Consider the following 72089-nt stretch of genomic DNA (forward strand, 5'->3'; position numbering starts at 1 on the left):
CAAAATGAATAATTATGCATAGAACTGATTACTTAAATACACAGTTCATGATTATGAATGAAATTACCTGCATTACACTGAAAATACCTTGCTCTGCATGAATTAAGGAAAGTATAACTTGAATGCAGATGCTGGAAATTTTAGGTCTTAGAGATTTTTCAGTTGCTCTCAAAATATATCACTTGCCTCTTATAACATTCCCCTTATAGAAGTAATTTACAAGTTAAAATTGAAAATGAATTATTGGTTATACTGGATTTCACAGTGGAGTAAAATTCCCAGAGTTGGGCCACAGGAAAGTAAGAGAACTGTTTTTCTGTTTTTACATCATCTAGTTGAGACACTTATCCCAAGACACAGGTGCACAGGCCAAGTAGACCTCTACCTACTTGTTTCGTCTGGGGGATTCCAGCAAACCCCCCAAACCCCTTAAAGTTCTTCTATAAGCCTATGTAGATCCCTAAAGTCCTACCTTTATTACTTTACGGGTTTAGTGTTTTTCACTGATTAAAATGCACATTTCTGAGGAGAATAATCCATGAAAATGTAATCCATCAAAGTGACATAGTGTGAACCAGCTTGTCAGTTCTATTCCAAAGTTACAGCTGGGGAAGAACAGGTTTATTTTCCTATCTTGTTTTGGCAATGTCATTTTCACATCTTTTCCCACTAACCAGATTAGACCCTCTGTGTAGGCAAGGGCTTTGGTTGGCTTTTATTAGACCATTTCATGTGGACTCATTTCCCTTTTTTGGGGAACTCATTTACTTTTCTCGGATTTCATAGAGTGTTTTGTAGGAAACCAGCTTTATCAGTATGTACTGCTTAAACGCGAGGACTCAATGCTGAAATTGTGATTCCAAACCAAAAATAATTTAAGAACACCAGATTCAGAAGCACTTCAAAATGTAGACAAAATACAGCTCACTTCTCTTGGTTTATTACTTTATGTTCATAAATAACAGCACTATTTTAAATTAAATTCTATATTTACTAAAGTAATTCATTTGATACATATGCAGAGTAACACAAAGTTAAAAAAGTAAATTTACACTAAAAGTTCTCTATAAGAGAAAGCAACAGTGCCTTGGCTCCAGTGCTGGCAAACTCTTTTTCGGAATCTTAAAGGGAAAGCATTAGATACAATGTTATTTGTGGGTTTTTCACAGACGTCCTTTATCAAGTTGAGAAAATACTCTTTTTCTCCTGGTTCGTTGAGACTTGTTATTATAAAAGCACGTTGAATTTTCTCAAATCGTGTTCTGCATCAATTGAGATAATTATATATTTTCCATTTTAGCCTGTCGATATAGTGAATGAAATAAGATTAAATTAACTAAATTGTTAAATTAATAAAATTAAATATTAATGAATTGATTTTATCACTATTAAACCCATCTTTCATTCCTGGGATAAACCCCACTTGGTCATGATATATTATCCTATTTTTATATTGCTGGTTTTGATTTGATACTATCATAGTTCTCTAGATTTCTTTGAACCTATTGCTGCAACCCCCCATAGCTTCTCATAGGTCAGTACAATCTTCCCCATGATGAAAAGTATCTGGTAATCTGTCAGCTCAATTCTCCTCAGCAGTCTCATCAAAACAATTTGAACAACTGTTATCCAGGCTTGCTGTTCTCTAAGCCATTATTCTGAGAATATCTTTCTTCCCTCATTAATTCTGATCCTCCGGTCTCTGTATCCATGTTCTGTTTTCTTAGTTGTTTTTTATGTATTTTTTTATTTATTTTTTGTGGAGAATATTCTTCAGTACTTTCCTTTGAAAAGGTAGTTTTTGAAACACTTTTCACGTTTTAGATTAATTTTATTTCACCTTCATCCATGATTGCTAGTTTGGTTGGCATAAAAATTTACATTTAAAGCATTCTTCACTTAGAATGTTATATTTTGTTTTCCATTTTGCTCCAAGAACGTCCAAACCAATTTTTATCCTTGACACTGATTTTTTGAGAAATAGTTATGTGATTAATTGGTTGGCCTCTTCAGTCTTGAGTTCTGGGAAGTTATCTGTCCATAAGTTCTGGAAATTTCTCTTCTGTAATTTATTTTGTTTTTGTGTCAAATACTGAACTGTAAATTTATTTGTTTGGGGTTAAGTTTTGAGAGGAGAAGATAATGGAAAACTATTATAATTTTAGCAAAGATTAATTGAACATCCATTATATACCAGGCACTATGCTAGAAACAGAGAACCCAAAGATAAATTAGTTCCAGACACTGTCCTTCAATTGTTTTTTACCTGCTGAGAGAGAGATATAGACATGAAATCTGATGATAGTACTCTAACGTGGTAAGTGCTGGTAGATGGGATGAATAGAAAAACAGAGTGTGTGGAGGAGGGACACTCCTCAAGGACTCCAGGGAAGATCCTCTGGAAGACATAATACATAAGCTAAAATTTAAAAAGGCATAAGAATTCATCAAATGAAGAAATGGGTGAAGGACATTCCTGGTAGAGAGAGTAACATTTATTCATTCATTTATTCACTAATTCCTTTACTAACTTATTCAATAAGCATTTGTAGAATATCATCTTATTCCAAACGTAATTCTAGACATGGGGATCAATAATAACACATAATATGATCAAGGGCGTGAAATCACGCAATAACATACATTTTGTGTCTGTATGTACTTGTGTGACAATAAAAGCATTTTCAAACTGTTACTGGAGTGTAATATGACAGGAGACGTGGCAGGAAAGAAGTCTGGGAACAGGTGTTTTCTTGAAGTGCCTAGTACGGCATGGTAACTACCTTGAATTTGTCTCACAGGTGTTTGGGTTCCATCATAAAAAGTTTTTTTCTGGTTTTATTTTGTTTTTATAACAGAATCGTTTTGTATGTGTTACTTATATTCACTTTTTTAGATTACCATCTAGACATCATTTATAGGTCAGAAATTATGGATCTCTTTTCTCCCCCAAAATAGGATGATATCACCCATGCTGTCTTTGCTTTAGAGAACAGACAATTATCTGTATCTATATATCTGAATCTATCTAAACTCTCTCCTCACCCTTTTTATCCACCTCCAACCAATTCTTTTATCTTTTATCTTTTATCTTTATCCACTAGCAACCAATTCTCACCTTTTCCTCCACTAAAATAAGTTGACATGTGTGAACAGACTGGTATGTATTGTTCTGTTGTTTTATTTATGCTGACATAATCATGTGTGCATCTTTTTTTCTCTTTCTATATTCATTTCTAAATTTATCAATTAATTATGTTTCAAGTTTGGTCATTTAAAAAAATTAGATCCTATTGTACAATTTCTCAGCTAGACATCACAGAAATACTTTCAAGTTAACTTATATAAATTTAATTAACTATTCTTAATGGCTGCAAAATATTCCACCATGTGGATGTACCATAATTTATTCAGCATTGTCTTGTTGATGGTTATTATCTTCATTTCCAGTTTTATGTCACAATGAACAATGCTGAAATAAACATCCTTGTACATATATCTTGACACAATTTGTTTTAATTTTATGAATTACTGGATTGAAAGGTATGTATATTTTCAAATTTAATAGATTTTGTTGCTAAATTACTTCTCCAGAGGACTATGTCATATGTCCACAAGCAAATTAAAAGAAGGTTGTTTTCCCCATACTCTCACCAACAAAAAGATATCATTATTCTGTTTAATTTGTGCCAATTGGACTGTATAAAATATTTCATTGTTACTCTACTTTTCATTTCTCTGACTACTGGTAGGTTTGGGAATATATTTATTGGCCATTTGGGCTTGCTCCTCTGTGACTTCTGCTTATTGTTCCTTAGCTTTTTCATGTGAATTCGTAAGTAGTCTTTGTTTTAAATATTAATATGTTTTCTGCCATCTACAATTCAAATGTATATAGTTTAAGGGCTTTATATAGTATTTTTTTCACGTAAAAGTTTATAACCTTTTGTAAACAGATATTGTTGTTTTTATACCTTTATTGTTTTTGGATTGCCTATCTTGATGATGGTTTTCTCCACTCTTTTACTGTGCATTCGTCTCTTACAGTTTCTACTAAGTTGTCTTTTTCTTTCAAGTTCTCAGTCTATCCGAATCTTTTTTGCTTATGGTGTGAGATAGGAGTCCAACGTTCTTTTCTTTTAGATGTATAGCCAGTGTGTGAGCACTGTTGAAATAAAATACTACTCTTGTCATGTATCAGATTTTCATATGATCTGTGGTCTGTGTCTGAATTTTCCACTAGATCCCACTGATTTCTATTTCTATATCAATATTCCATTTTTGCATTACACAATATTTATAATGTTTTTAATATTTATTAAAGTAAGTTCTTTTTCACTATTCTTGCTTTTGCTTTAATTGGCTATTAAGTTAATAATAATTAAGATAATAATTTCTGGCTATCAGAAATTATTCTCTCTTATCAATTTAAGGTATTTTTGTCAATTTCCAAAAATAATTTAAAACCCTAATTCCTATAAATATTTTAATTGGACTTGAAATACATTTATTTATTACTATTAAGGAAATTGACATTTTTATTCTAATAATCCTTTCCATCTGAGAATATGGCATGTTATTTCAATTTTTTTCTGATTTTTTTCAATCATATTTATACTTTTCTGTACTTTTTTTGTTAAATTTATTCCTAAGTATTATATACTTTTTTGTTATGGTTGTTAAGGGAATATTTTCGCTGTTTTCATTTCTCAGTGCTTACTGCTAACATAGAAAAAACCACAATAGTATTTTATACAGTGCTGAGACACAACAAACATGAGTTTTAAGTAGAAACCTGGTGATAAATGAAGAATAGATTTTGGGGGAATAAGAATGGGGATAGAGAAGCCAGTTAGGAGGCCATTGTTGCAGTTCAAGTGAGGGAGAAAAATGCCTGCAACAAGATGTGGCTGTCAAGGTTGAAAAGATGGAGAATGAATGAATAGGTTTGACAAAAAATTGGTAGAACTTAGATGTTGACTTAATATGGGACATATGGGTAAGGCAGGTGTTTAGATTTACTTTCAGATTTCTGTCTGTTTCCTGAAATGGCAGATAAAGGAGTATGAGCTGGAGATAACTGCACTCCCATGTTCATTGTAGCAGTATTCATAATAGCCAAGATATGGAAACAACACAAGTGCCCATCGACAGATGAATAGATTAAAAATATATATATATATGTGGTATAAACATACAATGGAATATTATTCAGTCTTAAAAAAGAAGAAAATCCTGCCATCTGTGACAACATGGATGAACCTGGAGAACATTATGCTAAGTGAAATAAGCCAGTCATAGAAGGACAAACACTGCATGATTCCACTTAAATGAGGTATTTAGAATAGTCATACTCAAAGAAGCAGAGAACACAACAGTGGCTACCAGATGCTGAGGGGTGAGGGAAATGTGGAGTTGTTATTCCAAGGGTATAAACTTTCAGTTATACTAGTTCTAGAGATCTGCTGTCCAACGTAGTGCCTATAGTTAATGATACAGTATTGTGCACTACAAAATTTGTTAAGAGAGTAGATCTCATATTAAGTGTTCTTTACACACATGCACACACACACACACAAAGGGACACAAAGAAACTCTAGAAGGTGTTAGATATGTCTATTACCTTGATTGTGGTGATGGTTTCACAAGCGTTTACATATGTCCAAGTACATTAAATTGTACACATTAAATATGTACACTTCTTTGTCTCCCAATTATACCTCAATAAAGCTGTTAAAAGATCAATAACTAAAAAGATTAACAATAGAAAAAATGAGAATGAGCAGGTTAAAAAGTAAATCAACAGTAAATCTTAGTCCTTGATTAAATTTCTAACTCTAAATTAAATACCAGTGTTTCTCAAAGTTTTGGCAATCCTATAACCAATTATTGGATGACCAGTGCAATCATAGGTTGTCACATTTTAGTTAAATAAATAAATATTAATAGTTTTTAAAATAATTATTAGAGAACAATCTTTTATTATTAAAAATAATGCTTATTTAATATCTATGGTAGATGTGCTATTGTTTTTAAGGCTTTACCATATATGGTTATATATGTGGTTAGTATGGCCACGTTCTACATGAACTTGGTTCTATTAAATTAAAACATTCTAATTCTCAACTACAAATTTTGAGGAAATAGGAGCAACTATTTATGGCTTTGTCAGTTATGGACATTCATCTCAAACATGGATTCAGAGATTACAAAACGATGAATGACTCATCTTTCTCATTAAAAGCTATTTTCAGGGCTACATCAGATATAAAAGAAATGACTCTATCACACTGCAAAGCTTAACTGTTGAATATTTCAACTTGGATGACAGCAGCAATCAGTTCCCTAATCTAATCTGGTTGCTTTGGGTGCCAGAAATTATTTCCTCTTTTAGATGAGAAATAATAAACTCAATAATCTGTTATCAAGTTCTATCTCCAATAAGTGAGAGCAAATATTAAGGAAAAAGTTAAACCCTTTGTAAGGAAGTTATTCATACCACTGTTTGGTCTTCAAAAGAAATCGTGATACTTGATCCTCAATTTAAAAATCATATTTTCCTTTGAATTTTTAAGGTCAGACTATTCAAGATAATTGAGTATATCTTTGAAATGTGTTATTTGAGTAGGCCACTTAAAATCATGCAAACTCTCTTTGTATTATTAGTGTAATAAAGAAATGGTTTTGATTTTACTAACTCAAGAATTCAAATCTTTCCTCTGCTGAGAGCAAGGAAGGTTGTGTGGTAAAACAGTCTTTGACTTGCAGCCCATTCCCTCACATGGTATAATGAAGATGCACTCATCATAGCTGTGATTTCATCATATCAGTATGTTTACTATTTCAGAGAAATGTATTGTCCAATATTAGCCACTAGACATATGTGGACATTTAAATTTAAATAAATTAAAGGTAAATAAAATTAGAATTTTATTTTTCAGTTGCACTAGCCATGCTTCAAGTACTCAATCACCATATGTATCTAGGGGATACCATTGGACAGAGCAAATAGAAAACATTTTCATCATTGCAGAAGGTTCTTTTGGTCAGTGTAGTTTTAGAACAATGAATTAAGGAATATTATTGACCACCACCTATTCTCTTTGAATAAATAATGCTTGGATCGACTTTCATGGACAGTTTCTTTGCCTGTGTGACATGTTTTCCTTGATGCACACATGGCCAATGCTCTTTCACCATGTTCTAAAGGTGCCTTTCCTAGTCTATATCATACCTCACAAGATAATCATTAACTACTCCAAAAACAAACACACAATTCTCCTGCATCCCCATGAGTTTGGTGAAAAATGGAACAAAACACATGTTCCTCCTATATGCTGATATCCCACACATTAGTAATTCTATCCAATTTTAATAAGAAATATTTCCTGGCACACGCACACACACACACATACATATATGCACTCCACACATACACTTCAACATACACAAATTTTAATCTCTCTTTTTTCTTATATGCTTATGATATCATTGGCATCTAATAGTATCATTTTATAGATAAATTTTACCAGCAACTTATTCTTATTTTTCTGGCATAATATTTGTCACTAATTTGGTTTTACAACCTTCTCAACAATAGTGTTAAGGGTCATTTGTATTTGCTTCTACTCTAAGGAATGTAATTTTGGATAATGCTTCTGTCATTTGTGCTCTTGTCTTTAGTGGAAAAAATGATCAACTTTATACTAAAAAGCCTTTTTTATTATATTTATGGTAAATCTTATAATTATTTGAAAATTATGAGAAAATTTCAATGACATTATGTTGCCATTTGTTAAATTTTATTAACAGCTAATTCATTGTGGACTAAGAAAATTGTTCAATGGCCCAGCAGAATCCAATTTTTAAATAACTGTATATTTTATAATTCTATTTTTTTGGCTGATTTGGTGAAAACATTATACTTAAAGATTCAATATCCTAAAACATATACATTCAATTTGATACTACCACTGGAGTCTCATTTATTATTTCTACTAACAAGGCTACTCAGAGGGGCCCATGTTTTGTGTTCTTGTCTCTATCAAGGGTTTATGCTTCAATAAACAATTTTTGGAATTATTGATCAGTGTTGTCAGTAGAAGCTATGACAAATCAATATAGTCAAAAATGCAAATTGGAGGGGCTGGCCCTGTGGCCTAGTGGTTAAGTTCGATGTGCTCTGCTTCGGTAGCCCAGGTTCACAGGTTCAGATCCCGGGCGTGGACCTACACCACTCGTCAGTCATGCTGTGGTGGCAACCCACATACAAAATAGAGGAGGACTGGCACAGATGTTAGCTCAGGGTGAATATTCCTTACCAAAAAAATAATAAAAAGTAAATTATATATATATAAAATATAAATAGTACATATACTACATATACAAATTGTATAAATATATTATGCATATATATAGGATGTGAAATTACGTTAGCTGTGGTAAATTACACTCTCAAAACTATGCACAGCTTTTAAGAAGGTGAAAAATATTAAGTAAAACAGGATTTCTGTAAAGATCACAATCGCACATTTCTAATTTTTGAAATATATATTAAAATTATTTTTGCATAACCCACCTAACTTATGTGGATCATTTGTTACACCACAGGACCTTGACAATATTATTGGGGTGATCGAGCAGGCTGTCAGTGTCTCTAATCTATGTATACTTTTCAGGAGGGACTTTAATTTTTCAGTTTTTACTCCTTAGGAAGTTGTATCTAAGGCATCAAGTGGGGGGAGACAATGACGCAGACGAGGTCTGCATGTAGGGGTGGCGGGGATGTAGGATGAAATCTACAACATCTGTTTCTAGGATTCAGGTGGTAGGTGTCTCAGAAGTGAGCTAAAGTTTACTCAAGGTTTAACGAAGTCCACTCAGAGATGGAGGCAGTTATAGGAACAGAAGTGCATCCATGACTGTGTAAGGGCACATGATAGGCAACATGCAGGCATTAAGTACCAGGGGAACAGAGGGCTAATTCCTAGAGAGTATTTACTCTCCCCAAGACAGAATGAACTTTTCAGAGTCACACAAAGCTCTAGGCACAAACTCCATGATGTGCTGACCCCAGATCCCACCCCCTCTTTACCAAGAGGTAAATGAATGCAGATCAGCGATTTTTTATTTGCTCATCTTAATTAAAGAGGATATAATGTATTCACACAACTAACATATACAGTAATCTTTTGTTTTCTTGGCATTGTCACAGAGGGAAATGTTTTATATAAAGAGACTTTACATGTAACTATTTCAAGTACAAAATCCCTTTAAAAATTCAAACAAGTCATTTAAAAAATCTCTCCAAAGTTTATTCTGCACTCCCTGACTTTCTAAAACAAAATATAGTGAATCTAGTTTTTCCCCCTAATGATGCTACATGAGGAACATCAATGATTGTGCTGTACTCTCTAAACTGATGCCTTTAGAGGCTCTTGAAGCATGTGAAACTTCCTTCCTCTCCACTAAATGGCCTCAAGCAGTGCTATTCCTGCTTTTAAGTGTTTCTGGCTCCTCCCCTGTGGACAGGCTGTCTTCAGTTGAGAGTTCTCACTGGAGTGCCTGCTTGAAGTACTGTCTTCCCACCCTTCTTTCTTTTCCTCTCCTCCCCTTCCACCATCTCTTCTAGATTAATCCTTCTAATCTGTTTGAGCCTGGAAAACAGGTATTCGTATACACAGCAGCAGTGAGTGTGTTGTGAGACTCCATCAGTCTCCAAGTGATGGTCAGCGGCTTTGATGGGGAGCCAAGTGGCAGGTTTAGGGAGCTGGTTCTGTGACAGCTGTCTCCGGGCATTTTTCTCTTTTCTATCTGTGTGCTAAGCTCTGTTCTAGAGGATTGAGGACACCCAACACTTGATTTTTAGTTAGGTGGTATAGGTTTGTAGTTTATGAAAAGCTATTTTTTAAATTTCTGTATCCCTTTATAGAATTTTAAATATCAAATGAGAAATCAGCACCAAGAGAAAAAGCACATAAGCCCATGCTCTTAACCACATGATTTCTGCAATTATCAATTTTCTTGGCATTTGTTTCAGTGCATGTTTCCTGTTGCTGGAGTCAGATACATTTTACTTAGGAATGCTAGTATAAAACCCTCTTTTCTCCTTGTGTTTTTATTCACAACATACAGTACTTTTTAAATCTGAGGAATCACTGCAGCAAGTTGTAAATGATGTATGGAGTGACACGTCTTTCCTACAGCATAAAAGAGAAATAGCGCTGAGCAATGACTGCTGCGATGCAGTTTCTTGTAATATTTAGTTTATACAAAGCTTTGGAAACCCAGCAGGCTCTGAACCTTCTACACAGTGAGACAAAACCTAGACCAAAATGCATCTAATGTGCTCATTTCTTTTTTCTTTCTTTTCAATCATTTCCAGTTGAGCAATCAGTTTCAGGCCCCAGGCTGCATTGCAAGCCTATAGCCCTCGCTATGCAAAGTGCTGGGATCAGGAGGCAAGAATAGGAATTGGAGCCCTCTGGTCTCTCTCCCCAAAAGCCTACCAGCAGCAAGGGAAATTCACCTACAGGGAAACTGTGTGTGTTGGGGATGGAGGTGTAGGATTCCAAAAAGGAAATCCAACTCCAGTCTCGGGAAGGCGCAGACCCACAGACACAGGAGACCGAGCTTGATGCAAATGCACGAGGTTTTAATTAAGCGGAGCTCCGGGTCGACACGTATCTCTCGCAGGAGACAGAGGGGTCGACCCCGAACCTTAAGGGGCAAGCTCTTTTATAGGATTCGGAAGCATAAAGCGGGAAAAGGTTGGCGCGGTCTTACATGATTGGCTAATTTAAAACATTTAAACAGTTACATTTTATGGCGCGAATTGCTATGGCGCGAAGCAATTATCAGGTTACACACACGCGTCCCCATCTGGACCCCCTCCACCCCGACCCTCCCAAACTTATCCCTCTGGAGCACTCTCTTGTTCTCAATTTTCCCCGAACAGTTTAGGGCGAGTCTTCTATGAATAGAGTCAGTCAGGATCGAGAAACGCTCCCCTTATACCAGGAATCCTTAGGGTGTGGAGGTGCCTGTCTCTAAGGTATTAACTTTTAAATTTTTAATATAATTTACTTCCTTCATTCCCCACTTCTTCTTTTGTCCCTAGTTCTAATCTTAGAACTTAGTTTTCGGTGTCTACTATCAGTGGCTCATTGTGTGGGAGAGCTTGGTAATGGCGTTGGAGCATCATAGCATGCACTGCATTGACTCTTTTTCTTATGAAAGCAGTAATTCTATTGAAAACACACGGTCCAAGACCAAAAGTAGACAAAGAATCAGCAAGGGTCCTGCTAGGGAGGATAGTAAGGTCGTCATCCAGGGGGACTTAGTGAACCAGGATTCAAACCAGCTCTGTTGCGCCTCCCTGCTTTGCTGCCTCATGTCTAATCTTTTCTTTAATCTTTGCATTGAATCTCGGACTACCCCTGTGTGATCTGCATAGAAACAGCAGTCTTCTTTAAGGGCCGCACAAAGTCCTCCCTCTCTTAAAAACAGCAGATCTAATCCTCTTCTATTCTGGAGCACTACTTCAGACAGGGAGGTGAGGGACTCTTCTAATTTAGAGATGGACTGTTCTAAAGTCCTGAGGTCTTCATCTATAGCATTGCTCAAGGCAGTTAATCCCCTTTCTCCTGTGACTAAGGTCAGAGTGCCAGTCCCTACGCCATGCACCTCCCAGTCCCAGGAGTACAGCCAGGGTGAGGGATACTGGTTCTCTTTTCCATAATCTGGATCTCTGGTCAAATTCATCCTCGAAACTATTGGCAGTATGATAATAAATTCTAGGCACCAACTGCACAAGCACGCAAAAATCTTGTGACGAATTGAATACGCTAGTTGAGATGCAGGGGTTAGGCCCGTGGTGCAGGCCCACCACCTATTGGGTCCTGGTACCAAAATGACCAGGAGTAGTCGGAAGGCTGACTTCAATCTTATTACATAGAGCTTGGTAGCCTGGGGAATTTTTCCTAAGCATAGTCCTGAACTGGTCCCGACACATCCGTTAGGGTTAGCCGCCCTTCTTTGCCCCAAAGACAAGTCGTGTGGTCTGGGGTGTTATTATAGACCCCATGGTGGCAATTCCTTCATAATAAGGGGGCTGACTGCTAGGCATAGCCAGCATGATTCAGTCATTTCAGGGTTGGAATCATTCAAGGCGAGTAAGCTCCCCATACTAAGTTAAACAGTCTGTGCCATCTTTGCTCAGTAGGTACTGCGGGAGGTGGCGTAGATGGTGGTCGCAGAGCAGATCTGGTGACCATATCTACGGCCCCATTTAGGTTATGGATTTTACCTGGGGGTTTGGGGCTATTTAACCCTATCGGTCTGCTGGCGGGGATTTTTGGGACAGAGGGGCCTCTGATCGGCTAGGATCCCGTTTGGCCCTATTGGTCTGCTGGCGGGGGTTCTATTTTTAATCTAATAGAGAAGGTCAGGCCATCATCGCACCGTTCTTTGTACAATCTTATTCCCCATGAATGACCATTCCCGATCCAGGTTTTAATTGTTTTTCCCTTCCCTGTGAACTGAATGGTTAAGGGGTGGCACCAGGTATTGCATTCTGAGCCCGACTCATCTGGTGGCTATAATTTGCTCTAACCCTGATTAAATCCCAAGAAGAGGAGGGTTCCCAATAAGTAGTCCCACTGGTTTCACATCCCCAGTTTTTACAGTAGAAGTCTTTTTTGCCCCCGCACCAGGAGTCAATTGAACGAGGTCTGTGGTGACCGGGCACACGTAAAGGGGTATGCCTTTAGTTTACCCTTGCGATGGGGGAGTGGCATCCTCCGGCTTGTTTTGCCCCCTTCGTCGACTCCATGAAATCCCAGTCGGGGTTCCTATAGCCAGTTTACAAAGGTCAGGGTGTAAGTCTGGCCACCATGTCCAAGGGGAAGCAGTTTTTTGGATTGACCAGGTTATATCTCCTACCTGGGAGACGACTTGCCACGTGAGCAGTTGAGGAGCGTGGGGATTAGGATTGGACGACTTGCTCGCTGTTCCCATGACGCAAACGCAGCTTAAGAGGGTTATCAGTCTTTTCCACCTTCCAGAGATCTGCTGCATTCTGGGGTGCCTTCTTTACGTGTGTGGCGTGAACCCAAGAGGTTATACCGTCCACCTTGACTGCTGTGGGCGTAGTGAGGAGCACCACGTAGGGCCCCTTCCAACGTGGCTCTAATGACCCCGTCCGATGTCGTCTCACAAGGACAGAGTCCCCAACCTGGAATTGGTGCGGGATGAGCAGATCACCAGGCTGGTAGGCCTCTTTTAGCTGGTTCCAGATGTCGCGCCTGACGGCCTCGAGTGCTTTCAAGCGGGCTGACAAAGGTATAGAAGGTATAATGTCAGGGTCATGTATCCCTATTTGTGCCAAAGGGGGAGGGGTTCCATAGAGGATTTCAAAGGGTGTAAGTTTTAAGGGTCCCTGTGGGGTGTTCCGGGCGCGGAACAGGGCAAAGGGCAGGAGGGCTGTCCAGTCACTATCGCCGGTCTCTATGGACAATTTAGTTAGGGTCTCTTTAATTGTTCTATTCATCCTTTCTACCTGGCCTGAGCTCTGGGGTCTATAAGCACAATGTAATTTCCAATTGATCCCCAGTTGACTGGCCAGTCCCTGACTTACCTGGGCAATGAATGCAGGACCGTTGTCAGATCCAATTACCTTTGGGATCCCGAATCTCGGGAGGATTTCTTCCAATATCTTCTTGGCTACTACAGAGGCAGTCTCTTTTCGGGTGGGGAAAGCCTCTACCCATCCCGAGAAGGTATCTACAAATACTAGAAGATATTTATTCCCATACCGGGCCGGTTTGATTTCAGTAAAGTCTATCTCCCAAAAGGTTCCGGCCTGTCTCCCGGAGTCTATGTCCAGTGCGGTATTTGGTAACTGCAGCATTTGTGAGAGCGCAAGCTCTACAATCCTTATAAATTTCCTCAGCCGCCTTTCTCAAATCTGGTACCTGGTACGGGAGGCCTCAATAATTTTAATTAGTTTCTGAGGGCTCAAGTGGGTTAGCCGGTGTAGATGTGATAGATATTCTCGCCCTTCTGCAACGGAAAGGACTTTCTCTTCTTTAGTTAGTTCCCCACCGGAGACAGTTTTGTTGACCTTAGCTCCTGGAGAGTCAGGACCATAGGTCCTAGTGCCGCCCGCTTGGCTTCCAAATCTGCTAAGCGGTTCCCTTGAGCTATGGGGTCGGTGCCTTTCTGATGACCTGGGCAATGGATGATTGCCACCTTTTAGGCAAATGTATAGCCTCTAGGAGGCCCAGAATCTCTTTTATTTTTGATATCTTTTCCGGCCGAGGTAAGCAGCCCTCTTTGTTTATAAATAGCCCCATGAACATGGGCAGTAGCAAAGGCATACCTGCTGTCCGTGTATATATTCACAGTCTTATTTTCAGCTAACCTTAACGCCTGTGTCAGGGCGATAAGCTCAGCCTTTTGTGCAGAAGTCCCTTCCAGCAAGCTGCTTGCCCACAGAGTCTTTTTCCCGTACCACAGCAGCCCCAGCCATCCTCTTACCTTCTGCCATAAAGCTGCGGCGGCCGGTGTCCCAATTAGGGGCCCCAGCCCATGGCTCATCCGGCAGATCGGGTCGGGTCCCCGTTTCTGATGCCAAGATGTCGCCGCATTGGTGAACAGGTATTTCATCATCTGCTTCGGGCAGTAGTGTGGCCGGGTTTAAGATGGCCGGTGGGGCGAAGGTAATTCTCTCAGTTAGGAGCAGACTTTGGTAGTGAGTCATCCGGGCGTTAGTCATCCATCGATCTGGAGGCTGTCTGATAATGCTTTCTAAGGCATGGGGGGCTACTACGGTTATCTGTTGGCCCAGAGTTAACTTATCTGCATCTTTTACCAGCTGGGCAGTGGCGGCGATTGCCCTTAAGCAGGAGGGCCATCCACTGGCTACCGGATCCAGTTTTTTTGATAGATATGCGACTGGGCGCTTCCAGGGCCCAAGGGCTTGAGTTAGGACTCCCCGGGCGATTCCCTTTCTTTCATCTACATACAAGGTGAAGGGCTTGGTCAAATCTGGTAGGGCCAACGCGGGTGCCTCTAATAATGCCCGCTTTAGAGTCTCAAAAGCCTTCTGGTGCTCTAGAGTCCAGACAAAGTTCCCACTTTCCTTAGTCAATGGGTACAGTGGAGCAGCCAGGGTAGCAAACCCAGGGATCCACAATCGGCAGAAGCCGGCTGTCCCCAGGAATTCCCTTACCTGGCGAGCGGAGGTTGGGGCCGGAATCTGGGTCACAGTCTTTTTCCGCAAGGCCGGTTAACCACCTTTGGCCGTCCTTTAGTGTGTAGCCTAAGTAGACTACTTTTTCCTGGCACAACTGTGCCTTTTTCGACGCCCGGTATCCCAACTCACCCAACACGGCCAGGAGGCGCTTGGTCCCTTCTTCACAGTCTCCCGGGTTTCCGCCGCCAACAGTAGATCATCTACATACTGTAAAAGAGTCACTTGAGGGTTTTTAACCCTATAATCAGTCAAGTCCCTGTGGAGGGCTTCATCAAACAGGGTAGGGGAGTTTTTAAAACCTTGAGGTAGTCTCGCCCAAGTCAGTTGTCCAACGATCCCCATATCAGGTCGCGCCACTCGAAAGCAAAAGTAATTGGCTTTTTGGGTGAAGCCAGACAGAAGAATGCATCTTTCAGGTCCAAGACAGTGTACCATTTTCGTGATGGGGGGGGGGGGCTGGGTAGGGTATATGGGTTTGGGACGGTAGGGTGTAAATCCTTCACTCTCTTATTTACTTCTCTCAAATCCTGGACCGGCCTATAATCATTAGTTCCAGGCTTTTTTACAGGCAGGAGGGGGGTGTTCCAAGGAGACTGGCAAGGAACCAGGATTCCTTGTTGGAGCAGCCTCTGGATATGGGGGCGGATTCCTTCTCTGGCCTCTTTGCTTATTGGGTATTGACGCACCCTTATCGGGAGGGCTCCGGCCTTAAGATCTATCACGACTGGGGGAATTCTCGTAGCCGTCCCTAGTCCCCCGGTTTCAGCCCATGCCGGTGGAAATTCCAGCAGCCACTTATCGGTATTGAGCCGAGCTCTAGGCTTAGGCTGCTGATGGAGCCGATATTCTTCCTCTAGCTCCAGGGCCAATATCATGGTGGTAGGTGCGGACCAGGATACTGTAGGCCGAGGTTGAGCAAAATCTATTTGAGCTTTCAGTTTGGTTAAAAGGTCTCGACCTAGCAACGGGGTCGGGCATTCAGGAATCACTAGGAAGGAATGGGACACCCTTCCTTTCCCCAAGTCCACTGTCCGGGAAGTAGTCCATGAGTATTGTTTCTGCCCAGTGGCTCCAACAACCAGAGTCTTTTTAGTTTTTAATTTCCCCAAAGGTTGCTTCAGTACTGAATATTCAGCCCCAGTATCAATCAGAAAACTCATAGGGGTCCCCTCAACAGTTAGGGTTACCCTAGGCTCGGGGAGGGGGCCCGAGCCCCGCCCCCGCTATTCTTCGTCCTCTCCTAAAGACAACACCTTGGGTGTGGCCCTTTTCTTGGGGCATTCCCTTGCCCAGTGTCCTCTCTCCTTACAATAGGCACATTGGTCCTTGTCCAAGGGTTGCCGTCTGCGTGAGCCTGGTCGTGGGCGTTGCCCAGGTTCCTGACTGTCTGTGATCTGGCCCTGTCGCTTATCACTGCGGCCAGTATTTTAGTTAGTTTTTTTCTCGTCTCCTGTCTCTCCTGTCTTCCCTCTCCTCAGCCTCCCTTCTCTCTCTCTCGCTTTTCCTCTTCACTCTCCCTTTATGATACACCTTTTCAGCCTCCTTTATTACGCCCCGCAGGTCGTAGTCTTGCAGCCCTCTAGCCTTTGTAATCTCCTCTTTATATCTGGGGCTGACTGTCCAATAAAGGCCATAATGACAGAGGCCTTCTGCCCTTCCGAGGACGGATCAAAGGGCGTGTACCTGCGGTAAGCCTCCATCAAAAACGGAGGGGGGTTCAGTGGGTCCTTGCTGAATCTCTCTTACCTTAGCCAAATTGGTGGGCCGCCTTGCGGCTCCCCGGAGACCCGCCACTAGAGCCCGGCGGGAAGCGGACAGCGGGCCGCTACCTTCAGCCGTGTTATAGTCCCAGTTGGGTCGGTTGTGCGGAAACCCTTCTTCCGCCTCAGCTATCGTTGCCGGCTGCCCGTTGGTGCCTCGGATATTCTTTCTTGCTTCCTGTGTGATTCTTTCTCTCTCCTCCGTGGTGAAGAGTGCCTGTAAGAGCTGTTGACAGTCATCCCAAGTGGGCTGATGGGAAAACATTAGGGACTCTATCAGGGCGGTTAATCCGGCGGGGTTTTCTGAAAAGGGGGGATGGTTATTTTTCCAGTTATACAGGTCTGAGGAAGAGAAAGGCCAGTACTGGAGGGGTGACAGGTGGGTGGGGCCCGCAGGGGGGGCATACTCTCTGAGCGGGAGGGCGACCGTGGGTATCAGGCCCGTCCGAGTGGCTCCGCGGCGGCTTCGGGTTCCAGCGGAGGGACCCGAGCCAGTCGCCTCCGCCCTGATTGCGATCCTGGAGCGGGGGAGGGGTAAGGGGGAGGCGAGAAAGGGGGCCATTCGGGAGGAGGCTCAATCTCAGGGTAGACCCCGGGGGGGGCCGAAGGGGTCTCCGACTCCGCTGTTCGAGTTGATTTCGATTTTTGCCGTGTCTCCGCATCCTGCAGCGCCAGGACTCGGGGGCTTAGTTTTTCTGCTTTTACCCATGGCTTAACCCACGGGAGTGGGTTCTGCACCAGATCCTGCCACACTGTAATATATGGTCGTTGGTCAGGATGGGACCCCGGTTTCTCCTGGAAAACAATAGCCCTCACCGCGAGGATAACAGTTAGATTAAACGCCCCTCAGGGGCCAACCCACATTGAGGGAGGGCCACTCAGAGGCGCAAAAAGTCTGCCAACGCCCTTTTTTATTTCTACCGACAAATCGTGCGCTCGCTCTCACTTCAGTCCAGTGGTCTAAGGTCAAAGAGAGGGGGTCGTCATAGTCTGTCCCATCCCGTCAAATGAGGTCCACGTAATCTAACAAAAACAGAACAATGAACATCAAAAACACAGCAAGACAAAACAACTTTGCCCGGTTGGTGTCTGTACAAGCCAACCAAGGCGGTTTCAGACGGGAGGGGTTTTCGTGTCCTCCCTGGGAAAAAGAGTGCCGCTTTTTCTACCTGAAAGGGGGTAGTCAGGCTTTCCTGACTCCCTTGTCCCTTGGGGCGCCCCCAGGGTTGCAGCCTGCAGTTCCCAGCACGTCTGCCACTGCAGCCGCTGGGCCCTCTCGGCCCAAGCGGCGGCTGCCCAGATAGCGAGACCAAAGCAATGCTTCGCGGCGCCGCACACACTCGCACACCCAGTCACTCAGGCTTACCTCCAAGGGGTCGAGTCTGGGGTGACCGCGCAGATCCCGGACGAGCCCCCAAATGTAGGATTCCAAAAGGAAATCCAACTCCAGTCTCGGGAAGGCGCGGACCCACAGACACAGGAGACCGAGCTTGATGCAAATGCACGAGGTTTTAATTGCGGAGCTCCGGGTCGACACGTATCTCTCGCAGGAGACAGAGGGGTCGACCCCGAACCTTAAGGGGCAAGCTCTTTTATAGGATTCGGAAGCATAAAGCGGGAAAAGGTTGGCGCGGTCTTACATGATTGGCTAATTTAAAACATTTAAACAGTTACATTTTATGGCGAATTGCTATGGCTGAAGCAATTATCAGGTTACACACACGTCCCCATCTGGACCCTCCACCCCGACCCTCCCAAACTTATCCCTCTGGAGCACTCTCTTGTTCTCAATTTTCCCCGAACAGTTTAGGGCGAGTCTTCTATGAATAGAGTCAGTCAGGATCGATAAACGTTCCCCCTTATACCAGGAATCCTTAGGGTGTGGAGGTGCCTGTCTCTAAGGTATTAACTTTTAAATTTTTAATATAATTTACTTCCTTCAGAGGGAAGGTAAGCACGCCATGTGCGTGCTCTTAAATGGAAAGAACAAGTAGTTGGCCTCAATCACTAAGCCAGCCTCATCCTGGATCTCCAGTCTTCTGCTGGTAGAGAGGAAATGCTCATATACTGAATCAGTGGGCTGTTCATCAAGACACAATCCCTTCTGGGACATGCTTGGAAGGGGACAGGTTTGATATCAGACACAGAGAAAGGTTTGAGAACAGACATATCTAGAGGGAGGCTCTCCTGAGAATGAGTAAATGGCAGTTAACTTTGTTTTTTTCTTTCTTTTTTGTTAAGGTGTATTGACTTCAAACTACCAAGGGCATTGTTTTAACTTAGAAATGCTCACACGTGTGTCCGCATTACAACTCCTTTGTAGGACACCCGTGTTACCGAACCAAGTGGGTTTGCCTCCTGGCCAGTTAAGACTCTCCACCAGTGGAAGTTGTCTCACAAAATAAAGTATATTTGCAACAAATAGGAGGCCATGCGGAATCATTTCCAAAGTCATGGCGTCCCTGAACAAAGGGAAGCAGGGACCTTTTATTTTGCATGGGGAATGAGTATTCAAAAGGAAGAGGAGGGTATTCGCTTGTGCAGCCTTAGTAGGAAAACATCCTTCCATATACACTGCAGGTTAGGGTGATAAGACCTAAACTCCTCCTGGAGAGATCTTAGCATTAAAAATAAGGCAAAGGTCATGGGCGTAGCTCTAGTGGTGAGGCTTGGTCTGGTTCAGGGTGGTTGGTGGTTCCATCTCCTTAACATAACAAAAGGAAAAAAAACAATTTGGAAAAACAATTAAATGTATCCAAACCAACTCTTAAGTTCCTCAGGGCACCTAGTCAGTGACACCCCCTGGTATGAAATTTCCTGAGATAGTTGGTGAACAATGTCTTTTGCCCTCACCTGGTACTGTGAAGCCAAGTGACCCCTTCCTGTAAAGGGGACCAAACACGGAAACACCATCAAGTCACATATGATCTGGCACCATCTCAGGTCAGCTTCTCACAGCTCAAGTAGCTTGACTTGGAGCTACATGTTCTTTTTCTACAGTGTTTGCTTACTAGTGGTTCACAAACTTTTTTGGACAGGGAAGAGGTTTGGGGATAGCTGAAGGAAGGATAAAGTTCATGTGCATGATATGCCCCCATCAGATGGATAGAAGTATTAGATGAATCAGCTAGCTTGGGGGTTATCTGAAATTCCCTGTAAGTTTTCTACAGCTCTACCTCTTTTCCTCCCACTGATCCATAGCAGATCCATCTATTATAGCACAATTTAAGAACCAGTGGATAGCCCTTAAGATCTTCTTACCAGTTGCTCAGAGATTTGGACTTCATAGATGCAATTCTTCTGAACAGTACTAAAGATCATCAAGGATATATGTGGTCACTAGGGGGCAAGTGCTGGGCATTGGGTTTCATGGCCCAGGCAATTGGAGTCAGGGTGTGTGTATGTGGGTGTGAATCTCTGGTCTGGACTAGGACTCAGGAGACCTAATCCAGCCTCTAAGCACATCTGAATTTAGCCCATCTTCAGCCCTTCAGCCCTTATGTCAGGATCTGTGAATTAAAGACATATTTCTATGTTCGTTAATTAATTAAGTTATTCCTATGAATACTTCACTCCTATAATAATTTTGGATTTGCAAACAAATATCTCAAAGGTTATGTTTTTGCCAAGGCCCTGTTCCTGCCACCCACTTAAACTGCTAGATAAATGGTGCTATCTGGGTTATGGCATAAACTCTCTATTGAAGTTAACTTTAAAAATTAGATTAATAATTTTCCTCCACATAGTTATACCTATCATTAAAAACTAAATATCTGTATTTAAACAACTAAACATAATAATTAAATAATCGTAATATTTATACATACAATGGAGAATTTAAAAAGGATTTTAAAAAGTAAAATTACATACGGCTTTTAAAATTAAATGTATATCATAATCGTACATTCATGTCATCTTATAATAATTTTCCCTTTTTTCTCCATTACATTAAGTCCTCTAATGTTTTAAGTTTGAAAGATACCAAAATCCAAGCTAAAATCACTTTTCTCTCTCTCTTTAATAGAATGCCTTTAGGCATTTTCTCATAATTCCAGGGAAAATTTCAGGTTGACATCCCGGCATTACAAACCAGCTCTCTGAATGATCAGATTTCTGGTTGTTTTCCCTTCCACAGAATCAATTAAATTAAATTAAAATTTAAAGTATTGTGTATGTATATGTAATATGCATATACGTATGTATATATAACACACACACACACACACACTTTGGTAATCTTTTTTTCCCTTTGCTTTAAATGGTAACCTATTCAACATCTCTAAGTGAAGACTAAATACTTAGGCCATTACTAAATTGTTTTCCCTCTGCTTTAAATAATTTTAGTTGATGCAACAGAAATATTGACCTAAATTTTGAAAAAAAACTTTTTTTATAAGGCCAAGGCACTATTTACAACTCTTGTCACCTGGATCTTGAATCCTCATAAGCTGTCGCTGCCCTGAACTGTGATGATGATGATGATGATGATGATTCATGATAGCAAATATGTATCTAGGGCTTACTGTGTACCAGGCACTGTTCTAAGTGTTTTATACATATTAACTCATTTACTCCTCACAGAAACCCTTTGAAAGTAGGAAGATGACTATCCCCACTTTATAGATGATGATGCTGAAGCCCAAAGAGGCTTAGAAAGTTGGCCAAGGCCATGGCAATATTCAAGTCTGAAATAGTTTCAGAACTGTTGTCTTAGCCACTCCTTATTAATCCAGCTGTGGAGTTCCTCTGAAGTTCTCCAGAAGAATTTATCCACACAAACCACTAGGAAACAATGTAGACTTTTCTGACAATTTTGGCGCAGAAACAGAGAAGGGCTTGCACTCTGCACCAATAGCAAACAATCTAAAAATACAAATTGCGTATTTATGTTCTCTGAAATCCCTTCTTGACAATTTCGTCCCCTACAGGGCATTTCTCTGTGTTGTTCCCACCTCCATGAAGCTCTCATCTCTGGCAAATGTCTGCAAGTTTGCATTCCCTTGCAAACTTCTGGTTCTTTTTTCTCAATTGTACAGAACATTCAGGTCTTCTCAGCCCTTGCTCCCCCACTGGCCTACAAAACCATCTGGGTGTTGTTCAGCTACAACCTGCCTTCCCCAGAATAAATTTTACGTCCTCAGAAAGTAATAATGGTTTACAGTGATGAAACTAGAATGTGTTTCTATTAGAATTTGTTTCTATATAGTTATATAGCCTTTGTAATTATCATTTTAATGGCCTATTAAATTATCTCCTGTTGATGTTCCATAATTAATAGACTATTCTTTTATTGTTGAATATTTTGGTGGTTTTTAGTGTTTCTTGTTGTTGTTTATTTGTTTCTGTTTTATGTAACACCACAGCAAACATTTTTATTCATTTGGACTTTGTTTCTGTTGAATTATTTCTTTAGGATAAATTCCCAGAAAAGAGATTACTGGGTCAAAGGATATGAATATCTTTACGTTGCATTATTTTCCAAATAGGTTGTATCAGTTAACAGAGCTCTCTGTTTTGTATAAGTTAAAAACCATACCAAAACATTGTCAACCTTATTTCTACTTTCCTACTATGCAGAAGGATGAAAATTTGTTTTCTATCTGTATTTTCTCTAGTGTGAACGCTTTATCCACACACTTGCATCATTGCCTATACGATGAATATTTTTCTTTGTTATTCGTTTTGTTTTTAGATTTGAATAATATTTGCACACAAAGACTACCAACTTTTTGTCTGCTGTACTTTATGCAAATATTTTAACTTGTTTTACTATTTTTCATTTCAGTGAAGTATTGCATTCCAAATATATTTTAAATATCCTTTGAATTGGTCAGCCTTTCCCTATGTGATTGTTCTTTTTGCTTCGAGGCTGAGAAATCCATCTCTTCCAGAGATCAGATAATTTTATTTTCACCTTTAAAACAACAGTTTTATGTTTATCTCTTTCATAGACTTGGAATATATTTTGGAATCTGGTATTGATATTCAATGTTGAAGTAGGTTTTTGTTTTTCCAAATTCTCAAAAGCACTGTTTTGTCAAGCGCAAATTTTATTTTCATGACAGGAGTTACTTAAAGGGTTTGGTGATGGGAAGAGCCTGTGAGCGCTTTGGTTTCTGGGAGGGGTGGAGCCGGGAAGAGAGGAGTGGTGAAAGGAAGAGCACAGACGGGGCTGCTGGAAGTATGGAAGGTAAAGTATCTACTTTACAGCGCAGCCTCCGGCATTCCCTTTGCCAGAATTTTCAATCAGGCATGAGACCTTGAGTTACCACCTGTGCTGTGGGAACTAGACTGACGGATTAAACTGCTTCAAGGTAGTTTAGAAAAGCAATCTAAGAACCTTTTAGTCTAGTATGAAGATTTTTAGACCAAAATTTACAAGGAAAGGAAATTTTATTTCAATCAGGTAATTGAGCATAATGTATGTTTAAAGGAGAAGAGAAAATTTGAATATTTTTCTTTTATCAAGTGAGGACATAAAAAACAAATCAAATAAAAAAGATTTGTTAAAATTAAAATAAAATAAATCTTTGTTGAAAATAAAAGATCCTCATAGTGAGTTTTCTGTCACCTTTCCCTAATGACATGTTTGAAAACAAGGCTGGTCAGGTCTCATTCCCCAACAGCTGGGAGCTCACAGGGGCAGTGAGGGCCCAAGTCCATGAGGGCCGTGGTTCCCTTACCCCAAGAGTAAGCCAGTGCCTATACTCCATGAGCAGAACTGGGAGTAAAAGTGTCATATCAACCAGAAGGTGGTGATGGTCACAGGGCAAGTAGCTCTGGATTTTCCTCCTTTCTTGATCCCCGTTTTCTGATGTTAGCTTCATAAGGCTATCCTGCCTGGTTTTACCTAAAGAAAGAATTTCTTCGCAAAGTGAAATACACAGGTAAATAATTGAAGAAAGCTGGCTCTATCTGAGAATTCAGATATTTTATATGGCTATATATAGCTGTAATACTTTCTTTATATCCACAAATTCACAGACTATAAATACTGAGCTAAAACGCAAATATATTTCTTTAATTGCTTGACTCCTTAGTAAATAGGGGTCCTTCTGTTATGAGAGAATTCTCATTTAAAAAAATAAGTCAGGTCTACAGTCAGAAAGCCAAATTAACAAGTACAGCTTTCTAGTACATAGAGCATGTCTCTCTGGCTGGAGCGTGAAAGGGGAAATAAAGGGAAAAGAATAGGACATGTATCAGGATTCTACTTCTCCAGTGTTCTCTGCACTGTCACTGACTACTCTGATGTCGGAGGAAAAGTCATCTTTCCCCTCCACCAAAGCTAATTCCTTCTCCTCCCTCCGTCCCATCTCCTCCTGACTTTTCTCTATTGACCAACCTGTTTTGCTTCTATCACCTCATACTTCTCTTTGCCTTACATGTGTTTGGGGAGGGGGAGCAAAAAATAATAATAAATGAAAAGAGAGAACTACGATTTATTGAGTGTATGTTTTGGACCAAGCAAATTATATATATTTTCTTATTGCAACTTCCTTCAAAATTAAGAACTTTCACGTCAGTGTTGCAAAATACCATTTCGAATTCATTTTACGGATCAAAACCCCAAGACTCCAGGAGTTTAAGTAACCTGGATGAGGTTACACTGTTAATATGCTGCACTGTTGGTGTTTAAAGTCAGATCTATTTCACTCCAGAGCCTGTGCTCTGTACAGCGTAGCCTTGCCAAGCTACAAATGGTCTCTTCTGTAAAAAACAAAACTAAAAACCTTTTGTCCCTGCCACCCCTTCTAGCTTCTATCTGCTTAGTCCACATGTCTCTGACAACTCCCAACTGCCCCACCAGCCAGCACAGGTCCCTGCCTCCTCACCACCCCTCTAGCTCTCTGTTCATAATTCTGTTAGAGCCATTGCTGTGCAAGCCTGTCTCCTTTTCTGGGTTCCAGCAAAGCAAAGGGTTTAAGATGATGGGTTCAGATGCCAGACTACTTGAATTCGTATTCAGTCTTAGACTGACTAGCTGAGTGAGCTTGGGAAAGTTACTTACCCTCTTTTGCACTTCATCCACTGTAAAGAAATGAAAAGGAAAAATATTTACCTCATAGGGTTGTTATAGGCTGAAATAATCTCAATTGTCATATAGTAAGAGCTCAATAACACTGACTACTATTTTAGGCTGATAAACTACAGGGCAGCAATTGTGTGATATTCATGCCTCTCTTCCAACGAGCATGGTGTCTGATTCATAAGAATTTAATAAAATTTTGTTGAACAAATGAATACAGTTAAGAGGAGCTTATACTCATTGCTTTTAACTTATTTTTCTTTAAACTCTTGTAATCTGGCTGCCACTAACACGAATCCACTAAAATTGTTATTATCAAAATCATTAGTAACATCTTAATTGCTAAATCTGATAGTTCTCTCTCCTTAATTTCTTTAGTATTAGACAGTGGTGCCAATGCTCTACTTCCTAAAACTCTTCCTGCCCTTTACCAGTGGCATGGCACCCAAGTAGATCTATATATCCTTCATGGCCAATTCTGTTGATTTTACCTCCTACAAAATCTCTGCTGTCTACTTCCCTGTAGTCATATGTACTACTGTGAATCCAATTTTAGTTTTTATAACCTCATACCAAGACTACAGGAATGGCTCCTTATTAGTCATCTTGCACCCACTCTTTCCTCAGTCTCATATTTTTATTATACTTTGGCTAGAGTTCTCTTTTCAAAATACAAGTCTGATTATACCATCCATGCGTGAAACCCACCAATGCCTTGCCTTTGCTCATAGAAGAAAGAACAACATCCCTAACATGACTGGCCTGACCGAATGTGATCCTTCCCTCACTGCTTCGCTCTCGCATCCAGCAGGCTTCCTTTTGCTTCCTGAGCTCCAGCAAGCAGCTTCCTTAGGTTCATTTGCAATTCCATGCTCCCCACTGGCCCTAGGGTCAGTGGAGTCCCTCTGCACAGTTTTGCCCTCATCCTAGCCTTGTTAACTCCTATTTTACCTTCCTGTATTAGTCACCAGTTTCCCAGGACAGTCTTTCCTGGACTCCCAGACTGGGTTAATTGCCTCTATTAAACACTCCTAGAGGATGCCACTCCTCTCCTTCAGACAACTTATCACACTTCTAATTTCATATATATTTGTCAGATTATTTGCTTAATGTCTCTCTCCCCAACCAAACTGTTAGTTCCATGAGAGTAGTGGTATGTCTAATTTGTCTCACTTTTGTATACCTAGTGCTCACACCAGTGACTGGCACACTGAATAAGCTCAAAATGTTTTGTACGGTGAATGAATGAGTGAATCAATCTATCAATCAATGAGTGTATAATTTGATTTCTCCACCTTTGAGTATTCCTTCCATGTCATTTTGCTACCTTTCTTTTCCTCAAATGCAGACATTCTCTAGGTTGTTCACTCAGTCATTATCTTTTGTCTCTTCTTAATTGCTCCCTTAGAAATGTCATCTTTTCCCATAGCTTTAACCACCAAACCTGTGTGGACTCCCTGACTTCAGGCTCCAGCCTGTAGATCCAACTCTTCTGGGCTACAGGCTCCCATACGCAGCCATCTGTTTCCCTACAGCAACTAGCTCAAAAGTGTCCAAACAAAATTTGTCATCTTTTCCCTTGATCTTTCTTCTGACTTCTTACTTCTGTCAGTATATTACTATTCTACTTAGCCAGTTTCAAAGCTTTAGTACCTTTTGACTCCTCTTCTCCATGACTTCCCAAGTCCAGTCAATAGTTCCTGTCAATACCTCGACAATCTCTCTCCTACTCTCTTTATTCTTTTCTTTTTCACTACCACGCTGAAGGGTGCTATGGGTAGAGATTAAGTATCAGAAAAATCAGTGATTCAAAAGATAAATAGATTAGAACCAGTAATATGCAAATGAAAGGACTGAGTGGGACAAAACGAGGAACCCAGATACCACTTAACAGCAATGAGGAGGACCTTATAACTTAGGCATCTCTTTAATCCATCTAGAAGATTCTACATGCTTCCTGGTAAAGCAGGTACCAGTCCCTATGTGTAGCTTCAAGAGAGAGGCAGATGGATATCAGAAGATGCACAGCAATACTGGTGCATGAAGAAGCAGGGAACAGCAGAGCTTCTGATGGGCAGTTCCTTCCAGGGGTCAGTCCCAAAGCCTCCCCACACAGGATTATGTGTTTGATGGTAATCACAAAAACAGGCTGCTACCTGTTCTGCAGCTCTGTTTCAGTAAGCTCGTTCTTTATAATTTCCAGGCTGTGGAATTATCCATCTAAATTTTCTCCACATAAATGCTGCTTGATGAATAAAAGTACAGTGCAGATTATGTCCCTTAATGGTACCGCTAATCTTCTGTAATAATGGTGGTTGATGATTACTGTTTATGTTATTCAAGGTAAAAATGGATTTGTACGTGTGTGTGTGTGTGATTTGGATTTGGGAGGGGAAAAAAAAGAAATGGGACAGCTGAGTCAGAATGCTAGATTGAAGAAATGGATTAGCACTGATTATTTCTGATTATTTCAATCCTCTACACGAGGTAAATGCATTAGAAAACCATGTGATTTTCATATTTTAATGTTTGATTTCTGAATCGCTGCAAGTGATAAGGAAAAGAAAAGTGCAGCAGATGTTATTTTGTTTATGAAGTGGAGACAATCCCAAAGAGTACAGGGATTACTGGCATAAAAGCAGAGTGTTCCGTTCCAGTCTCTCTTTCAGGTCTCTACCTCCCAGGTAGCAGAGACACAAGCATCGTCTTCAGACATTTCCACCCATTATTGCTGTTTCCAAAGCCTAACTGTGCCCACCCAATTGCCTGCCCACTTCTGTTTCTTTTAACTTGGCTGCTAATTAAAAAATCATGTGGGGCCGGCTCCGTGGCTTAGCGGTTAAGTGTGCGCGCTCTGATGCTGGCGGCCCGGGTTCGGATCCCGGGAGCGCCCCGAGGCACCGCTTCTCCGTCCAACGTGAGGCCGGGTCCCACGTACAGCAACTGGAGGGATGTGAACCTATGACATGCAACTATCTACTGGGGCTTTGGGGGGAAAAAACTGAATAAATAAAATCTTTAAAAAAAAAAAAAAAAAAAAAAAAAAAATCATGTGGATAGTTGGGTTATAAACAATGGATTAATGGTTTGTAGACCAAGAACTGTTGCTGTTTTTGTCTGTTCACAGCCCAGCAACACCTGGGAAGCTGGGGCGGGGCGTGGATTTCTTATCTGAAGATTCTACTCTGGCGTCCATACGTACTAATACTCCTCTCTATCATAGTTACCCAAGGTGGCTCATGCCAGCAGCCATTTTAAAGTGGCATTTGTTTTCTCTTTTGTAAAAAATGAGGGAGAAAGTCCAGGCGGAATAGATGTAATGATTTTTTTTGTATTTTTATTTTTATATATTCATTTATTTAGTGTCTCAGTTGAGCTCAGCTAAAATCTTTATTCATCTGCCTTTTACAAACCTTGATTATTTACCTTTTTTTCCTTAACATTTAGTCTTCCTGGTCATTGCTTTTCCTACCAAAACTGGTTTTTCTTTCTGATCCTGTAACTATTGGTTTTGCATTATGACTACTTCCCTTTAAGCCATTTAACAAGAGCATCTCATCTAGGAGATTCTATATGCTTCGTGTTAAGGCAGATTTCAGTCCCCTTTTCTGGCTCCAAGAGTACATGAATGTAACTCCACGTACCTGACAAAAGTGGCAAATAAAGAAACAGGAAGAAGAGCAGCTTCTAATAGGCCCCTCCTCCCAGGAGCTGGTCTCACAGTTCCCGTGAGTAGGGACTGCATGTGTTGGTGGTAATCAAAAACACAGGCTTCGCTGGACATTATTCCCTGATACATCCTGATTGAGCAGCTGTCCTATTCTGGGCACACAGCTTGCCTGTCTATAGCCTTATATGACCACGCTTCTCGAACTCTCTCTTTCTTGGGGTACTTTTTTTTTTTTTTTAATATACAGGCTCTTCAGTCTCTAGTGGATAGACCACTCACTGCCCTCTTATCACATGTTGCAGAATTAAGCCTGATGAATTCATGTTCTCACTTCCATTAAGGCTGATGGCTGAGTCACTTACTTGTGGTGTAGATTACCGCAAAGAGGTAGTCTTAAATAACTAAAATCCACTAGAAGGGGGGGAAACTTTAAAAACCTACCATACCCACAATTCTTTCTTTTCTCTATCCTCTATCTCACTTTCCACTGAATTCAGAGTGAAGGAAATACTGAAAATCCAGATACTTTGCTTGGGTTATATCTTTGTGGGTCCAATTTCTAGATGTTTCTGGTTTGGGGCTTCTTAGAGGTACTGGGATGCATAAGACCATTGTCTCCCTAAGTGAAACTATAGAGTAAAGCTCTTTGGTTCAGTTGAGTACAACGAAGATGGTGTATACTGGGGTTAGCCAGGAAGCTACATATTATACAAATCCAGCTAATACCAGGTGCCAAATTACCTTTGCAGTGCTGTGGTTATAAGGACATTAAAAGCAAAACCTCACCTGGCATGAGGCCTTATAGCTCATCTAGGCTAATGGATGGTATGTGTATGTGTATATGTGTGCTTGTGCATGCACACAGGAATGTGTGTACTTGTCTGTGAGAAAGAGAGAGAAAGAGAGAGAGCATTAGCAAGAACAGAAGGCATTTGAAAGGTAAAATAAGCACATTTATAAAATTGGAGACATAAATGGGATTGAGTCAGTGCTTCCATCTCTTTACCAGTGGTACGTGTCTGTAGAAATGTATTTTCCTAAGGTTCTCAATTTTCCTTGATTCACATGACTTCCACAGACCTTAAAATGGATAATGATGGATCATAATGAGAGACAGAAGGAAAGTCAGACAGGGAAGCAGCTGGAGATGAGAAGTGATGGAAGGGCACGAATCCTCAAAGTGCTGAGTTATTTTAATCACCTCAGACTTGGCCTCAAGTGCTAGCACCTTCAGAGACTAATAACTGTGATCCTTAGCAAAAGAAAATTGGGCTGGTGACATCTTGAATAGGGAAAAATTACACTTCTTGTTTTTAGGTACAAATGAGACACTTAGGCAGCCCAGAGCAAGATAGCCCTATAGGAATTTCCTCAGGGGGTAGGAAATAGATCAATTTACTTATCACTGACTAGGTCCTAAAACTAGTCTTCTTTTCCTACATAAAGAGCTCATGAGGACACCAGCGCCTGAACGTACCATTTGAGAGCATTGAAATTGAAGTTTTCTGGCTAAAAATCATTTAATAAGATTTCTTTATAACACTTTTAAATTTCAAATGTTAAAAGGAAAGAAACAGAAAGATACATTTGGTGATTCAGTGACACCATGTTATCTAAAACATTCACTTTTCACCTATGACCAAAGCCATTGATTCTACCATTTTTTGTTCTCCCTATGTGAAATAGAAAATCCAGTCAGAGTACAACAGGGCTTTTCTATCCATTTTCTTTCTCTGTCCTTTATCCCCATGCTGAGTAACTGCCTAGCTAAAAGATGTCTCACTTTAGCATTTGAGGCAAGTACACATGTGAATGTTGTAAATTTACATGATTCTTCCAGGAAACATAACAGTAATACTAATGCATGTTTAATCTCAACTTAATAGCTTGAGAATTTTTTCCACACTCTGTAACTTAGAACCTGGTGTGGTAACTTCACTTGATCAAACAATTTCATGGATGAAACAAGAATGCATGGAATACCGTTCACTTGCCCCGTGTGTGTGTGTGTGTGTGTGTGTGTGAGTGTGTGTATGATGTGAAGTGAATGACTGAAAATACACCATAACTCTGGATAGCTAGCCAAAAGAGATAACTGAAAGTCTTTCATATTGGAAACAAGGAATTCAGCACCTAGGAGTTAATGAGGAGATATGTGAAGTAACAGGCAGAGATATTTGGCCTGGTATTATTTCCGTTCTCCACAATCTAGCAACTATCAATTTCAATATAGGAAAGCTTTCTGGGAGTGACTCTCCTAAGAGGAAAACTCTTGAGCAGACACTCTTGGTGCAACCCCCACCCCCCATCCATTTTACTGCTAGTACAGTGTTTTAATGCTAACCCATCACACCCGCAACTTTCTCTAGAAGATTGTCCTTGAGTGATGAGAGCTGCTTCACCCAGAGGCAGCCTGGAACCAGTGACTGAGTGGCATGAGTATGTGAGTGGGTGGGAGGTGGTGGGAACAGAAGTTCCACCACCTTGTTGCCAAAGAGCAGGCTGACGACAGGGCAAAGATTTATGTGGCATCAGGCTCAAGCTAGATGTCACCTGAAATCATATCTTTACTTAGCTAGCTCCTCTCCTGCACATCCTAATTTCCTTTGAGGCTCCTCCTCAAAGCACTTTCCAAATAAATCATTTACATAAGAATCATGTCTCAGGCTCTGCTTCTAAAGGAGCCAGACCTAAGACAAATAGTTACAAATGATGTTCAAAAATGTTCCTAAATGCCATTTCATGTTCTAAATGTAGACTTTTTGTTCATCAATCATTGAATGAACATTTTAAGAATCTTATCATGGTGCTGACTGCCAGCCAGCAGTTAAACTTGGATATTAATACTACTTTTCTTGCTACAGCAGAGTTTTTGCAATTATTTGAATATTTTATTGCTTCTCACCCATATAATTTTATGATAATTAATAGGAAATTGAAAAATTAAAGTGCTCATAATAAAGACAAGGGATGTAGTCCTAAAACAAAAAACAATAAAATTGAAGCAAAGATGAAAATCATTTAGAGCTTTGTACTGAGTGGTGAGTCGTTAGTCTCATTCAGACTAAATCAACATAAGGCAATCGGTTGTGAAGGAAACAGACAAAATTAAAGAACATGCACAGAAGGCTGGAAATATAGCATTGAGTATTTTGTCTAAAGGAAGAAGAATATAGTAAATCTCCCTTTTTTAAACTTTTGTGTTTGTTCTAGGAGTACATTATATGTGAATGTAGATGACTGCATGAGAATAGGCAATTAAAATTTAAAAAATGAAAAGGTAAGAAATCCAGTGGAAAGGGAAGGGGAATGAAGAGCTTGGCAGGCCTGGATGCACCACCCAGATCTCCCTTTAAATACCTGCTACAGAGCATATTGCAGACAGCCTCTCTGTGCTGTACCTTCGGTTCTACTGTAGCATTGGCACTGACGCCATGCTCCTGTTGGGCTGCTCCCTGTTGGAGACTGGGCACAGCAGAGGTACCAGGGTTGGGTCATTTCTGCCCAGTGCAGGACTCCTTTAACAGACAACCCTTGAGCTAGGATTCCCCATCAGCCTGGGCTAGGCATTCTCAGGAAAGCATTGTAGTTCAAAGCTGCTTCTACCCAATCCTCTTTCCTTTCCTGTCTCCTTTCACAGATGTCAGACCTGATCTTACTCTGAAGGCTCTCCTAGCCTTCTCATGCTCCTTCCTTCTTTATCCCTTATAGATATTTCTTCCAATAACTATCTTGTGCATCTAATCTTTCTTGACAAATTCTTCTCCGAAAACCCAAACTGACACAAAGAGGTATAATTTAGGGGTAAAAATATGCATTATTCATTCACTGAATCCTCTCAAAGAAATGATTCCAAAGTAATTATGCAAGGTGTAAAACTTTGCAGTTTTCTGCCATCAACCTATAAGGCTAACAATTTAAGCAAATAGGACCACCTGAAAAATTAGCGTTTTAATTGGATATCTGGTATACATTTTCACAACCAGTTTAAATTTTAGAACACAAAAAGCCAGCTTTCAAAAATGGCCAAAATCCAAAACACTGACAATACTAAATGCTGGTGAGGATGCAGTGCAAGAGAAACTCCGTTCACTGCTGGTGGGAATGCAAAATGGTACAATTCAGCAATCATGCTCCTTGGTATTTACCCAAAGGAGTTGAAAACTCATGTTTTCAACACAAAAGGCTGCACATAGATGTTTAAAGCAGCTTTATTTATAATTGCCAAAATTTGGAAGCAACCAAGATGTCCTACAGTAGGTGAATGGATAAATAAACTGTGGTCCATCCAGATAATGGGATATTATTCAGCACTAAAAGAAATGAGCTATCAAGCCAGGAAAAGACATGGAAGAAACTTAAATGCACATTACTAAGTAAAAGAAGCCCATCTGAAAAGGCTACGCACAGTATAACTTCAATCATATGACATTCTGGAAAAGGGAAAACTATGGAGACAGTAAAAAGATCAGTGGTTGCCAGAGTTAGGAGAGAGAGAGGGAAGAATAGGTGGAACACAGAGGATTTTTGGGCAGTGAAACTACTCTGTATGATACTATAACGGTGACTACATGTCATTATAAATTTGTCCAAACTCACAGAATGTACAACACCAAAGGTGAACCATAACATGAACTAGGGACTTTGGGTGATTATGATGCGCCAATGTAGATCCATCAATTAAAGCAAATGTAACACTTTGACGGGGATGTTGATAATGGTTATGCTTGTGCGAGGGCAAGGGTATGGGGGATATCTCTGTACCTTCGGCCCAATTTTCCTGTGAACCTAAAACTGCTCTAAAAAATAAAGCCTATTAAAAGTGGGAAGAAAAAAAAAGTCAGCCTTCAGACTACAAGAGAAAAAGTCCTCAAGTGATAAGAACCCATATTTAAATTCCATGTGCTTTGGGCAGTCCATTTTATCCCACTGGGCTTTAGCTTCCTTATCTAGAAAATCAGATACAATAGTCTTTATATTGCAAATATGTTGTAAAGATAAAATAAAATGACAATGTATGTGGAAATTCCTAATAAAGAATCAATAGATTATAGTTTCCTCCCAGCTAAACACTTGATTATCTAACTTTGTCCACAGAAAATCTGTAGGTCATTGTATATACTTCACAATTAATGGAAGTAGAAGATCAGAAAAAAGAAAAAAAAAAAACAACATTAGAACATATAGAAATGAAAAGATATTTTTGTGTGTTATAACCAATGCTCTCCTCTCTTATCTCTGAATCTCAAAGGATCTGGCTGCAAAAGTGAATATATATTGTGTGTTTTCTTTCCAATTTTCAGACTTGAAAAGAAGAGAGACTACTGAAAGGAAGAAAGTTCTTCCTTAAGCTAAACTATAAATGAAAAGGCAGAAACTGCAAGTTCTAATACTAATCCTCCCGCAGACTTATCACATTTCCATAAGTTATCGAAAGCCCTAAATCTGACAGAGAAGCGTCAGTGACTCCTTGTAACATTCTGGGCTTAAATATTTTAAAAGATAACGGTCCATGGGGTAGAGCCTCAGTGGAAAGTGGAGACCTCGTAGAGGAGACCAGAGTCCTAGACCCTTGTCATGAAAAGCAGACTCAACGCTTATTGGCTAGTCAAAATTCAACAAAATTACCCTGGACAATTTTTCTAATGTGTAAGTTTGCACATTATTTAGCAGCAACTAGTTTTCTGGGCTGAAAATGCAACATTTATGTTCTTCCTTCCCTATCTTGTTATCTTAAAACTCTATTAAATTCCCTCAGCTGTTCCTTCTCCCTTCCCCTCTATTAAAAACAATTATAACAACACTTAACCTCAAGTTCTGCTGACAATATATATTTATTTTTTCCTTTGGTTGTCCAGGGCATGCTTAAAAATGATGTAGAGCACCCCTTTAGATTTGGTCCTTTATTTTTGTCTTACTTGTATTTTTCATTAAGTTTATGAATACTTTAATTCTAGTGGAATACCCATATTGTGACATGATATCAGGGGACTAAAGCAGTGAAAGTGTCATACGTTAAAGACTTACTACCTTCTCTCCAAGAAAATCATAATAATTAGTAAATCATGAATATAACTATGCACAACAACATCAAATCAGATACTCTATATTCTATGACTATTTCTTTGAATTTCAACTTCACCAATCTCAGCACAGATCTTGGGTCTGTCATAGGCTGAAGCTGACAATTATTATTTCTCCATGTCTCTCATATTTGGCTAATGCCACTCTTACTTTTAGAATGGTCTGTTGGGTGATTGATGTCAATTCATAACATTCCAAAACAAAAGAAATATCTGTTGAGTAAACATTCTTTTTCCAAACTTCAAACTCATCAAAAATAGTACAAGTAAGCAAAAATGATGTTCAAGGGAGTGGGAGGAGGAGTGGTTGGAGAAAGTGATGACACCAATGCTAAAATTAATTGTGTGATTATATATCATCAATTTTTAAATGCAATTTTTACCATATATTACAGTCATATATATTATATAGTTGGGGCCAAAAAATGGAAGGTGTGGGTAACTAATATATAAATTTTCTTCCAAAAGGAATGTTGCTGAAGTAAGTAAAAGAAATTCTGAGAAGCTACATAATTCATAGGGATTAGTGGCCCTTCTATGCAGCAATGGCTGTAAGAGCGAATGCCTATCCCTTGCCAATCATAACTGGTCCAGCAGTTTCTTGAAAGTGACTTGTACATTTTTAGACACAGAGGAACTTCTTTAATAAGGAGAAAAAAACATCTAGAAGTGAGTTTGGACTATGAGAGTGATAGGGCCGTGTTCATTTGGACAAAGGCAGCACATGCTTATATTTATTGAGTACTCTTATGTGTATTAACTCATTTGATTCTCCTAATCACCCTATGAGGAATGTACCAATATTTTCTTGTTATATAAATGAAGAATCGGTTATGTGGAGGTGTAACATAACTTGCCCAAGGTCACACAGTTGTTAATTGTCAGCGTTGACATTTGCACTCAGGCTGTCTAATTCTAGAGTCCATTCTTTTAAAGATACTGCAAAGGCAAAGGTAGGAGGGCGAAAACACATGCCCCATTACACAGAAGGTTGGAGCAATCAGCACATTCACTAACCTGAGTTCTCATTTGTAATAGGAGAAAAATCAATAAATATTGCTTCATTTTCTAGTCTCTCATCTCCCCCAAAGATTGTGAGCTCCATTAAACAAGAAATCCTATCTAGTTGAACTTTATCTCTAGTGCCTGGATAGAGCTTAGAACATAAGAAATACTCAATATGTGTATTTTTGATTAATAAATAAACTGAATAAAAGAGAAATACCAGTACAAAATCCTGAAATTTTATCCTTGCCTCCTATTCTTGTACTTTTGTGTATAACATTCCCCCTATTTCATCAGAAGTATGTGTTGACTCAAGAACGATTTCGATTATAAGTATAAATGCCAAAAGAAGAAGGCAATGTTCATCTTATGACTTCCAAATGAGGCCCTTGAAACCCAAAATTGAAAGAAGAGCCTTGAGAGAAAAGTATTTTTTGAGGCTCAAGAAATGAAGCCCTAGCATAACTGATTTTCCTGTAACACTGAGAGGCTATAAAAGAAAGCAAGAATATAAAAGGAAGTTAAGATATACAGAGGGCAGACTGAGGAGTTTCAATACATGTGCAATTAGAATCCCAGCCTGAAATAATAAGAAAGGAAGAAAGGAGGGAGGGAGGGAGTGAGGAAAGGAGGGAAGGAGAGAGAGAGAGAGAGCCCAAAAAAATCCCATGTATGATGAACTAAAAAAAAAAAAAAAAAAAAAAAATCCTCACTTAGATACATAGTAGAGAAACTGAAGAACATTAAACACAGATGGGAAAATCCTATAAGCAGCCAAAGTGAAAATTTCAGTTATCTCTAAAGGAAAACTATTAAATTGACAGCTGATATCTTCACAGCAACAGTGGAAACCAGAAAAAAAAAAAAATGAAATTATATCTTCAATATGTTAAGAGATAATAACTGTCAAGTTAAAATTCTAAATTCGCCAAACTAATTTTCAACAAGAAGGCCAAAATTGCATTTTTTTCTACCAAAAGACATACAGAATATCCTTCAGGTAAAGTAAAATTTACACTGCAAATAAGGTATGGGGAGCCAAGAAAGTGGTAAACATGTGAGTCAATCTAAACACACCAGAACAGCACAAAATAATCACAATGTGGGGAACTTAATGTAAATTTGAAGCTTCAAAATCATGTTTTTAATTCATTTGGTCTCATTATAGGTGTATTAGTTTCCTATTGCTACTGTTAAAAATTACCACAGACAGTGGCTTAAAACAACACAAATTTATGATATTGCATTTCTATTGGTCTTGGGCTAAAATCAGAGTGTGAGCAGGGCTGTGTTCACAGAAGGACTTGTACATGAATGTTCATAGCAGCTTTATTTATAATAGCCAAAAGCTGGAAACAACCCAAAAGTTCATAAACAGGAAAATAGATAAGCAAATTATGGCATGTTCAGAAAAAGGAACAAATTACTCGTGTACTCAATATCATATGGATGAATTACAAAATCACTATGTGGAGTGAAAGAAGCCACATAAATAGACACAAAGGAATCATACTATATGATTCATTTACATGAAGCCCTAGAATAGGCATAATAATACATGATAGAAGTCGGAATGTGTTGGCCCTACAGGGAGGTAGGGAAGTGACTGGAAAGGGGTAAGAGGGAACTTCTAGAGTGTTTGAGTGGTGGTTACACAGGCACATACAATTGTCAAAACTCAATGATCTTCAGAACTCCAATTCAAATCATCTATCAAAGCTCGCTGGTAACTATTCAGATAGCATTTGAGAAACTTCAAACGCCACCTGTCTTGCACTGATGGTTTTAGTTCCTTTGCTGTTAAATTTACTCTCAAACATTTCCACTCTTGTTAAAATTACTTTGAGGGCATCAGTAAAAAGCTCCACTTATTTTTGGATCAAAACAAAGTAGCCAAATACATATATTGTCTAAATTTAAACATTTTCCCATAAGCATAAGCTGTTTTCAGGGTACAAATGTCCTTGACTTTCTCTCACGGGCTGATGCTTTATGTATTTCTCTTCCAAATTTATAATCCACAAAGATTGCATCCAATGCCACAGGAGAGGAGTGCGTTATTGCAGGCCCATTACCTTTAAAAAGGTGTGTAGCTCTTTCTCATTAATTAGAATGAAATAAGATCAAATAATAATAGCTCAATTCATGATGATCTCTGTTCTTGTAATTGACATCATCAAACAAATGAATTCGAGAACAATGAATATTTCCAATTAGAATTTCTTCAACCTTAATTTACACTCAATTTTCCCTTATAAAAATTTAAATTCAATCAATTTTTATTTACTGAAAGTATATCCGTAAGAAGCTCACACTAATTAGATCTGAAGTAAAAAATTCAATTATAAAAGGTAGATCAGGTTAAACTCATTTGACGAACTTCAAATTATAAGTAACTTCTGATAGTTTATTGTCATTTACTTACACTTACTGTGTCAAAATCCTTTGTATAAGTGACTTTTAATAAACTAAATGCTTTGAACTTCACATTTTTTATCTGTATAAATAGATGGAACACTGTCTCACTAATTTTGTCCAAAACTAAGGTGACATGCCAGTTTCAATAACCTCTCCACTAATTGTAAAAATATTACCTTTCCAAATAAAAAATCTCCAAATCTTAATTTTTCCAACTTTACTTATTTTTCTATTTCATCTCATTTTTTTGAACATTTAATATCATTTGGAGCCATATATTTAACTTTTAACTTTGAAATTAACTTAGAAAAAACCATGGCTCTCAATTTACCAATGAACTATTAAAGAAATAGACACTCATTGTTTTTCAGGTCAAATTCATCCCCATAAACATGCACACAATTAAACCAATTAAACAGTGAGCATACACACATATTGACAAAATAGATGTTTTCTTGCTTCAGGTCCATGACAAAACTCAAAAATAAGTGTCTTAAAATGACATGTACTTATGTGTGTCTGTACTATCTCTCCACATAAAACATACTTCATACACAGTAAGAGTTCAATGATTGTTGAACTGAGCTGAATTCACATTACTACTCATACAAATATACATTTTAGACAATATTGAATTCAAAAACATTAAAATGTCATCTTCCGATAGAGAGATTACTTATTTGCCAGTGGAAGGATATTGAGTCCCTCAGAGAAATATAAACTCACAAGTCTGTTTTCTCTGCTGACCAATATGGTGTTTTCTGCAAACTTTTCTAGACCTGTACAAATCTAGGTGGGTAGACTTAGACTCAACTATTATTAGAAAGAATTCATCCTCTGTCTGGGGAAAACCAGTTTAAAATCGTATATAATAGAAAAGCTTCTCTAGCCAATTCAACTGTTAGCACAATTTTCTCCAGGATTCAAGAATTTAGAAAAAATTACCTCATGGACACTGTATATTCTACTTTGTTAATTAAATTTCCTGTAAGTCATACTTAACTCCTTTCTACTATTGTAAATGATATTTACTTAATTTTATTGTATTCCTAAATAAATCCAATCTGACTTAATTCTTATTTGTCTCTCTTAGAATCCCTTTAGTTAGCCTGTCACTACTGGGACTCAAAATAGCTGTAATTATACCCATTGTTCACAGGCCACACCACCTTGGTTTAACATTTGCACGCAAAAACAAACACTCTCTCTACTTAAATCTAAACCTTTATCAGGTATGGCTCACTAGAGTTCCCTGACTTAATTAAGAGAAAAGCATCAGATTACCCTGAGAACCTCTGTGATCAAGCCTCCTCGGCTCCCTGTTGATCCACTGTAGATTCTTCCACTGTTAATGAGAAGGTACTTGGGACACTCAGAGTGAATGTTTAGGCCCAGAAGTTCCATCCCCATTAAAATAGCACAGCTGCACTGACCACACTCTTCCTTGTGCTCAGTGTCTCCAAGTTACACACACTGCACTTCTCTAACCCCATCCACATTTATCTGAATCTACGAGCAGTCATTTCACATATGGCCAGGTGCTCACAGATGAAAGTAAACAGAGAAGCCAAGAAATAAAGAGAAAAATCTCGACAGCCCAAAAAAGTATGTGTGTGCATGATAACCTCAAGTGTTCAGAATCATGTTTTTTGTTCAGCAATTGCTTAGTGAGTATCTACTGTGAGTCTCACCGCAAGAGGCATTATGAGGGATACAAAATACAGTAACAGTTGTAAAACGAGTCCACCACTGACTAGCCAGTTTGGTCTCTCAAAGAGTGACATGTGTGCCTCTAGGATGACTGTGGCATTGGAGAAGAAAGTGGAGCCCCAGGGTTATGTTGCCTGTCCTTTAGTCGCTCACCTTCTGGTTGCGGGAGTCATTGATCAGCAAATAACTACAGATTACTTCACGCTTTGAGGGCAATGATTGGAAGGAATCATCTTCCAGAGCCCTTGATAGCAGCTGCAGTTCTATGAGAATGCTACCACTAACTTTTCCCTATTGTCTGACTCTCCAAGTAGAATATCCAAGTATTGAGTTTTACAGCATACCATCAGTTCTCCTTTTTTCTTTGTACCTTTATTATGAATCTCTTTGCTCTGACTGGTGGTTTCTTGTCTCAGTTTTAAAATGATGGGTTTGTTCATCTGTCTTCCTAAGAGGTTAGTCTCCTTTGTTGCTGGGTCTTCTTCCTGAACCTGTAATATCAAACTCTGATGCTTCGTGAGCATTCACGTTGCTAAATCTCAAGGTGACTTCTATTCTCTTGCTTTAACCATGACATGTGGCCCATATTCTTGTTTTTTTCACGTGGACCAAATTCTTTCACCCATCCTCAGGGGTAATGGGAGGACATGCTTGGCGCTCTGTATATTGGGCTAGTCTCAACTGAGGTCACATAGCCTGGATGAGATCATACAAAATGGGAAGATCCAGGGAAGTTAGCTTTAGCTAAAACCCCAGAGGGGCCATTTTCAGGCCAAAAGCTTTCATGTCAAATGAGACCCAAACTATAGAGACTACAGGATCAAAACGAATATCTAGAAGTAAGACAGACATGGGATCAGAGAAGCAATAAAAGTGGAAAAAAGAAAAGGGATTCTTTGGCTTCAACTGCTATAATATTGGTTTGATTGACTGGTGCCAGCTATGTAGATCTGTACTGACATAAATTCTAGGTATTCTTTCTCCTTTTATACTCGAGAAATACCCATACCCAATCCTTTACTACTTTAAGCCATATCCAAATTTAAGATAGATCACTGAAGGAATCGCCCATTTCTCAACACACACATGATATAAAATTAGATGCATTATCAGCATCACAATTTCACTGTCGCACTAGAGAGAATGCTAGATGCTGTCCAGTCTTGCAACCCCTAGTCGTTTAATCAGACTGTCTTCTTATCATTTATGATTATCAGTTGTTATGGAGCCCAATGTTTGAAGCAGTATTATTACATTTTACCACATGCCATTAGCCCAGGGTTGAGGATCTCTTTCCACTTTTACAGCTCTCCTTTTTTACACAGATATTTCAACAAGTCATTCAAGACCTTGAGTTTAACTTTTACATTGACTCCTCTCCTATAGTATGTTCTCTAATTCTCCCTAGTAATTACCTAGGTGAGACAACACGTCCCTAATAATTTGAAGGCAATTTTTGTTGAAGATCATTTTTAGGACATGAGCAAAAGTTCAGCAATGAAAAAATAAATGTGCAGGAGGTATAGAAAGGAAGATCTTCCCATCTGTGGTTCTGTTTTGGACACTACCCATGTGGTTAGAAAAAGATACTTGAGGTAATCATCTTTAGTTTGTTACTTTGGGTATCCATCAGCCAAAGGTTGAGTTTTGCTAATACTAGACCTTCTGTCAGTTAAGCTCAAAAAAATGTTTATTGCGTGCTGTTGTTTGCTTCACATTGTCTTAGGTATGTAACTGAAATGTATAAACAAGTATAAGACATGATTCTATCCTCTAAGGAACTTCTAAACATGTTTTGTTAAAAAAAACATAAACAAGTCAGAGAAAGATAAACAGACTGTATAAACATACTAGATTGTGTGATGTAAACAAATGCTACATGCTTTAGGAGAGAGGAAACTAATATTTACTGGAGAAATCATGGCAGAGGACCTGGAGGAGTTCCGAGTCATAACTGATCTTAAAGGATAGGCCCAATAGCAAAAAGGGTAGTAAAGGAAATTGCCATTCTGGAAACAGCATTATCAAAAGGACTGACATGATGTTCTCTTTATTTTAAATTTCTTTTTAAAAACAATCTGAAACGACGTTCTTCTGTCCTTTGGTGATGAGTGAGATGTTTACTGGCATCCTTTCCTTCCCCAAACAGAACTACACATAAGCAAAAATCCAGATAACCCACGCGTAAGTGCACCTAAAACAGATACACAGAATGCTGTAGAACATGAAGTAACCAAAGTGGAAATGATAGGAAAGGGTCTAGAATAGTCTATAGAAACACCCCTATACACACTCACTGTTTCATGCTGCAGTAACAGGAACTCTCTGGAGCGGTTACAGGCGGCTAAGAGGGTGTGAGAGAAGTAAATCTCCTCAGGTTCTTACCTCATTTTCTACATCTATACAATTTGTTTTAAAAATGGAAAATAAAGTGAAGTCTTTAAACAATAGAAAAACTGGGAATGGTTCTGAAATGTGCGAATGGACTCCATTATGGGAAAGTTACCATTCTATCACAGACGGGTGTGGGATAGAGGAAGAACTATCTGCGGAAGATGAAGACCTGTGGCAACAAGGGAAGAGGCAGTCAAAGCAAAACCAGGGCAGGGACTACCCATGGCTGAGCAGTTAACCAGTATTTGGAGAGGAATAATTGGAGTTCAACTCCAAAACCAAAATGAATTTATAACTTTGTAGTTTTATAATTTAAATTTTAATAACACAATTCAATTGAGTAATTAGAATATGGTTCATTCAGGATGTTAGCCATTCTTTTTTTTATGGTGTACAATTTGATGTTTTGATCTATGTATACCATATGCTTTGTGAGCTAATTAACATACCCATCACCTCACATAGTTACGATATTCTTTTTTTTTTGGTTTGTGGTGAAAACACAAGATCTTCCTCTTAGCAAATTTCAAGTATACAATACAGTACTGCTAACTACACTCATCATTCTGTACATTTTATCTCCAGAACTTATTCATCTTGCATTACTGAAACTTTGTACTCTTTGACCAATGTCTCCCCATTTTCCCCTGCCCCCAGCCTCTGGCAACCACCATTCTATTCTCTGTTTCCACGAGTTTGTCTATTTTAGATTCCACATGTGAGTGAAATCATGCAGTATTTGTCTTTCTGTGTCTGGCTTATTTTATTTACCATAATGCCCTCAAGGTTCATCCACGTTGTCACAAATGGCAGGATTTCCTTCTTTTTTATTGCTGAATAGTATTTTATTGTATATAAATATACCACATTTTCTTTATCCATTCATCCGTCAATGTACGTTTAAGTTGCTTCCATATCTTGGCTATTGTGAATAATGCTGCAATGAACATGGGGATGCAGATATTTCTTTGAGATACTGATTTCATTTCCTTTGGATAAACCCAGAAGTGGGATTGTTGGATCATACAGTAGTTCTATTTTTAATTTTTGAAAAACTTCCCTACTGTTTTCCATAATGTCTGTACCAATGTACATTCCCACCACAAATAAGGATTCCCTTTTCTCCACATCCTCATAAACACCTGCTATATTTTGCCTTCTTGATAATAGACATTCTAACAGATGAGAGGTGATATCTCATTGTGGTTTTGATTTGCATTTCCCTGATGATTAGTGATATTGAGCAACTTGTCATGTACCTATTGCACATGTGTATGTCTTCTTTGGAAAAATACATATTCAGGATCTTTGCCCTTTTTTTAATCAGATTATTTGGCTTTTTTGCTATTGAGTCGTAGAAGTTCCTAATATATTTTCGATATTAACCCCTTACCAGATATGCAGTATGCAAATGTTTTCTCCTATTCCATAGGTTACCTTTTCACATTGTTGATTGTTTCCATTGCCATGCAGAAGGTTTTAGTGCAATTCCACTTGTCTATTTTTGCTTTTGTTAGTTTTGTTTTGGTGTCATATCCAAAAAATCATTGCCAAGACCAATGTCAATTTGTCATAGGGGAAACAATTTCCCCTATATTTTATTCTAGTAGTTTTATGGTTTCAGGTCTTACATTTAAGTGTTTAATCTATTTTGAGTCTATTTTTATATATGATGTGAGATAAGGGTCCAATTTCATTTTTTGCTAACAAAATTTGTTTTCCTAATACCATTTTTTGAGGAGACTATCTTTTCCCCATTTTGTATTTTTTGGCACTCTTCTCAAAGATCAGTTGACCGTACATGCATGGATTTATTTCTTAAACAGCTCTTTAAAAACTCCTCTCTAATTATTATTAAAGAGAAGTACTTGAAATTGGTGAACTCAGCCAACCATTCCCAAAAGTATTTCAGGACTAATAATGGACAGAAAGGCAAAAAAAAAAAAAAAAAGGAAAAAAAATTTTCAGAGAATTACACCTAAACAAGGCTTATTAATTGTAGGTGTGCCACACATTATCTAAATTAATTTCCTAAAAAATATGCAGAAAACTATTTTTCACTTTTTCTTTTTTGTAACTATCTTAGGTGAAACCTGTAAAGCTTAAATGCTATTGCTTTCCTTAGAAGAATTCTAGAAATTTTTATACTGTTTAAACTGATGACAGAAGCATCAAATACGTCAAAAGAGTCTTTCTTTATATTTTCCTTCCAATTTTTAATTCTTGAAGGATTTATGTGTTTCATATAGTCATTGATACTTCTGAGTGCCAAAAGCATGCCTAAAGGTGACTAGAGTTGAAAACAAAGGTTTGTTTCACTTTGTGATTCTAATTTATGTGCCTTTCAAATAAACGTATTTAATTTTTCTGTCTTTATTCTTTTTTTCTCTATTATCAATTATCAAGCGTGATTTCAAGGTATATCAGAGGAGCAATGAGGAATATTTTTCATACCTTAAACTCCTCAGATGGTTTAAAAGAAATACATACTTCCTGAGTAGGTCTTTTGAAAATTAACCAGTTCCATTTAACATATAAATTCAACAACCAAACTAGACTAATGAACCAGTATTTAGGGTAGGTTATTTTGCCTGAAAGTTTCTTTTAAAAATCATGTGACTGACCATTTGGATTTTTTCCACTCACAGGACCAGTAATCCTTTGCAGAGAAAGATGACTCATAAAATTTAATGGCAGATCATCATAAATTTATCAGAAATACCAAGTTTTCCTGAGAAAAAGGCCATAGGACTCCAATCCAAATTTTCACTTTTAGAGGGAAAATATGAAAAAAATTAGTAACACCTTTATTTTAAGCAGTCTAATTGATGTGTTACTTTGAGTGCATGGGGATTATTTAGAATTGTGATGTTCTCATTCATTCACCCCTCATATATTAAATGATTATTGAATGCCTACTGTGAACAAAACATCATGAATATGCACATATTCTTTAACCCTTGGAGGAACAGCTCACAGTAGTGAGTTAGGCAGTAATTATACTTGTTTTTAATATGGAATTCTATTTATTATTCACCCTGTCAAACATGAAAAATATTTACCCTGCAGAGTATTACAATACCAAATGCTTCCTTGGTTTTAGAAGTCTAAATTCTGGTAGGCTATGCAGAAAATGAAGAAATGTATAGCTTCACTTCTTTATATACTCTATAAAGATGTGTATAAGTAATTCTTGATAGAGAGATGAGAGTTGGAGTGATGGTATTCAACAGTTTCCTGTGTGTTTTAAATTGCAACATAAGGGAAATAAATATTGCACACAATTCTTTTGGGAAAAATGATAAGGAGACTTGATTTCATAATACAGCACTTTCCTTGAAGCTAAATTTAAAAGACCTAAGGTAGACAAAAAGGGAGAGATGTGTAGGGAATATAAAGAGGCAAACCTGGTTTTACAAAATGATGTTTAAGAGAGAAGGTACAATGCCATGTCCACAGATTCAAGCTAAGAAGCATCTATGCACATTTCTGCCTTTCTTATTTTTCAAGAGAAATAGTTACATGCCAGAAAGCTGACAATAGAAGAAGTATTTGGAAATTCAGTGATTTTATCTTGAAAATAACATCTAAGAGAAATGGAAAGGCTGCATTTTTTTATATGCACAAAAGCAAAATCAAAAGATTATTACTTTTCATTCTCTTGATGATATTGCCATAGGCTTTAATTAAATAGTTCTCCACCCAAACTCACCCTTTAAATTTGTGACTAAGAGTGCTTTAGGAAAGAAGGAGAATCTGAGAGTCCACTGGACAGGTCATGATCTTAAAGCTCCTCTGACTTTTACTCATAAAGTGTTAAAAATGAAAATCTGGAATGGGGTGTCCAATCCACATAAAACCCATAATGCCCACTGCAAGGAAAGGAGGGAACCCAAATCAGTATCGGCATCAGTATCACTATACCCAGAGAGTAAGATCACATTAAATATCATCTCTCCTTTCTGTTATAGCCTAAGAACTTCAGGTTAGTTCTACTATAAGGTCTTGAAAACAAACATCACTTGGCAAGAACACAAGTAGTTCACTAAAACAGGATATATAGTCTCCCTCAAGGAGAAAGAGAGCCCACCAGTTGTCCGCAGTTGCCTCAGCCTTTTGCTCACATCTGAGGTCTTTGAAAATATTCAGTCTTGAAGGGGTCAATTTGCTCTCAATTTGCTCAAAAAGTGTGTTTTCTCTTCACCTAGACATTGGTTTGTAAACTGGAGTGTTGAAAGCTTTGAATGAAGAGAGGAGTCTGCTACCACTTTCTTTCCCTTTAATTCTGGTCACAATCCTGCCATGAAAGCGCTTTTATCCAGACTCTTATGTGACTGAGACTTTTGGGGAAGGGAGTTAGCAAGACAGTTAGGTTGAGCTTTAGTTAAGAACTCGTGTGTGTGTGTTCGTGTTTGTGTGTGTGTGTTTGTGTGTGTTTAGGGGGTGCTGGTGAAGATGCTCTTTTTAGCACAGTTATCTAATAAATCTGACTAATATATACCATGTTTATTAGAATCAGTGTTTCAGTGCATGATATTTGCAGCCCGCCTGACTTTAGGCATTTCTTGTCATCCTAGTGTTGTCCTAAACTTCTATAATTATCATATTTGTGATAATAATGATAGCTAACAATTATTTATGACTTACTGAGTGCTAGGTAGTATTTTAAGTACTTTATATATTTATCTCACTTAAGACCCATAACAGTCCATGAGCTGAATGCTATTCAATCTCAATTTCATAGATGAGGAAACTGAAGTATAGAAAAGTTCAATGGCTTGCTCCAGGTTGCAAAGCTAGTAAGCAGGTATATATGTGCGTATGTGTGTGTTTTAATATATGAATAACTGGCAATAAATTCTCCTTAGGAAGAGGAAAATTCTTTGTACGTATATAGAGTTCACTTGTAGGCCTGTGCCATACCTGGAAATAAGAATAACTATTTTTCATAAGACAAGGGGAGGAATCTTGAATTGTCCTGAATTGTTCTGACAGCAAGAAAGAAGAGAAGATGGGAGAGGAGAGAGGAGGTTGGAGGAGGTAAGCCCGTGAGATTGTGGACTACTCAATTTCCACAAGTGAATGCCACCAGAGGTCCCCTCCAAAATGTTCAATAAAGTTCTACAAAAATCTCAAAGCAAGCTCATTTCTAGTGGAAACTGAAGAAGGATCTGACCTACCTATCTAGGCTTCTGTTCCATGGGGCAGCAAACAAGAGGACTTGGAGCAAAGAAACAGAGAAAGGTATGAGACAGTAAGTCTTTCAAGGCTTGGAAGTTTGCAGATGGCTTTTGCTTTTCAAACGTCAATAAAGGAAGATTTAGGCCAACTTTAAACACATCTTCAAGGATGGGGACCCAGACTAACATCTTAATATCTTGGTTTCCCTCTCTTCTTCCCTTCCTTTCTGCTTGCCTTTTTTCTCTCATTCTCCTCCCTTATCCCCCTACTTTTCCTTCTTTACTTTCTTCCTCTCTTCTTTCTTCCTCCTTCTCCTTCTTTTTCTCCTCCTCTTTCTTCTTTCTCCTTCACTCTCTCTCTTCTCTATCTAGTTTAACAAATAATTTCAATTACTTTCGAAAATAAAGAAAATATAACTAAAATATAGATATTTAAAAACAAAGTTGAGGAAACTCCAGATTACATAGAAAACAAGACAAAGGGGAAGATGTATCTACAGATATGCAGGTTATAGAAAATATTTTTATACAGTTACGCTAAAGTTGTGCTATAAATTTTAATATGAACTTCCTCTTGGCTAAAGCAGTAAAGGGAAATAAGCGATTACAAGATTCATATTGAACATAAGGAAATAGTGCATCATTTCTTGGAACAGACACACTTTTTTCTGTTACTTTCCTTATGGCTTATTTGATTATGGAAAGTTGCTAAATTTTCCTGTTTGCTCACGTGACGTGGTATAAACCTAATGCTTCCCCAATTTAGCCATGTTGGCCAAGGCGACTAGCCTCTTCCAGTTTTGAGGAAAATCTTCACTCCATATGTACCCATCCCTGATTACAGGGCAAGGAAGAGCAGATACTCTGACTGGTGGTACACTCACTCTTTAGGCCTTTGAGACAGTTACATTGTTTAGCTCCTTTTCTAAGAGTGGGTCATCACCATTCCATCTATTGTGTTTTTAGGATGCAATGGACTGAAAATCCATTAATTCCACTTGTAAATTTTTGATGGTACATTTAAGCCATTTCCAGTGTTAGGATTATTTACTAGAAAAGAGTTCTCTCCATGGCAAACAGTACAGGCATACCTCATTTTATTGCACTTCGCAGATATTGCATTTTTTTTATTATTTCAGAAGTACATTTCATAAGGCTATAGATTCCATAGATAGTGATTCCTCTGATGATCTGGGCAAAGTAAATTAAAAGTTTTCTGGAAAGGATTCTCCATTTTAGATGCCATGAAAAACATTTGTGATTCATGGGAAGAGGTCAAAATATCAACATTAGCAGAAACCACCACCCTGATCAGTCAGCAGCCATCAACACTGAGGCAAGACGCTCCACAAGCAAAAAGATTATGACTCGCTAAAGGTTCAGATGATGGTTAGCATTTTTTAGCAATACAGTATTTTTAAATTAAGGTAGGTACATTGTTTTTTAGATATAATGCTATTACACACTTAATAGACTATATTATAATGTAAACATAACTTTTATATGCACTGGGAAACCAAATAATTCATGTCACTGGCTTTATTGCAATATTCGCTTTATTGCCGTGGTCTGGAACTGACCCACAATATCTCTGAGGTATGCCTGTATTGGAAGGGCAACTGTCAGCTTTCTTTGCAATGACTATCTAAGTTCTCAATCTATTGCTGAGAATAAAGATCATATTGTTTTAGATATTTAGAGGCAGAAGTAGTCACTGCACAGTGTCAAAATACAGTAAGAAATGAATCCCATCCACATATTTTACAAAAGAAACAAAATTTAGAATCTCACATGTGCTTTCTGTAAAGCAATTATACTTGAGGGCTAGGTAATATTGCCAGCACAGCACTTTTTGACGGTTTATGGGAATTCTCCACAATCTTAAATTCTTTCAACTTAAATTGCACTTCAAAGTTTCATTCATATCCAGTAAAAATGATATAGTTAAGTTTTCAACAGGGAATGAATTATTCATTAAAGCAGATAACGGTGTTAAGGCTCCTATAATATTAGCATAAAGAATTCCCTGTGCCACATTAATTGTTAAAATTAAAAATATACAACACAATCGATATTGAATCAGAGATCTTTTTTGTTAAATTAAATAAACTAAAGTCTTTTATGGTAACCTTTATATTGGATTTTTAATCATGCTACCTGGGGGTTTATAAACCATTTGATCTTACTTATTAATGATATTAGTGCAAAAAATACACTTCTATGCAGGTTTAATGAAAGTTTAAAGTGGCACTGTATTTTTTTTTTTTAATTTTAGTCTTATGCAAATTCCACAAATGGATTATTTTGGCAAAAAAATAACCTGCGTATCTGTGTATCATTTCATTTATTTTGTCCGTGAAACACGCTGATTTGTAAGTGGTGGTTTACAAATGCTTTGATTGAATTTTATAAGAGAAACAATATCAAATAGTATTTTATTCAATGAAAGTATCCTGATTGACACATACAAAATGTATCATTGATTCTAACATCATGATATAATACCTAATATGTGCCAGACAAAACATTAGACAGTGTGAGAGAGGGAGAGGTAAATATAACATGATTTATGCTCTTAAGAAAATTACTACTTACTTGAGGAGAAAGACTATAAAAGGGAGAGGCAAGTTTCAGGGGAAGGGTCAACTTCCAAGCTTACTCACTTGGCTGTTGGTAAGCTTTAGCAAAAAAGAGAGAAAGAGAGAGAGAGTAGAGAGAGCTCCCAAGATGGGAGCCACAGTCTTTTTACAACTTAACATTGCAAGCAACATTCTATCACTACTACAGTATACTATTCATGAGAGGTGAGTCATTTGGTCCAGCCTACACTCATGGGGAGGAGATTACACAAAGGTGTGAATACTTGGAGGTAAAGATTGTTGGGGGTCATTTTAGAGGCTGTCAACCCTAGGCCTGTATACTGCATCAGCCTTTGCAAGTGAAAGTATAACTATGTCACATTTCCCTAATACCAATGGAAAATGAACAGGAGATAAAAGCAGGTGACACAATAATAATAAAAACAAACAAAAAACTGTAGTTCATGAAGTCTTTGGGAAAGTTCCACTCTGACTAGCTACGTCACTTCAACTGAAGAGAAAGTGTTTTTACCCAATGAAGGAATGCAGTTCATCTTTGTGAACCAATATGATGCCAGATTATTTTAATTTAGTGAAGCAAAGAAGAAAGAGAAAAGTAGTAGTCATAGTTCTAAACTGTTGGGTTATCAGTCCATCTCTTTCTGAAGATTCTCCTTCCACTTTGAGATTCTGGAGTTGTTTTTATTATGGAAAATTGCTTTTCCTTATAAGAGAGCTTTGATGAAATAGATAGAGCAGCAAATTTGGATTTAGAAAACCTGACTTCTAAATTGGGCTCAGTCTCTTACCAGCTGTGTGTCTTTGGACTACTCACTTGCCTTTTTTACATCTAGTTTCCTCAAGTGTAAAATGGATGGAATAATGAAAAATGATTCAATGCTATGACAGTACATGTCAAAAGCTATGGGATCTCAGAGAGAGGAAGTGAGGATATTGATCACTAGTGAGGACAGTGGGATGAGTGTGGGGCTTGAGAAGAGTCAAAAAGGTTGAGCCCAGGTGTTATGGAAATGAAACACAGAGCCAACTGGGTATGGGAGAGCATAGATGATGCCCCTGCTAAGGCTGAGTAATAAGCCTTTGTTGTGGAGCCAAAAAGACCTGCTTCTTCTTGGCTTTTGGACTTGTTCAATGGACTGGAAGCAAGAGTATTGATTGTAAATGGTGAGGTTTGTGTAGGGCCGGGATTGGCAAGAAAGGTGCAACTGGACATCAAGGAAGCGTGATAATCTAGGGTGTTAATGAGTGGGAAAAGGTAGTCCCTGGGGTAGACCTTTCCAATTGTTTCATTTTGAATGGAGAGCTTTCTAAAGCTACTGGGATGGCTCACGGAGGTCTGTTATGTCAAAAAAAAAAATGTGGTCTGTGTGCTAAAACATCTGCTCTCTATTCCTACTTATGGCTCTAATGCATGGCAAAATTAGATTGTATTGATAGAGATGATCTAAGTGGCTGAAAAAGCATTTGGCCAGGCAAAATTGGAAATCTTATCTTTAATGTATGATACATCCCTTCTCTGCACCCTTTACTGTTTCATTGTAGGCCCTCATGCCTTTGGCCCACACATAGGGCTCTCACAAATCTCAGGCTGACCCTTTTTACCCTCCCAGGAAAAACATACCTGATTAAAAAAAAGTAAGACCTTCAAGTTGGAAGTTCAATACCTTTCATATATATCACATCTGCCTACAAACACAAAGCTTTGTTTCAAGAATTTTCAAACAAGGCCTGTTGGAGTACTGAATCTCTAATGATGGGACTTCAGTCTTAGGCAGGTAGACTGTTTCAGGTGGAAGAGACTTCAATTCCTATTGTAACCTGGCCATGATCAAGGTCAGCTCAACAAAAGTTCTAAAGTTGAAGCCCTTATCTATTTGCAATGTCTCCCTTTTCTTTCTCAGTGGATGCAAGGCAGGAAAGGGCTATTTTATCCAGCAGTCAAAAAAGGCATAGTGCTAAGGGACTATGAGCTTTTCATCAGCCTTGAAAATGTTTGAGGTTCTAGAAAAATACTTCATTTAGTATAAAAGAAGAAACAAAAACTCCAAAATTAAAATTAATTTTAACTCTGCATCTGTCAAATGTAACATCATTCAACTTCATTAATTATTAATTTCAGTGTTCACAAAACTATACCTTTGAAAATACTTTATAGCTTAAGCTTTCTTATATGATTGTCAAAAATTACACATGATTATTGCCAAAAATCACATTAAATTATAAATTGAATAACTTATAACTAAATAAGCTTAAATATATTAATTTTCATTCATTCACTTCTTTATTCATTTCACAAACAAGCACTTCAATTCATACTAACTCAGCAGCGTTCAATCTAGAGTACCAGTATCCTTAGAAAAATAAGAAGACTTTATAAGAAGGATACAGATATAAATGGTTTTCAGTGAATTTGTTTTCAGATGTCCACCTTGCATGTGTACTCGTTACTGATATTGATCCACCTAGGAACAAGCCTGCTTTCCCGCTTCCATTTTCTCATCACCTCATTTCCTATCAATCATATTTCTTCCCATTGCAATTAGAAGCATGGACCTCTAGAACATACACACACATGCATACACACTCACACACGGAATAGTCTAAATATTAAAGTAGATGCTGAAGAACTGAATGACTATATTGCTAAAATAACACATCCTTAGGGAACACCAGTGGCTCTTTTTTTTTTGCTTTCAACAAAGTTGGGGTAGGAAGAGTTTATATTTCATAATTTCTGATGTTAGATCACTGTGTGATTTTGCGAATGGCAGATATGTAACTCAGAAGAAGCTGAAAGAAATAAGTGACATCACTATAAGAAAACTTCTATTTCCACCTAATTATTTAGGCAAATAAGTTTTCTCAGTGCTTATACCGATAACCACCAGAAACAGGAATAGAATTGATATAGAAACCTGTCTTCTTCTAGCAATAAGTGATAAATTGAAAAGGAACATATCAGTAACAGATTGACTTATAACAAATTTTTGTGTTTAGAATTATCAAAATTTCGAATATACTTATTTTTTATCAATTCAGTGTCATTAATGATAATCAATCCAGAGGACATTTTCCAAAGCTTAAAACTTCATGATTACAAGATTTTTTAAAAATTTAATTTCTCTCTCTCTCTCTCCCTCTCTGTGTATATGGATATATATATATATATATATACACACACATATACATACATATGTCATACATATACTTTTGGTTTTTGTCATACAGAATATGATAGTATAATCTATGAAAATATTTTTATGAAAATATATTAGTGTAAAATTATGTGAAGGAAGTGAATGGAAACACAAGATTATGGAGAAAGAGTACTGATTTTTAAAATTTCTGAATGCAAAAACAGTTTCGAGTATTTCTTCAACGGACGGTGGGGACTATCAAAGCACTGTAGTATTGAGTGCCTTGGAAACGTTTAGGAGAATGATATGACAATTTTATTTTTAAATGTCATTATTCACAACATGGCAGAAATTATAATCCTTTGCAACCATTTACAACCACAATACAAAATTAGAGATTAAATATAATATAATCTTAAAAACATACAAGCAAACAGGGTATATCATTTTTCAAAATCCTTTTAGAGGGAATTCCAGAAAAATATTTACAGTTCGCTGCACTGGACATTGTGCTCATAACAAGTTTCTATGCTTTTCCATCCTACCAGAGCTCCTATAAATCACTTATGTGGAGCACTCACACTTAGAAGTCGCCCAGGTAAAGGAGGGAAGGAAGGCAGAACATAAATAGATCTGGAGGCTTATTATCAGATATGGATACAGTTGGCAATTTTGTTATCAAAATTAATAACAAAAAAAGATTGCTTTATAGAATCTGTGAATATAGTTTATTTTTCCTCCTGGCATTTTTGTGGGCCATGTTCTATATTCAGATTATTAATCTTAAAGGATAAATTTTGAACTGTTACTCTCCTAGTCTAAAATGTACTCTTAATGAATGTAGATAGTATTCTTCTATTTTACTTTAGGACAACATTTTATTTATTGAATCAACTAATAACATTGATGAATTTATAAAGTCCAATTATATCCCAACGCATTGGGAGTGGGAGGTGGCAATGGCTGAAAGTGGAAAGGATTATGAAGAATTGTAAAACATGTCCTCTAGCCTAGAAAATTTGTTCGAGTTTTGTTCTTTAGTTTTTTATCAATAAAATTGAAATGATAAATCTCTGCTTATAACCCTTGACTTCCTCTTAGTTCATCAGGAGAATGGAAGAAAACAGAAGCCATGATGAACATACAACATTATTCTATGTTTCTCTGACTTTGTATAAGTTGTGTCATTCACTTGAATGGTGTTTCCCTCCTTATTTACCCAATAACTATTCATTGAAGCCATCCCTTATATGCCAAGGAAAAATGCTTTTATATCTATTTTGGTTTAGAGTGGATTCCCTGGTAACAGACTCTCAAACAGAGTTGCTTGCTCTGAGGAGCCACGTCTGTTAAAGTAAGGCAGGAGAAGCAGACTCATAATGCAGTTGTAAATGAGGCCTAACCTTATTTGACCAGTTCTCAAGATAGCAGGTCCCTTCACATTTGTCCCAAGTTAGGGCAAGGGGATCGCCTATTTGTATCCCTACATCATACAGTCATTAGACTCAGGCCACACCTTTAAAGGATGTATAATTTTGGACAGTGCAGTTCCCTGCAGCTAAAGGCAATACCCAGCGGGGAACACAACTATGAGCAGCTATCCGCAGCCAATAGGCCCAGCAGCTAGGTATGGGTACATGGGCTGGGAAGAAGAGATCTTGACAATGTGCCACAGTATCCATCACAGGCCTTCCAAGTAAGCTGTAATTCATTCATGTAAGCAATACTTATTTTATGTAAGGCACTTTTTCTAGGTGTTTGGAAACATTGTTAATTAAAACAGCCAAATATATTGCTCTATGGAGCTTATGTTCTAGTAGGGGAGATATATCACCAATGGTTTAACGTAATAAAATAGAGAAAACTATGCAGAATGTTAGAAGGTGATATATGCTATAGCAAGAAGAAAAGGTAGAGAAAGACTGGGGATTTTAAATAGGTTGGCTAAATTTTATTGTTTAATGTAAGGTTCACATATCCCTCTGGAAATTCAGTTTCCTGAAGATAGTCTTTCCCCCCATGCCCAGAATGAAGTCAGGGTTCAACTTGTGACTGGAGTGATTGAGTGAGAATCTGAGAATATTCCACTTGACATAAAAATAAAAGTAGAAGAAAGGGAAGAATGACCAATTGCAGTGAGCTGTGTCCCTTTGGCCATAAACTGATCTTGTACTTGATTAGAACATTCTGTTCATATTAACAACTAGATCAGTGAAATTTCCTCATTTTTTTTTTTTTTTTTCTCTTTCCTTTGATGATCTTAACTGCCACCCACACATCATGAGCAGAACTGCCTTTGTGTTTAGAGTAAGTGGTTGCCTCCGGGGTATGATTTGAAAAACTACATAAAGCACTCCTCCTCACACAAATAGACTAAAAGCATCTGGGTGGCCAAGTGTTTAAAATTCCATTATTAAAGCTTACAACACTGTATATTAACAAGTATTGTCATCTCCCATTCCTAAAGGGCAAGGCTCCCTTACTGTGCTAACTCATTAAGTTACTGGGTTATTGTAACTTAAAGTTTCCTGACCAAGGGGCTCTACTGTTGCCTGAGAGAGTTGAAAGTGTGTGTGGTGGAACTTCTTAAGGTCTGGCCTGGAGCAGAGGCCCTCACTAGCATGAAACAGGATCGGAAAAGACAGTCTGTGGTTCGGGATGTAGGTAAAATTGGAAAACACTTGTTTACGCTCCTGGGAAGTGAGGGAGTGACTCAGCTTGAGCTCTCCCTGGGAGTTCAACTGGTCACCGGGCTTTCATACAATCTCCCTGGGGTATCTTGTGCAGCATCTCCTCCAACATAACTTCAGAATAAAATCAGTCAACTTTGGAATTTTAGGATCAGGCAACAGCTATGTTCTGGGTATGATTCAATGATTGTAATAAAAGATATAAAAATTGTGTCTAGAGCTTCTTTTCTCATTCTTCTGAGGCACAATAGATAAGCCTACAGGAAAAGATGAAAAACTTTACTCTCCCAGGAGTCACTGATTAATGGGAATAAAAAACAACAATGGCATACACCTCTGTAGAAATTGACTCTATCTCTTGTATTTTGTTTACAGAGAACATAAAAAATAAATCTCTTAAAATGATGACTGGAAATTGTAACTCAATCCAATAATTATTACATATGATAAAACTAAAATATATTTTAGTTTCATATTCTGACCAGTAAAGGAAGTGAGAGAAGAGGAAATAGTAAAGCAGGGAATAGAGATAAGGGAGAAGAGGCTAAAGAGTTCTTTAAATAAGGAGGGTAGAGGGAGAGAGAGGAGGGTAGGATAAGAAGAGAAGTAGAATGCCAGTAACATAGAGAGGAAAGTGATGGACAAAGGGAAAGCAGAACGAGAAAGAAACCTTAGTGACTGGAGCCCAGATGATTCGGAAAAAGAAAGAGAGAAGACAAAGAAACAACTATGAAAAAATAAGGAATGTTAAAGATGGGTAAATGCTTGTTGTCTCGTTATCTGGTGCCCATTGACTTATGAATATTGAGTAAGTTATCACTGCTATACCCATGCTTCTGACATATCCTATTGGTTGGAACAGTTAATGCAACACTGGGAAATAAGCCTGCTATCATTTATAAATTAAAATGTGATTTTGGAATAAAGTTTTGTTTTATTATGGAATCAGTAGGTTTTACACGTGTGTGAAGAGAATGCATTTTACTTTTATGGGCCCAACACTTGATTACCATTGGCCAAAGTCTCTATGAGATTAAAAAGTGGAATTGTCTCATTCCAAAATACTTGCAAGCAGCATTTTAAAATCAACATTTTCTTCATTGATTTTACCCATCATTTCTTTTCAAGTTAAATCTGCTTTTAGTCTAGTTAGTGCAAGAAGATTAAAAAATATGCAGTAAAAATAGTTTAGAAATTTCAATTATTTATCAGACTTTCATACCTCTTAATTTGTCACTATAAGAGATTACAAGTGCAAAAACATGAAACAATTCGACATTATTTTTATTTTGAAATAGTTCTTTGTGATGGAAGCTGTGATATACAATCCAGATCCTCCTTCTGGAATGAAGGATTTATTACTTCATCTGCTGGAATGCTGTCAGAGGAAAGCCTTCTGCTGACAGCCCTTTATACTATGTGGTTGCTTCAGATGAAGAGAATCACCTCTTCCAAAGTCACATCCTCTACCCAGGGCAGCTGCTCAAATAACTAGGATCAATACTACCCACGTGGGGCCCTTGGCACTGCTCTGTGGCTCAGGGGCTCCTGCCCTTTGTAGTGCCTTTCTCCGAATATTCTAAGTCGCCCTCTTGTACCTGAGACAGGCTGGGGCCAACAGTGCTGTCTGGGTGAGACTCTGTGATCACACACCTGGATACGGACCAGTGTAGGTCCAGTCCCTGCTTTTCTTATTTAGGGCACTTTCCAACCTTATACCAACCCACTCCACCCCTGCACTGGGTTGACCTGTTACCAACAGGAATTCTAGGTCCTGTAGCTATGGGCTTATCCTGAGACCACACAGCTGGGCTCCAGTTATAGGAAAACACCAAAAGCAAAAGCAAAAATAAACAAGTGGAACTAAATCACACTAAAAATCTTCTGCATAGCAAAGGAAACCATCAATAAAATGAAAAGGCAACCTAGCGAATGGGAGAAAGTATTTGCTAATCATTTATCTGATAAGGGGCTAATATCCAAGTGTGTAAAGAATTCATACAATTCAATTGCAAAAAAACAATCTGATTGAAAAATGGGCAGACCTGAACTGACGTTTTTCCAAAGAAGACATACAGATGGCCAACAGGTACATGAAAAGATGCTCAATATCATTAATCATCAGGGAAATGCAAATCAAAACCACAATGAGGTATCACCTCACACCTGTTAGAATGGCTACTATCAAAAAGACAAGAAATGACAAGTGTTGTTGAGGATGTGGAGAAAAGGGAACACTTGTGCACTGTTGGTGGGAATGTAAATCTGTGCAGCCACTATGGAAAACAGTATGGAGGTTCCTCAAAAAATTAAAAATGGAACAACCATATAAGCTAGCAATTCTACTTCTGGGTATTTATCTGAAGAAAACAAAAACACTAACTACAAAAGATATATGCATCTACATGTTTGTTCATTGTAGCATTATTTACAATAGCCAAGATATGGAAACAACCTAAGTGCCCATTGATGGATGAATGACTAAAGAATATATGGAAATTGTATACATACTCAATGGAATATTATTCAGCATAAAACAGAAGGAAATTTTGCCATTTGTGACAACATGGATAGACCTCAAGGGCATTACGTAAAGTGAAATAACTCAGACAAAGAAAGACAAATACCATATAATCTCTCTTATGTGTGGAATCTAAAACAAAACAAAACAAGTGGGTAGATACAGAGAACAGATTGGTGGTTGCCAGAGGTGGGGAAGCGGTGGGAAGGTGAGAGAAATGGGTGAAGTTTTGTTTTTTTTTAGTTTAAATAAATTGAATAAAATAAATAAATAATGTTGCTAGAACAAACGATTAGTCATATGGAAAAACAAAAACAAAAATCCTAATCACCATATACAATACTAAATCTGGGTAGGTTGAAGACATAAAATAAAAAGCAAAACTAGGGCCGACCCCGTGGCTTGGTGGTTAAGTGAGCGCGCTCCACTGCTGGCGACCCGGGTTCGGATCCCGGGCTCGCACCGACGCGCTGCTTCTCCGGCCATGCTGAGGCCGCGTCCCACATACAGCAACTAGAAGGATGTGCAGCTATGACACACAACTATCTACTGGGGCTTTGGGGGGAAAAAATAAATAAATAAAATCTTTAACAAAAAAAAAGCAAAACTATAATAGTCTATAGGACAATATCTTTATGACCTCCAGAAAGATAGGGATTTATTAAACAAAACACAAAAATGTAAACCACAGAGGAAAAGATTAACAAAATGCGTTAATCTGACTATCAAAACTACTATCTTTGGAGCATCAAAAGTCAATGTAAAGAAAGTGAAAGGAGAATTACAAGATGAAAAAGAAGATAATATTTTTCAATACATATAGGAGGCAAAGGACCAATCAATATAATCAAAAAAAGAAATCACTATGTATCACATGGGCCTGTGAATTTTGTAATCCTTTTTTTAAATCAAATTTTTTTTTAATGTCTTTCTATTTCTTTCTATCAGCCCTGAGCTAACATCCATGCCAATCCTCCTCTTTTTGCTGAGGAAGACTGGCTCTGAGCTAACATCTATTGCCAATCCTCCTCCTTTTCTCCCCCAAAGCCCCAGTAGATAGTTGCATGTCATAGTTGCACATCCTTCTAGTTGCTGTATGTGGGACGCGGCCTCAGCATGGCCGGACAAGCAGTGCGTTGGTGCGCGCCCGGGATCCGAACCCTGGCCGCCAGTAGCAGAGCGCACACTTAACCGCTAAACCATGGGGCCAGCCTCTAAATCAAATTTTTATAAAGACCAAGGCCTCACAAAAAATATTTGTCAAGGGCCTCTCTAGAAGTGGCCTTGACCAAACAATATGAAAATATGTGGGCGCAGCCTTTTCACCCAAACTTAAGACAAATATGAAGTTCATTCCAACTGCAGAGGTGCACACAGATTTAATCGGGGCATCTACTGAGACTATATCGCAACTACACTCCGTCTGCCCAAGCCTGCTTCCTTCCCTTCCCGACCCTACCCTTCCCTTGCATAGGTGCACTCACAAGAGCACTCACTGTCCAATAAACCTCCAGCATGTTAATCTCTGCCTCAGAGTCTGCTGCCTAAGCCACCTAACCTGCAACATACCCTCATATCCTGTTGAACACGCGTCTGTAAAAAAAATTGACTTTTCCTAATTTGGGAAAGCTTTGGATTTAGAACACTTATTTGGATTAGAAATTGTGTGTATTTTATTGAGTTTTACTTACTGAGACTTTGGTGTTTCAGATTGAACTAGTTTATACAGACAGAGAGACTGCTGCTAGTTCACTAAAATGAATGTTCTTTGTTAAATCTGTTTCCAAGGACTTCCTGAAGTGGTATGAAGCAAGAAAAGTTGAAGAATGAACTAAAATTTTAGAAGACACAGAAAGAAAAAACATGGTTTTGTAAAGAGAAAGCACAATAATCAGTAGCGGAAATTACACAGGAGATATCAAAACAAATGTTGTAGACATTAGAAAGAAAATAAGAGAAATAATGTTATGCCTACAAAATTTTAAACGTAGATGAAGTGAAAATTCAATTTACCAAGACTGACATAAAAAGAAACAGAAAATATGAATAATCTTATAACTATACAAGAAATTGAATTTGCGATTTAAAACGTGTATGAGAAAAAATCTTCTTCCAATGAGCTCAACTAAGGAATTATTTCAATCCTTTATGTAGAAATAATGCCAACTTTACCACAACTTTTTGCTTTATGAGGCCAGAATGATCTTCATGTCAAAACTTCTCAAGGATAATATAAGAAAGAAAAATTACAGGCTGATCTCATTCTTGGACATAGATATAAAAATGTTTTTTAGACATATCAGACTGAATCCAGAAATTATCAAAAGATTACTTCATTGTAACTAAGTTGCATTTATTACAGAAATGTAAGATTAACATCTAAAAGCCAATTAATGTAACCCACAGTAACAAAAAAAAAGAGAATTATCATACCATATGGCAATCTTAATGGATGTGGAGATACATGTGACAAAATTCAACATCTATTCACAATAAAAATCCCTGAAAACTAGGAAGAGAAAGAATGTGTAGCAAACTCATGAAAAATAGCAATTTTAATGGTATATTTTAAGCTTTTCTCCCAAGATCAGGAAGAAGACAAGGATGTTATTATTATTTCTATTATACATTGTACAATCGATCCAGGCCAAGGTATCAGAATTAGAAAAGAAGGGAAAAACTGTCGTTTTTATATACAGTATGATTATGTACACAAAAAATCCAAAAAAAAACCTATAATTGAATTATTAAAATTGATAAATAACCTTAGTAAAGATGTGGATATAAGGCAAACATAAAACAGAAATTAATTGCATTTATCTACACCAGAAGCAAGTGGAAATTAAGCATTTTAAATAGATTGCTTTTACAGTAGCATCAAAAATATCAAACATTAATGCAACCCCTTTGGAAAACTCTTTGGCAACATACACCAAAAGTAAATACATGGATACCCTAGGACTCAGCAATTCCACCTCCAGGTACCTAACCAAAAAAAGCTCAAACATGTGTTTATAGTAGCACTATTCACAATAGCCCCAAACTGAAATATCCCAAATGCTCATCAGTAGTAGAATGGATGAAATAATCGAAATCGATGTGTTTACAAAATGCAATATATATAGCAATGACAATGAATGAATAAAATATATGCAAAATTATGAGTGAATTTTGTAAATATAATGTTGGTCAAAAGACATCCAAAGAATACTTTAGTGTTCTTTGTAGTCAAAAGACTATAAAAGAATACTCACTGGATGATTCAAATTATTTAAAGGTCAAAAGTAGATTGAAAGGGGAAGAAGAGAGGCTTCTGAGATGTTGGTAATGTTCTATTTCTTGATCTAGTGCCGGTTACAAGAGTACTCTTACTTTGCGAAAATGCATTGAATTATTCACGATAATTTGTGCTTTTTCTGATATCATATTCAAATATAGTTATAATAGTAGATGTCTAAAATTTCTTTCAGAAAACTATGGATTGGAAAAAAAGCAATGTTATAAAGATGCCAGCTCTCTGAACCTAATACACACATTGAATACAATCTCAGTTTTGTGGACATTGACAAACTTGATTCCAAAATTTATGCAAAAGAGCAATTGGTCAAGAAAGATAAAGAACAGTACATGCTATAAGGGCTTTCTCTACTGGATGTCAAGACTTACAAAGCTATAGTAATTAAATAGGTAAAGTATTTGTTTTTGGACAGACAAATTAGAATAGAATAGAATAGGAGAGCACAGAAACATAACCATGCTATGACACTGTAGAATTATGGGACAATGATATTCTTACTTAAAAATGTTGCTGGAAAAATAAAATATTCATTTAGGGAAAAATAAAACGAAATCCATCCTAGGTGAATTTTAGAACTAAATATAAAATTAAACCAATAAAATTTATAGAAAATAATACAGAAGAATAGCTACATATTCTCATAGAATCACTTCTTAAATATTGACTAAAGCTAATAATACAAAAAATATCAAAAAACTGGATATTAAAATTCAAAATATTAATAAAAATATAAATAAAATAATGCAAAGGAAATACATGAAATGGGAAATGACACCTGCAATACTTATCACTAACAAAGGGATCCTTTTCAAAATGTATAAAGAAGTTCTACAAATCAAAAAGAAAACTACAGACAACTCGATAGAAAAATGGGCAAAATACGTGAACATGCATTTTACAAAATGGAATATCCAAGTAGCCATAGTTTGCTCAATATCATGATTAATCAAATAAATAAAAATTAAAACAACAGTGAGATATCATTAATACCCAAGACAATGATTAAAATAAAAATGATATCACATGTTGGCAAGGATGTGGCCAACTGGGAAATTGCAGACATCTCTGGTGGGAGCATACATTAATATAAGCATTTTAGAAAACTCTTAAGCACTATCAATTAAATCTGAAGATCTTCCTATCCTATGACTCAGCAATTTCACTCAAATCTACTCAAGAGAAATGGATTTCCATGTGCACCAAAGAGATAAGGACAAGAATGTGCATGACCACAAAATTCATAATAGCTCCAAAATGTAACTCAATTTCTGCCAATATTAGAAAGGATAAATAAATGAGGTGTAATCATACTGTGAAATAATATGCAGCAATGAAAATAAGTGAAACGCGAGTACATGTAACAATGTGAACAAACCTGACAAACATAATGTTGAAAAGAGCTTCACCACAAAAGAATACACATGGCAGAATTTCATTTATATAGTAGGATACAAGAAATATATTGTGTTTAAAGATGTATACTTATTTGTTAAAAGTATGAAGAAATGCAATGAAATGTTAACCAAAAATAAATGTTAACTAAAAACCAATAACTAAAAATATTCGGGTGGTAACCTTTGACAGGGAGACAAATTAGTGACTGAGGGGAGGAATGAAGATGGAATTGAGTCTTTATGTTACTACTAAGATATTTTTCACCATTTTAAACAATCCCAGTTGAAGGTATGTTAACGAAAAAACAGGGCTGACACGTGCTGTGCAGTCACCGCCTAACTCTGATGTTACTCTTCATACAAGCTACAATGTGCAGAGCACCTTCTGATGTTATGCAATAAAATGACTGCCGGAAAGTCCAGGCAAACAAAATAGTCTTTTCTCACTTGGATACTGATTTAATCTCAGGATTCTCTTTGTCATAGTCCTGGCACGACTAAAATGTTTGTGAGGGCACAGATTATTTGGGTAGTAATAGGTGTCTTAATAAGATACCATTCCCCATTTATATTTGTTTTTACCTTCTATCTTGGTAAAAAATTTTGTGATGTTTTAATCTGGTAGCCAAGTAAATATAAGAGGATTCACAATTTATGTGGCTATTTTTCTGTCTTTTTGACAGTTCTATGCTGTTTTTTACCATGTCCCATGTGGACTTTGCTGTACACTATAGTGGGAACTTAAGTGGAAGTTTCTTCCCCATGACCACTCAAACTAGGCTTATGACTTGCATTTATTTACTATTTTTTTCAACTTTTTATTAGGAAAATGTTAAACACACAGCCAAGTTGAGAGAATTTTACACTTAATATTCACATACCCAGCTACTATTCTCTACCATTAACATTTTACTGAACTTGCTTTATCTCATATCTCTCTACCTATCCATCCCTTTATCCAACCATCAATCCATCTAATCATGTGATTACTATATTTTTTAACAGCTCAATTACTTATCACAAGGTAAACCTCAATGCAAGCAGCACCCAAGTTAAGAAATAAAACTTTTCCAATAATATGGTCCCCACATCCTCTATATTTCCAGTCCTTGAGCAAGTAAATGATCTTAACGGAGGTATTTTTTTTCATAAGTGTGGGATTTTAAGGAAATTAGCTCACTTTAGGTTCCCTGTTCTTTTTTGGTACATTTGTCTATAAATTGAAAATCAAGATAGATAGGATTTCACAAAAAGTTTGTGCATGCAACTTCCTCATCGGTTTCCTAGTACTTTCTCTAACATATGTTAGAATTGCTTAATACTTTAAAAATCTAGAAGAATGAATATTTTTTAAATCAATAAATATACCAGGATGAGTCAGTAAACAAGTTAGATCTATGTCTCATGGGACACTTGTTAATGTAAGTTTTCTAAAGAGGGGCAATTTAGAGCTAGTATTTGCCATTATCAGGTGAAACAGTTTGCCTTGAACCTAATGCAACCTAATGGTTTTTAATGTATGATTTTTTTCTGAATTCCCCTCAGACATGATTGCAGCAAACCACACAGTGAAGAAATCATTTCTTTTTTTGCTATGCAGTGATTTGACTTCTCACATTTCTGTTGGAATGAAAATTAGACTCAAGGACTGCTCTGTACCTGATAAGTCTGACAAAGTGTGAAACGCTAAGCTTTATTTGGTTGTAATGAACATATGCAAAGCTTTTTTTTTTTTTTCTTGTCTGAAGGCTTCTGGCTGTTTAGTAAAGAAACTCTAGTCTTGTGGCATCAGCTATCCTGTCTGTAAAGTCCATACTCTCCAAATGACAGCTGTATGGAGGAAATGCCAGCTCTCTATGGGTTTCTTATAACTTGGGCACTTGATTATCCAAAGATTGACAATGTTCAGGGTTCTCCTGCTTGATTTTCTGAGCTTCTCTTTGCTCACCAGCTGGCATCATTTGTAATCATATTTGAAGGAATGTAGCAAAATTATAGAACTTCTATGAATGGAGAAGTTAGTCTAAAGTAGAAGGAGCAGGAAGGAAGCAATGGGTAGACATTTTTGTTTACTTACATGGAAGTATTGCCATTTTCTTTATGATTTTAAAGGGTGGCATTGACAGTTTATATCCAGAGGACATTAAAACTCCTATCTTAAGTTAAATATGATCTTAACTTTTTCGTGAAGTCACAAGAGCAAAGTAAGGCCTATAGCTCTGTGCATGTGGGAAAAAAAATTACGAATATGTGGCCAACTAAGGCTGCTATGAGGTCTCCAGGGAAAAATAAAGCCCTGGGGATGCTGATCTACCTAGAGACATGGACAGACAACCTCCACTTCTTGTACTCACTGTTGAAGCAAAAAATCAAGAGGGTAAGTTAAATTTCTACTATGATATAATATCAGTATACAAAAATCAGTGTATGTCTATACACTAGCAATGAATAATGTGGAAATGAAATTGAGAAAAAACTTTCATTTAAAATAGCATCAGAAAGAATAAAATATTTAGGAGTAAATTTAACCAAAGTAGTATAAGACTTGTACACTGAAAACTACCTAACATCATCAAAAGAAATTAAAGAAGACCTAAATAAATGTGAAAACATCTTGTGTTCATGGGTTGGAAGACAATATTGTTAACACGGCAATACTCCCTGTTTTAGTTTTCTTGTGGCTGCTATAACAAATTACCACAACTATAGTAGTTTAAAACAACACAAATTTTTTCTCTTACAGTCTGGAGGTTGGAACTTCCCCAGAGAATTCCAAGAACATAGGTCTCATGGGCTAAAATCAACATGTTGACAGAGATGGTTCCTTCTGCAGGCTGCTGGGAAGAATCCCTTCCTTGTCATTTCGAGCTCATAGACGCTGACAGCAATCCTCAGTTTGTGGCCTCATCACTTCAATCTCTGCTTCCATCATCACATTGTCTTCCCTTATAGTCAAGTCTCCTTCTGCCTCCCTTTTATAAGGACATTTATGACTATATTGGGTTCACCAAGAAAACCCAGGAAAATCTTATGACCCTTAACTTAACCACAACTGCAAAGTCCCTTTTGCCATATAAGATAACATATTCACAGTTTCTGGGGATTCAGATATGGACATCTTTGGAGGAGTGCATTATTCATTACCACACTCCCAAATTAATCTATAGAATCTGTGCAAACTTTATCAAAATTCCAACTGCCTTTGTTGCAAAAATAGAAAAGATGATTCTAAAATTTATTTGGAAATGCAAGGAACCCAGAATAGCCAAAACAATCTTGAAAAAGAACAAAGTTGGAGGACTCACATCTTCCAATTTGAAAACTACATTATGGAATAAAATAGGAAATGGAGAACGGGAGAAAAAGAGCTAAACTATAAAACTCTTGAAAGAATAGATAGGTGTAAATCTTTGTGACTTTGGACTGGGCAATATTTTCTTAGATATGACACTAAAAGCACAAGCAACCAAAGAAAAAATAGATAAATCTGACTTCACCAAAATTAAAAACTTTTGCGTGTTAAGGATATTATCAGGAAAATGAAAAGACAAACCACAGAACAGGAGAAGATATTTGAAAACCGTGTATCTGACAAGAGTTGTATAAAGTACACTTACAACTCGACAATAAAAAGACAAATAGCCTAACTTAAAAATAGGTAAATCATTTGAATAGACATTTCTCCTAAGAAAGTACAGAAATGGTCAATAAGCATGTGAAAATATCCTCAATGCCATTAGTCTTTAGGGACATGCAAATCAAAATCACGAGACATCACTTCACCTACTAGGGTGGCTATAGTAATAATTTCAAAAAGAAAAATGTGTTGATGAGAATGTAGAGAAGTTGATACACTCATATATTGCTGCTGGGAGTGTAAAATAGTGCAACTGCTGTGGAGAAGTTAGTTCTTCAAAAAGTTAAACATAGAGTTATCACCTGAACAAGCAATTCCACTCCTAGTTATATGCTTAAGACAATTGAAACCATTTGCTCACACAATGTTTATAGCAGCATAATTCATAAGAGCCAATATATAGAAACAATCCAACTGTGCATCAACTGAAGTATAAACAAAACATGGTATAAATATACAATAAATATTATTCATACATAAAAAGGAATGAAGTACTGATACGTGCTACAGGATGGATGAACTTTGAAAACATTATGCTAAGTGAAGGAAGCCAAACACAAAAGGCCATTGATTGTGTGATTCCATTTATTTGAAATATTCAGAATTGGCAAATCCATAGAGACAGAAAGTAGATTAGCGGTTGCCAGGAATTGGGGAGAGGGAGGATCGGGAGTGGCTGATAATGGGTATGAGATTTCTTTTTAGCGTGGTGAAAATATTCTGGAATTAGATAGTGGTGATGGTTGCACAAACTTGTGAATATACTAAAAACTTATACTCAGTCTATGGTATTTTGTTACAGCAACCTAAGCTGACTGATATACTATGGAATGAAACAGGAAATGGAGAATGGGAAAAACGAAGGCCAGGGAATAGGAAATAAATTTGTTTAACAAAACAGAGTCTAGACCAGAGAGAGATTTAAAAAGGGAACTAGTGTAATATTATTTTAGTTTGATTTTTTAATTAAAAATACTTCCATGGACCACAAACAGACTGTAGATGGACCATAATAACATTGCTCTGTTGATTAAGGTCTCTTTAATTCTTCTTAAAAATAAAACTACAGTAGAATAGATATGCTTATTAGTTTTTATTCATGTAGGAGTCATAGAAAGAATGTTGTTTTCATTTTATGTATTGTGATATAACTATGTGCACACAATTTATAATGTCTTTTAGGAAAATACGACGAAGTAGGCAAAGAAAAGAATCTGTTGAATTCTTTCAATTTGAAATGGTTGTTTTATTTCTCTTTATTTGTTTGTAATGAACTGGGTCATTCAGAATGAAAATTCAGGGCGAGTAAGAGGTAAAGATCTGATGATTAATGAAGCAGAAAATAATACGGGGCAGAACAACAGCCTTGCCAGTGGTTAGGGATACGGCCAAGTGTGATAAGATGGAGAATTTTCTCAGTACACTTGAGAATAAAGCCCCCTTCCCTAATGAGCCATCCAAATCATCACTCTATCAGCAATTGAGACCCAGCGTCATTTTGCTATTTCTGGGACTCCTTCAGGTACATACCATTATACAGGCTAGCAAAGAATAGCAACAAACCCAGATGAGTCAATAAACAAATTAGAACAATAGGTTACCAGGCTTTTGCAAATAGTAAAGTTCCAAATAGAGACAGATTCAGGCTTATATACAATCTGACTTCTTTCTCCCAACACATCTACTTTACCCTCATGTCAACTACATTCTTTTCTGGTCTTCAAGGGGAGTATGTCTTCTCAGCTTCAGTTCAAAGTGATTCTGCCATGAAACATTGCTTAGAGTTTGTTCTAGATTTGTCTTCTAACTCAGGGCTGACAGCTCTATGAACTTGAGGTAAGAGATTTATCCTCCTAAGCCTTATTTACTCATCTGTACAGTATAAATAATAACATTTGCCTCAGAAGCAAAGAATTGTGGAGACTAAATTAAATAGTGTTGTAAAGTGCTTCACACAGTACCGGAAAGAGTAAGCCCTCAATTCATGACATTACACAGCTGGTATTTCTTAAATTCTGAGGTTCCATAACCAGAAAATGTAGTCTCTTTTTTCTCTTCTCCATATGCATTAAACCTAGCTAACTTACCCCCATTGTTCTCACCAGGCACTTTGATAAATAACTTAAGCCTTTTTCTCTTCCAGTAACAGCTGTGATCCCTTGAGCTCTTTCCACTCACCTTCTGTATTTCACAGTCTGTGCCTTTGAATTGGCACTGATATCTCAATTCCTTGCCTCCTTCTAATTCCCTTATATCAAAGTCTGATCCATGACTCTTCAGGCTTTATACGTAAGAAGGATTCAAAGATTTGGGCAGATTCTTTCCAAAGTGCCAGAAAACTAGCCATGCATCCTGCAGTCCTTGCATTTCATTTTTGGGCAACAGAAACTAAAAAGACTAGTGACGAGGCTCTGGGAAGTCCCGAGGAGGGTTTCCACACAGAAACTGGGGAGGGCTGTGCCTCCTCACTGACGTCAGTAGTTGCCTGCTCTCACAATCATCCATGCCACAAACATTACTCCTCAGAAACTGTCTTTTTCCCAAATTCTGGTATTAGATCAAAGAAATCTGCAAACCACAAATGAGCACCTTACAATGCATTCAAATATAGATTCTGTGTCAAACGTAAATACTAGTACTATGTATGTAGTGTTGCTTTCCTAGGGAATTTCTCAAACTCCAATGCTCAGTCATCACCTGAAGTTGCTTATTAAAGATGCAGAGTCCTAGTTCATTTGGTCTGAAAATAATCTTAGGTGAATTTAATGTAGGGAATTCACATATTACACTTTGAGAAATGCTGCCTAGACAATGGAGAGTCAGAGTTCACCCCTTAAGGAAAGAAAGTAAAAATCCCAAAGATGCACTTATACATGACAAGTAGAACATACTATAGAAACAATTTACATACTTATAAAAACAAAACACCTTTTACTCATACCTTAAACAATTCTGCTCGGTATCTTGAGCATTTAATTTTCATTTAAACAAGGTAAAATAAAGCAATCCTTTGCTTAACTCAAGGAATGCATTCTTGCAGCACTCAGAATGAAAGTGCGACAAGTAGAAGTCAAGTTCCTGTGAGAAATGATATAAAATCTGGGGATTGCATACCCTTTTTTATAAATTACAATCCACTGGTGGCTTTGCTCTTATTATCTTTAGGAAATGGTTTGCTTTCACCAAGATTTTCAGAGAAAACTCAGAGATCGATTCTCAAGACTTCAAAAGAAAATATCATTAACCACTCAGAAACTTCAGGCAATAGGCAAAGACCACTAAATGGGAAAAGTTTTCCCTAGGAAGAACCTCATTATAGTGTTTCACGTAGGTGCCTCAAGAAAGAAACTGCTAGATGACAAAATGATTTTGATATTATGGAAGTTCATTAAAAAAGGATTCTGTCTGTAATGAGATGGGGGTGCACGATCAAGGAAGGACTAGAAGCAGGAGCTGAAGGACAGGCAATGGCAAAGAGGGAAGAAAATAAAAGCAAAACTGATGATAATCACAGCAACCAGTAATGTCCCCTGACATCGAGTGAATGAGACCATTAGGAAGAATGAGAAAAAGATAGGACAAGGCATATAAATGGTGGTTTTATTTAACTCCTCTCTTCTCTCTCTCTCCCTCTCTCTCCCCCCCCCACCCCGTCTCTCTCATACACACACACACACACACACACACACACACACACACCAGGATAGATCATATTGCACATTTTCATTTAAGCAATTAGTTATTTGCTCAGACGCACAACCTCCTGTTAGAGTTTATGTCCATGCTTTACTAATTATTTCACATTTATATTTCTATTTATTTGTTTTTGTTTTTGCTTTAAAATGTAACAGAGACCATTGAAAATTGAAAGTATTCAAACACACCTTTCCTTTTCATTTACACATAAAATCTTAATTTTTTGCAATTTGGCTTTTATTTTCAACTACCTCTAAAATTTCTCCCTAAAGTAGGTTAATATTTTTTTTCTGGACAAGATTAATATTTTGATAGTTTTCCTGTAAAGTTTTACCCTCATGTATTTTTCACCTTTGTTTTAGAATGTTAGACATCACTTTCCTTCTGAAGAAATTATTTTTAATCTTGATTTGTCCCTTTCCCTCTTTGACTAACTTAGCTTTCTTTTCTTCACTGAAATGTTTTCTTTTTCCTTTCCTTTCCTTTTCTTTCTCTCTTCCTTTCCATTCCCTTCCTCTCCCCTCCCTTCCCTTCCCTTTCTTTCCTTTCTCTTTCCTTTTCCCTTCCCTTCCCTTCTCTCTCTCTCTTTCTGTCTCTCTCCCTTCCTTCCTTCTTTCCTTATTTTTCTTCCTTTTTTTTCCCTTTTCTTCTTCTCCTAATCTTTTTTCTTTTCTCTTAAGGCTCATTTGGAGATCTCTATTCATTCTTTTCTGTACCGATGAAGAGCTCAGTTCATAAACCAGACTCCCAAATATCCACTTCCTACCTTGACATCACATCCTCTCCAGGCCTATTATCTTCAATGTATTTTTTAAAAAATATCTCCAGGGCCGGCTCGGTGGTGCAGCGGTTTTGTGGGCACGCTCTGCTTCTGCAGCCCAGGGTTTGCAGGTTCGGATCCCGGGTGTGCACCCAACACACCGCTTGTCAAGCCATGCCATGGTGGGGTCCCATATAAAGCAGAGGAAGATGGGCACGGATGTTAGCCCAGGGCCAATCTTCCTCAGCAAAAATGAGGAGGATTAGCATTGGATGTTAGCTCAAGGCTGATCTTCCTCACAAAAAAAAAAAAAATCTCCACTGTCATATTCAAAGTCTAAAATGGGTCAAATACAAGTTTATAATTTGTCCATAAAATAATTATAACATGCCAATATTTTCCCCTTCTAACATTGGCATCACCATTCTCTGGATTTTTAACACCTAAAGTCTTAGATATCTTTAAATTTGTTCTCTTTCTTCCATGGCCCTACTCATTAACAAGTATATTGATTCTTTCTTTTGGGCATCATTGATATCTCCCTTACTTTTCTGTCCTTTACTTTTCTGTTTCTGTATTTATAACTAAATCTCTAAGTCTTATCAACTCACATTTGAACCATATGACATTTTTCCTGATTTCTTTGCCTATAAGAGTGAAGAGTCCAGAAACCAAGTCTTACGAGAAAACATGGGAGCAAAGGAGACTGTCAAAAGAAGAGATAATTAAGGGAAATGGTAACACTTCTCATCTTCCTTCCAACTCGGGCATTTCATGATATCTATATTTCTTTCTTAGGTTCATGCTTTTATTATATTTATATTTTTCTCTACTCTTACTTAATTTTCCAT

The 72089-nt window shown here is 37.8% G+C and overlaps 1 protein-coding gene across 1 annotated transcript; it reads right to left on the reverse strand.

The window, feature by feature from the left end:
* Positions 1 to 12849: 12849 nt before the first annotated feature.
* On the reverse strand, positions 12850 to 28829 carry LOC147917546 (uncharacterized). Its single transcript, XM_087429073.1, has 5 exons — positions 28690 to 28829; positions 26699 to 26816; positions 25028 to 25047; positions 17086 to 17534; positions 12850 to 13332 (listed from the first exon to the last, which is right to left on the reverse strand). The coding sequence occupies exons 1-5, from the start codon at positions 28827 to 28829 to the stop codon at positions 12986 to 12988; spliced, it is 1074 nt and encodes a 357-aa protein (XP_087285199.1). The 3' UTR covers positions 12850 to 12985.
* Between the last annotated feature and the right edge of the window lie 43260 nt (positions 28830 to 72089).

The sequence above is a fragment of the Ceratotherium simum genome, chromosome 3, assembly GCF_057802395.1.
Source record: "Ceratotherium simum simum isolate JZ-2026a chromosome 3, ASM5780239v1, whole genome shotgun sequence".
Taxonomy (NCBI): Eukaryota; Metazoa; Chordata; class Mammalia; order Perissodactyla; family Rhinocerotidae; genus Ceratotherium; species Ceratotherium simum.

What these genes read in the sequence shown, in the direction of transcription:
- LOC147917546 (XM_087429073.1), bottom strand. Translation starts at nt 28,829, where the DNA reads ATGTCCAGCGAAGCCTGTGTTTTTGATTACCACCAACACATGCAGTCC. An exon ending in TTATTTGCCACTTTTGTCAG is followed by an intron (nt 26,817 to 28,689) that starts GTACGTGGAGTT and finishes CTCTACCCATAG; the next exon opens with CACCCTTCAGCGTGGTAGTG. An exon ending in TGGATGAAGTGCAAAAGAGG is followed by an intron (nt 17,535 to 25,027) that starts GTAAGTAACTTT and finishes CCCCCGCTCCAG; the next exon opens with GATCGCAATCAGGGCGGAGG.